Source organism: Caloenas nicobarica, chromosome 6, assembly GCF_036013445.1.
Source record: "Caloenas nicobarica isolate bCalNic1 chromosome 6, bCalNic1.hap1, whole genome shotgun sequence".
Lineage (NCBI taxonomy): Eukaryota > Metazoa > Chordata > Aves > Columbiformes > Columbidae > Caloenas > Caloenas nicobarica.
In genome coordinates, this window is record NC_088250.1 from 32,715,674 (window position 1) to 32,787,762 (window position 72,089).

The following is a 72,089-nucleotide window of genomic DNA, read 5'->3' on the forward strand; positions in this document are numbered from 1 at the left end:
TGTTGTACCGTGGAGCTGGCATTTTACCTGCGAGGTGTCTACGTCACGGTCTGCATGAAGGGGACCCTGAGACCCCTGAAGTTTGCTGTGAAAAATGAGAAGAAGGAAAACACACGCCTGAATACTTAATAGCCCAGTAGCCAGGACCCAGGGGATGGGACCCAGAGGTCCAAGTTGCGATTGCTTTCAAGGAGCAGCTTGAACCTGCAGTTCTGACAGGCGGGTGAAAGATGCAGTCAACAGACTCTTGTGGAGGCTGTAGCAGAGCTGTGTATGCTTCTCTTTTTTTGGAATAAAAGTAAAGAATCAATAGTGTAAAATGTGAACGAGTTAATGATCACTGGTGTCTTCACTACTTTCTCTTTCTTCCTGTCATTTCCTGGGAAAAGATTTATTAAAATTGGTGTTTTTCCACAACAGATTTTGCTTTCTGTGAAATAGACTCAAGTGGGAATACCAGACGGTCTAAAAATTCCACAAAACATGCAATTCCATCCAGCCATATTCTTTTAATCATTAGTAAATATCTGCACTCAGCTTTAGAAGACATTTTGCTTCCCCTTTGAATGGCAGACATTTACCCATCTCTGATTTTAAATACAGATTTTACTCATATGATTAGACCCACAGTCGGTACTGAACCAAATTACTTGATCTGGCACTTTTATTGTGTTTAGAGTTCACCTGGTTTTAACATTTCCCCAAATCTCCGGTTTAAATAAGTCTTCCGAAATATTCATGATCTTCCTTGAAGGCAGTCTGTTTTCATGTTGCTTAAAATGTAAACCATCCGTGCAATGTAAATGTAAACCTCCAGGCAATTCATTTTCTAATTTGTTTTCTCCTGCATTGGAAACTCAAGAACATGTACTTCATTTACATCAATTATTACTGTATTATAGATATTGTTATTATTATTAATATTATTATTATTATTTACTCTGGGGGTGATAGGTACCCTCAGGCAGATACACTGTAAATTGAAACCAGATGTCCAACGAGTTGATGACATAGATTTTCAAGCAGGACTGAAGTAGTTTCTTAAAATTCACAGCTCTGCAGATGAACTAACGTGACTCTGTGTAACAAACCAGGAACAGATCACCGCAAGTTTGAAATAATGTCACGTATCACCTTGTGATTACACAAAAAAACTTTTCACAGTATAAGTTTGCTCTTCAGAGAGTGAAAATATAACAAAACAAGCAGGGAAGGTAAGAGGCTACGGTAGGATTAGAAAATAGGTGAGGTACATTCGGAAGCCATTAACAACCCAAAGCTACTAACTAAAGCTAGCTTTAAGATAGTCCCTCCAGGGAGGATACTTCAAAGATACTCAAATAAAAAAGGCAATTTATTGGCTAAGTGATCTTCTTAGAGGCCCCAAATTTCCTACGCAGTCCATTTGTTTTTCATTCCTCTTAAATTTTAAAGTCACCTTTGCAATTGCTCAAGATCTTTAAGGAATTTTTTTTAGAAATTATACTAATTGGCCTATTTTTACTCCCCTCTCTTTGCCCTTAAAGACTAAGAAGCTTGGTGCCTAAAAATAAGTTGAAGTGAGCTGAAGTCTGTGATCTCCAGATGGCTATCAGCAAGAGAGTTCCTTTTACACCCTGTGCTTTGAACGCAGTTACCTGCGCTCTCCTGCACCAAAAAATTTAACCATTGCAGTGTAGTTGAGAACAGTAATACCAGAATGTAGGGCACAAACCGGCCCCTTGCTCAGGGTATTTCCTACCGAGACTGAGAGGTCTGAATTCTCCCATTAGCCCCCGTTGCTTTGATGTGGTTCAAGTCCACTGTGCAATGTGAAATGTTGCAGCAATTTGAAGAACTGAAGAAATCCCCCTGCAAAGCTCTCATTCTGAGCCAGGGACTAATAACAGCATTTAACACCTAAAAGACCTGTATTATTTTTTATATTCCATTAGAAATAAAAACATTGAAAGTGCAGAATCTAGAAAGATAGACCTACAAAAATGAAGAGATAGATGCTGTCCCAAGAAGTTATTGTTATCTGCCTTTTTAAATGGTATTTTAATTTCCTACAGTGACCAGTATTTTGCTATGGAAGGAATATGGGAAGTTATATCACGTGAAGCAAAGGGGCTATCTCCTCACCCTGTGCTAATGGGACTGTGCTGATTTTCTGCCTTCCCTTCGTGCCCTTGCACACCAAGGAGCCAAAAATCACGATCTCCAAGACCTCCAGCTGTCAAGGTGGTGAGAAGCTGTATCTACTAAAGAAATTGTGTGCTTAATATCAAATAGGCGAACCTCACTAAATTTGTATGTGTGAAATGGTGACATTTTTATCGGACTGTGGAGCAGGTTTGGGAGCTGAAAGCTCTCGGCATAAACACAGACTTCTGTTCTTCATGGGACTGCTCATTTGTTCATATTTCTTAGAACAGAAAATGGAGAAACGTGTTAATTGAACTGTTTAAAATTACTATTTAACACTGTAAATCTTCCAAAAAATACAAACAGCCTTAGCTTCAATCATGTGCACTGTTCCAAGTTGCTAATATATACAAATGTTTGGAACATTTAAATGTAAATCCGGACATGAGGGCATTACTGTGCTTTTGAAATCCGAGGTAGAGGATGGTGTTGGCAGGGAATACAGCATTCACCTGCCGCCTTTCACCTATGTAACACTGTCCTTATTCTCACCAGAGCCTTCTCATGAACAGGGGGAAATGGGTTATTAAAATATTCAACCAGCAGTTTCATCAGCTCACTATCAAAAGGGGGATTTACACATGATAAGCTAAAACAGTTGTACAGCTATAGCAAAGGAGAGTTCATGGCCACGAAGTGTTAAATCTGTTGTGGTTTAAACACAATTTATTTCCTAGATAACAAAGGTACTGTAGTGTCTGTAATCTCCTTTATTTATGCATTCATGAACGGCTGGAGCCCCCCATGGACATTTATTCCTGCCTTTAATACAAGGGCCGCAGGGTCATGCACAGCCCCACGCAGATGCCACCAGCGCTGCTGGGCACGAGTGGGTGGATGCCCGAGAGTCGGAGGATTTAGCCCCACTTGACATAATTTAATCCAAGTTCTACCTCCTATCTCCTCTTGCAGATGACTGAGGAGGAGGGAGACAAAGCAGGATCAGGACCAATGCAGTGTCTCCTAATATCAGGGAGAATTTAAAATGACATTTCAAATGAAGAAGAAGATCCCACTTGTCTAGCTTGTGGTGAATACTTTTCCTCTATGCTCTTCCTCATGTTTAATTTTTAGTCATTTGCACTCTGATAGAGATCAAAGACTTCTGTCAAAATACGGTTTGTACTGAAGTAGGTATTTTGCAAACATATAGGGAGATGTTTTTCTCTCCTGGTGTCTTACAGTTTAAAACCAGTCTGAAAATGATTTGTGAGAGGAACAATTCCTACAGACTTCTGCCTCTTGATTGCTTGGATTTTTCACAGAATTACACTAAAAATAGTCTATCAGTTTATCTAATCAGTTTATATATCTATAAAATGCACCTTCTTATAATCCTTGTCTTGCAGAGTAATTATCAGTAACAAACAAACATAGGAATACTAATTAATAAGCTGTTACAGAAATAATCAGTGAACAGTTCCAAAAGATCTGAGCTATCATTGTATGAAGAAATATTAATCTCCTGCTAGAAGACGTTTTATGGGACAGAGAAACATGCAGTTGCCTTTGATATTTTTGTATAAAATCTGGATGACATAACACAATAGACTCAAAATTTATCAGGGAACTGAGCAAAAACTCCAAACCAAACACATCTAAGACAGAAGGAGTAGCTTAAGGCACTCAGGAGCAGAGTCCTCAGGTATATCTCTTTATCATTTTATTTGCATGAAGGAAAGACGACTTGCAGCTTGGCAGCAAGGAATTGTAACCTCAGGAGAAGGGAGTCTTTCCTCCCCCAGTCAACGAGAAATATCATCTGATGTATTAACACTTCAAATCTCTCTGCTTTCTAAGTAAGTTAAGAATCTTCCTGTCTTTATTTTTTTAATAAGGAAAAGGTAAATTGCCTGGTTAATTTAAAGACTAAATCAACCTTGACTTCCCAAGCTAAAAGGAGGATGTGTTTCTGTCGAGACAGCTGTCTGTAACAATGATGAAATATTTCAGTGATGCTGCATGTCCATTTACCAAAACCAAACAGGCCCAGTTTTTGATTTGCAGCTAAGGTCACCCTCAAGCCTGTTTCCCCTTAGCTTCTGGGAGATGCTGCCTCTAACCTCCAACATTGCAGAGGTCCACAACACAGAGCAAGAGCTTTTTCCCCCTCTCATGTCCCTGAGCTTTTCAACCCATTGCACTGACAGCAAGCGGGATGCCTCCGCGACTGTCACCGACAGCGGCTCGAGATGGTCCTGGCATGGCCACGGGCAGCGACGGAGCACAGGGGCTCCTGGCAGCAGGAATCCCTCAGCCCTCCTCTATCAGAAAGAACCATCCCCTCCACTCTTTGTTCCGGCAGTTCCTTCTCAAAAGCTCACCCTTATCCCTTGCAAGCACATTTTTCACTTCAAATCTGTTTCCCCACGGGATGTTTTTGCTTTATCATAACAACCTGTTTGCATTTTTTCAATTGTCTAGGCTTTTTAATGCAGCTTGGGGAAAAAGCCCTCCACCTTTCTCTTTCAGATTCTTATTTCTCTATCTGAAGGTTTCTGCCAAAAATTCCCCATGAGGATGTTGCTTTTATTGCTGCTGTATATTTTTATCTTGCCATTTTATACCCAACAAAATGCAGGTCCCCCCCTGTGCCACCTGTTCTCACCTCCGGCCAGCGCTTCCTTCCATTTTTAATTACCGTTTCACTTACCTGTTATGACTCTACGCAGAATCACTGCCACTAGAAAACACGCTGCACATTGCTCTCCTGTCATTGAGATACTGGCTAGACTGGTTGTTGTCTTGGCCATGGGGACAGGATTCCACCCAGAGACCCTAAGCAATTATCTTTCTCATTCCCCTTTGACGTTGGAGCATAGTATTGGTAATTAAATTCATACTTCTGTTTGTTGTGGGTTTTTTTCTATATGTTCCCATTTCCCAGAAACCTTAGGCAAAGGATTTTCTACCAGGATGAGAAAACAGGATCTGAGGCTGGTTTGGTTTAGCTCTGGAATTCAATCTGGATTTAAAAGTTACAGGGTGAATCATTATGTTGCGTTTTTTGGGAAAAAAAAAAAAAAGAAAGAAAAAGCTCTAGATATTTTGTCGAGCAGTTGAGAATTTATTAGGTCACATTCATAGTTTGCAGCATGAGGACCTGCCTGGAATGCATTATTTTTTAGGGAAAGTTATTCAGAGTCCAGAAACGAACTCCTGGATAAAACCAGCAAGAAGCGGACAGGGGGAAGGGAAATTTCCTGGGATGGGTCCTCTTGGCTAGAATCATTAAGTCTGCTTTCTAGTCAGCCAGCCAGCTGCTCTTTTCTCTTTTGCATTTCTGGGTCTTGTTTGCTACTGCACACTACAAAAACCAAGCAAACAAATCTCTCTCTCTATTTTTTCAGGTCATTCGCCAAGCTCCAGTGCTGCCAGCTGCCAATCCCTATCTGAGTTTTCAACTGCCTAGTCCTCTTCTCACTGCCACACCACCTTTTTCTATACAGCTGTGCCATCCACCTCCACCACTTTCCGATTTGTGTGTCTCCAAAAATGTTCATTATTTCTGCATTTCATTTCACTGCAGAGGTCTGATCCAAGCCCCATTGAAATGTTTCCATCGACTTCAATGGGCTTTGAATCAGTCCCAATGCCTTTGTCTCCTCCAGGTGCCCTTAGCTGCCTCTAGGTCAGCCTTTCTTCTCTTTCTGCAAGGTCTCTTTTTCCCTCCTCTTTTCATTCAGCAATGCAATATGCCATGAAACCCCCTCTTCTCTGCACAGCCCACCCAAGCTGGTGAAGGCAATCTGAGAGCCAGCGAGTGAGAGGAGCTGGGGAAAGGTGTAGGCATGGCTGCACATGAACATCGGCTGAAGGTAGAACCACCTAAACATTGGCTAAAGGCAGAACCATGTTTTAAAAGGCTTAATGTTTTCAATTTACTTTTAAGACAGCTATCATATTTGGCAATATTTCTTGGTTTTACCATGGTTTTACGTAAATGAAACAATTACCAGCTGCATAGGAGTTGCTGAGGTTAAAGCAGACCAGACAAGCTGAAGGTATGGTCATGCATTAGGTTGCTGCTGAAGGATGGGAGTTTCACAAGTATGCTCTGGAAGGCAACAGCCTTTTCTCCAGTGATTTGGAGATTTACAGCAGATAAGTATTTGTTCTTGAAAATGCAAACATTAAACTAACAGACAAATAAATAAATAAATGTGATTCAAACTTTTGAAAAGAGAAATCCCGACTGCAATTATGAGTGCAATGAAAATTTCAGCTTATAATGTTTTTTTTTTTTTTTTTTTCTTTCTTGATTACACAAAGGTTTGTTATATCTCTTCTAGAAAAGTAAAACCATAGATGCAGGAACTGGTTTTGGCCTATTCCCATAAAATACAGTTAAGGATTTTCACTACAGGTAAATACCTTTTTCCTACCATACATATTTCCCCTACGTGGAAGGCTTTCTTACCTTTCAAGTAGCCTGCCGCTATAGCTGTTTGTTTATAACAAGATCATCTTTTAATTGCAAATGAAAGCCTTTGTGTTAAACTCTAGGGTAACTATTTTCCCCTACCTGCTGTGCTGACAGCCTGGTACATTATTCAGGTCCAAGCCCATCTCATTGCTCTCCCTCCCCTCTGTGGACAGGGATGATCTGCGTCGCTGGGAGCTGAGACACGCACAAGTGCTGGATGTACTTGCATGATGTGTAGCAATACAGGATGGACCATATCAAAGAGCAAACTTCATCCCTTTTGTAATGCTTTTTCTCTAGTCTAAAAGGCAGAGCTGGTATTTTCCCATCACAGAAGCGTTGATAATTTGAAGTGCTAATTTAATTGTTCTTGCAAATACTGGGATTGTCTGGGATGCAGTAAACACCCTCTGAGTTTGTGACTGCTCCAAACCCCATTGAAATCGGCAGGAGTCTTTCTGAACTATTGAATTGCAGACTTTCCTCAGGGTTGTGTACCACGCCACAGACTTAATTACCATGTTCCTGGCTGGGATAAATATGCAAATGGACTTTTCAGCTGGAGGGCCTTAAAATACAGGTCGGACACATGGCAACTAATGACTTGATTTGGGCTATATGCAAACATTTGCCAGCCAAAGGCCTGAGCCTATTCCCATGGAAGCAAAAGGCACAATTATTACCAGCTCCAGGGAGAGCAGGACTTGCGTGCTGCCTTTAAATACTGGCCAGTGTTTCCAAGCAGTTCAAATCTGTCAGCAGCCTTTCCTCAGCCTTTCCTCCTTCTCCTCTCTCTGATCTGCTGTGATAAGGAAATGTGTCCACTACACAGATTTTATCATAAATGCTAGAGATTTATGCACCTGTAGGTTTCACAGCTGCAGGGCAGGCATCTTATTGCAAATGCGGCTCCAGCTATATTCAACGCACAGGTTGTTTTCACAAAGAAATGGGAGCCTGTGCCCAGAAGGAGGAAATCAGCATCCTAAATTTACCAGCATAACCTCTCTCCTCAGCGTCTCCTGCATGGTACCACCACACGCTCTCTGTTATGGTGCTGAGCATGAATTCAGGCTCTCTCTCAAATCGTTAACGCTTCCTTGTGCGGTTGATGGTGAAGGGTAAGAGAAGATTCAGCTCCACAAAGGTTGGCATGCTGACTCAGCTCTGTGGGGCTCCAAGGCCAGCTGTAAGCAGACTTGTTAAATCAGCTTCTGTTATGGGACAAAAACATCTGCTGGAAACCTGATGTCCCTAATAATTCACAATTCGCATACTGTATTTATTGACATTCATAGTCTATTTGTGACTTTTTTTCTATCAAAGAGCTGCAATCAATAAAAGCACCATTTCAGTCATATGCTTTTGAGAAGGGTCATGTCTGGAGACACAAACCGTGACTAGTGCATTGCTTAAGAGCTTAATGCAGTATTTTTCATCAGTGCAAGAAAGCCTGGAGTTTGTACAAGGAATGGTTTGACGCTAACATCTCTAACTTCTCTAAGAGCTCCACAATGTTCTGTGCTGAGACACAGGGCAGAATATTTGAATATCTCCCAGGATTACTATATGATCATAAACTGTATAAGGTGCAGCCCTGTGGTACAAAATGCACAATTTTGTACTCACACTTTGTATCTTGATTTTCTGTGTGCCTGCAATCAAACCTTGAGCTTTCCTATGTCAGGAAAATAGCCCGTACTTGGATAATCAAATCTGACTATTAACGAGACCATTTTTTTTAGCGTGAAGTGAAATATCATGAGTCCTCTGTGACTAGGAGGTTAAAAAGGACGGAAGTTTGATGGTGCTGCTCCATTCATGTCTGCAAATCAGCAATTAAACAATAATAATAAAATACAGAAAATAAGTTACTCGTAAGTTCCTTTTAAATTACTCCAATGACAGCAACAATTTTACAGCAATGATGCCGTGCACATTCCAAAGAAATTGCAAAACCTTGTTGCAGTATTTGACACTACAAAAATACCCTGGGGAAGGATAAAAGTTCTGTGGGCAGAGCAACAGGCAATATGAAGGAATCAAGAATAGCAACCAATTAATTACCTGTATTCTGTTTTTTTTCCCTCCCCCTCCATATATTTACTCCAAAGCAGCACACAACACTAATCAGACAAAGAGGTGGATGACAGACAAGTGAAAAATAATTTATGAGACACATATGGAGATAGAAGGGAATTAACAGTCCAAGCATGAAGAAGCAATATGCCTACGTGTGTGTCCATGTGTGTGTTAGTATGAACGCACGCATAACTATACAGACATACATGTGTTTATTTGGACAGTGGCTGAAAACAGTAAGAAAGAAGTCTATTTTTGCCTCTTTAATATTGTGTTTGTAGAAGTAATCAAACACAGTCATGGCCATACCTCAGTACTTGGATTGCTGATGCAGCATCTAAACAACAGACTATCCATTAAAATATAATTATTTCCTTATCAGTGTTGAGAATTAATAGACATATATGAAAGTGGAGAGCTTTAGATGATCATAGCAGAATAATGTAATTTATATCCAGGCAATGAGAAGACTAGAAGGGGAAAGCCCAAGGTAGCTAGTGTTGGTGAAAGTTTGTTTTATATTCGTGAAGTTGTTGAGGACAATGCCTGCCATGCATTAACCTGTTTGGATGAGGATTCACAGCAGGTTGCTTCAGTATATTGGTGTCCTCTGCAAATCATCTGGACAGCTGGGACCATGAAATTTACCCAGATCCAGAAAAAGTTGACCCTCACGACACCTCAGTGCCCTCTAAGGCCATATGTGCAGACCACTTCACATTTTGCACTTGTTTTGCCACTGTGGAATGACAAAAATGCTCTTTTCAAGTGGACATGAGATTTTCAGGTCCTTCCACACAGAAAACATGTCAGCAAAACTTGTCAGATGTTTTTAAACTACAGCATTATAGACACATTTTCCTTAGGTTTTTAGTGTAATCTTCTATACTTTGAAACAAACAAACAAATAAATAATTAGAAAGTAAAAGCCTATTTGCCTTAATTTTCTGTTTCTGAACCAAGTATAATCCCATCAGTTTGGTTCCATCATTTGTAGTAAACTATTCACTAATCTAAGACAGGTGCCCCTGGGTGTTAACATTTAGTCTTCTAGTAGAAAAGTGGGTGCAAAGTTAAACCACATGTTCTACTTAAAAATAAGTGAGGTGTGATTAGGCAAGGTCTTTAAAACATGCTCTCAGACACACACACACACACATGCACGCACGGTTTGCAAGGAAAAGATGCTGACACGTACTGGCTGTATTGTGTGGTTCTGGTCTGCACTTAACTCTTTGCCAGGTGGATCACTCTGTAGAAATCCGGGGGGCAAAAGGTTATGTTGAGCTCATTACTGTGGACAGCTTTTAAAACAAAAGTGATAATACGGACATTCCTAGGATGATGTGTTTCATTAATATTTGCCCACTGCTAGATTGTGTGAAGAGCTTTGCTCGAAGGAAACCTTACGGCTTATTAGAGTGGTACCTGTTGGAAAAGTAGATAAACAACGGATGCCTTAACAGACCCATTTAAAAATATGTATACATCTATTTTCAGTTTTATGAGCAATCTCTGATCAGTTCAATTTAACTTGTAATTGATAGGAGGAAATGTCTAGAAAAAGCCTACTAACTCTCTAACAATTGCTTTTAATGTCATTTCAGATTGAAAGGGACACTTCTGAATGCCTAAAATCTGGAGCGAAGACTGCACAAACCCAGCAATTCAAGAACTGTGTTCACAGTATACTCCCTTACTTTTGTACAAAACGATTTTCAAAGGCTTCCAGTTCTGAATTCTGCCTTTTTTTTTTCCCAAGGGGACCAATGGTGCTATTGCCTGGATGGGTTACAGAGCAGTGGAGACTCACGGGCAACATGTCACATGCAACAACATCCAGGAAACTGTTTACAAAAATAAAAAGGGGACAGAGTACTCTTCTTGTGTTTGATTTAATTATTGAATACTGTACGACATTATTTTGAGAGGCACAGCACAGGAAACATAATCAGTTATTTCTGAAATAATTCATTTGAGGCTTAACTTGCAAACGTTTTGAAAGAAGGTAGGAAAGCAGATTTTTTTAAAAAATTGAAACCAGTTATTACAGTACTGCTAGTAGCTTTAAAGTCTGAACCATCATAGATCTAAATGTCTTCAAATGCTGGCAAAAGAGCAATGGAAAATTAATGATGCAGTATTTCAACAGAGATGTTCACATCATCCGTTATATGAGGATCACAGCATTCCAGGGAAATGAGCAGCTTATCCCGATTTTACAGACAACGAGACAGGGAATTTCCTTGACTCACCTACAACCATTCAGCCATACGGTGACAGTGCCATGGGTAGAGCTGCTTAATATCTGCTTTCATGTCTGCCTATAGAAATCCTAGACACACAGCAAACTATTATGGCATATTGAAGGCCTTTGAGTGCTGAATTATTTACATCTGTGCTTGAAGCCTTGTTTCAGAATAAAGCTATTAAAATTTAAATGTTCTCTCACTCCACAAAATTGTATACTAGATCTATGCTCTGGAAGCATAAAGAGAAACTTTGGTTATTTGTGAACTCAAGTACACATTCTTATACTGTCTCATTACAAAACAAGAGGCAGTTTGATCTAGGAAAGGAGATGAAGATGTTTTTTGTCAGTAGTGAATAGGGATATACTTTAGGAATAACTAAGATATTAAAAATTGAAGATTTCAATGATATACTATATGTTGCATGTCAGTAATATGCTTCTGGAAAGCTTTACAGATGATGCAGGAAGTAAAATAAAATTGTTAAATCAAAATTGTGAAATCAAAATTGACTAAAACCAATCTTTTTCACAATTCACTTTCACTGGAAATGGGAAACATATTCGCTTTTTCTTCAAATCTGAGAAACTCCTACCAGAAAGTTGAGCCATCTCATGAAATTCAAATTTAGGCATCATTACTTATCCACCCTCACTAAGCACACTGAAGACCTTGGAGCAGAGGCGCACCTCTGCTTGCCAAAAGAAATATTTCTCCCTCCCTAAAGAGGAGACTGCAGCGCACTGCAGTTCAGACTACTGCTGCGTCCCTCCACCGCGCTGAAATGGAGCAGGAGTGGTCCCCAGGGCTCTGTAACAGCAAGAAATTCACTCCAAAAGCGTAAACGAAGTCTAAACAAGACCTATGAAATATGAATCTATTACAGATGGGTGCTTTTTTTTTTTTTTTTTACAGTACAGATTTGGATTTTCACCCCTCTCCTCTTCCTCCTATCATATGTTGCTTGTTTTAGTGGTTGGCAGGAGGGAGGGGGAAAGGAACTAACAACATGTGTGCCTATCATCACCCTGACCACTGTTGTTGTATGTCTAACTTGCTCCCCTTTGCTTTGTCTGCTTTTTGTCTTCATCCTGCTCATCCTGTGAACACTTACGGGTGTATAAGTTCTGCCTGCGTTTACTTCAGCTGGACTACTCATGAGAGTAAAGCTGCAAACATGATGCTCACAACACAGACCCCTTTGATTGTTTTCTTGAGGGAGATTTGCCCTGCAAATAGGTTGGTGCAGAAAGAACAGAGGCAGAAGAAATCTTCTGTCCCTGCCAAAAACCTCAACAAAACCATAACTCTTCCTTTTGGAACATCAGTACAAGAGATACTTGTCCTAGAATCTAGGCTTTTTGGAGACAGGGTAAAAGGGAAGAAGGAGAAAATGTGTGAAAGAGCAGAGATGGAAGATGGGTTCTCCCTCTTGCAGCTTTCAAGCTTGCTATCACCCAAAATTGGGATGGGAGAAGAGTTAAAGTGAGTCCTAAAATGGCTGATGCCCTTCCTGGGGATCAGGCTGCCAGCTGCGCAGGAGGTACTTGCATCAAGTCTTCTCTCTCCTGCCTTGACACCAAGAGGGAAGCTACGTCCAAGACCTTCTGCAAGGAAAATGCACCTTATTGTAATTATGCCACATCTAGCACAATGGATCCATGAGACAGTACAAGAAATGTTAAAATGAAAGTAGTGTGTATTTCACTGAGACTATATTGATGTAGTGCTCTCTTTGCATTCTAATAAAAAAAAATAAACAAACCCTTCATTTGTACAGCCTGTACTCAGGTGATCATATTAAACAGGCGAAGGATCAGTTAATGGGCAGGTTCTCTAAAAGCAACTGTAAATGTGCAATTAGCCCCTTCTTAAGCAGTGCTCTTAATTGTCTGGATTACTAAAAGCTTCCCAATTTATCTCATTTGTAGTAAAAATTGGGCTTTCACCAGACGTACTTTATCATAAAAGTGAAAAGAAATGTGAGAAGAAGTGACTACTGGAAAAACAAACTAAGTCAAAAGCTTTGAGTTTTTATTTTTTATCCAAACAAAACTAACTACTGGTTCAGATGACCATTAACAAACCCATGGTTCCTGATTTTCCTTTCGTCTAATGGTCTACTGCCAAATATTGTCAAAGTGCACTCCAGCACCTTCCAGGTGAGGAACTGGGAGCTCTTTCCTGATGTGCTCATTAGAAAAAGTATAAATCGCCAGCTGTCTGGTTCATGACAGAGAACATAAGAATGTTTGTGCTATACGGGGCTGATCTGTGTTACTTAAACGACACACATTTCAGTAAAATCTAACATAGGCTGTATGCACAGGAACAAAAGGCCTAGATCGCTCTTACAGAATATGTCAAAGAACGCAGTGACACTGAAAAAGTCTTCTAAGAAATGGAAAATAATTCATTGAACCTAAGCTGTAAGTGCAGAGCCATAGCTAAAATGTCAACATGGTTATTGGATGGAGAGAGGGACAATGAGGAGATGCAGAGTTGGAATTACTCCACAGAGCAATCATCTAAGGACCTACCTCCACTGGAAACAATGAGGTAATTGTGGATGTCTACCTGCATGGCCAGCAAGAGTTTTGTCACTGAACCCCTCAGGAGCTGAATTAAGTGCAAGGTGAGCACACAGGGCCATGGAGAAGTTAAAAGAGAAGCAGAGGACTCATCATCCCAGTTGTTCTTGCATTGAGACCACAAATACTTTATTGCCTGAGAGACTGAAACTCAAGCATAACACATGTAGCCATCATAGCTGCGTATAAGCTTAGACAGAGAAACAAAACTGGCTAGGGGATTCAACCAGCTAGGGCTAACATTTATACATACTGGTTAGCAATCTGCTGGCAGATATGAAAAAGAAACATGCGTTTATCTTTAAAATTAAAAAAATAGACTGATGGAGGCTGCCAGCATGCTTTTGAGGAACTATCCTTAATGTGCTCAGGCTGAACTGGACCAGCATCATGTGTGACTTCAACAAACAGCTCAGCTGTAGAAGCCCACAGCCAAAACCACAGGGTTGTGACACCGTAGCTGTTACATAAAGACCCTATTCCTATAGCACTATAAATGCAAATGATTGTGAAAGGAGACCCAGTGAGATTCAGTAATAATTCAAATCACAAATCCTTTTGCCATGCACCTCATATAATATGATATTTCTATGGAAGCCCTTCTCCCCCTCCAGAAGGCATTAAATTGTTATTCGTATTTCAGATTAAAAAATCCAGGAAGAATATCAAAAGACAGACAGTGATAGCAAGATAGATTCAAGGCTCGTGCATGTGCCTTACGCCTACTGTAGTAAGTGCTCCTGCTCTAGAAATATAAAAAGGAAGTCAACTGAACAGCATGAAAATGGATGTAAACATGGAATTAAAAAGATCAATCTCCAAAAGTACAATAGCATTTTTAAGGGAAGGGTGTGTAATTTGAACAAACACAGTTGAAGGCAAGAATTAGCACCATATGCATAATCACATAAATCAAGATAAATAAGGCTGGCAGAATTACACGACACTTGTTTGCTCTGAAGAACAGAAGTAGATAAACAAGGATGTCTCGGGCTTAGCACGAATTGCTACACTGAGTGGCAGCATTGGTAGACTGCTAGTGCTTCTTAAATTCATTACTAAAGAAAATAATCATGCTACAAGAATCAGTGCTACTGAAACTCTGGCTGTCGAGCTCCGCTGATAGGCATCAATGCATGCAGGTGCAAGGGCAGACAAACTGCTCTTAAACAGCTCATTCATTTTAAGTCTCAGTTCATTTGCTACCGGGGCTGCTCTGTGCTATGAACTGCAACACAGTAGGCGAGGCCAACTGCTTCCAAAGTGTGCTCCAGACCAGAGCTAAGATGCCAGCGCAGGCACCATTGGAGGGGTGTCCAGACACACACTGTCCAAGTCAGTGGCCCTTAGGGGAACTGGATGAAGTTCAAACAGCCACAGTCCCGGGAAAACTGAAGTGAGGAGAAGTCCTGCGAGCACACAGAACCACAAAACAGAAAACAAACTTTGTAAGCTTGGGGTTTTTTTGAAGTCACAGATTAATTGCTTTCACTTGGAAGTTATGGAGAATGAAGAATTGGAAAGATCAAGGCTGCCTAGGTAAGAATGTTATAATAATGTTTCTTCCATGTGGCTAATGAGAAAAGACATGAAAAGATGTGCAAAACATAAGAGGTAAGGGCAAAACGCTGTTGACATTGACGAATTTGAACTGATTTGGCTTTGGTTAGGTCTCCTCCAGCTGTTACAGAACGGCTTCTATTTGGCATGACTATATTTTCTGCTTTTTTGTAAGTGCAATACCATTAGCTCATAAGCTCTTTTATTATCCTAGAAAAGTAGTGGGTTTACACTCATTAACTAAATCACTGGGACCTTTTAGGGCTACAATTGCCTCTTCAGAAGGAACTGCCTACAGCATTATCAAATGCTTTCTTGCACCCTTGTGTCCTTGATAAGAATCGAGATATTGCTTCCATGAAACTTAGTTTTTACCACTTCCAGCATTTTTCAGTGGTCAGCTGCTTCGGTGCAAGAGGCTCCCTGCAGTGCTCCGGGCTGGGGCTGGAGGAGGAGGCTGGGGCTGGTAGAGAGAAGCTCCCTCTGTGTCTTGCTTCCCCTGCAATTGTCAGAAATAAAGAGGGAAAAAAGGAAAGAAAAGACACAGGACCGCAGAGATAAGAGGCAGAGCTCAGCTTCTCTTTGATCTCCCTCTCTGTTGCAGGCAGAGGAGATCAAAGAGGAGAGGCATAACTGAAAGCACGTGAGACGGGCATGCCTGTAAGACGTTGTCACACGGAGCGCCTCGGCCCTGTGCTTTGGGAATATGGCTGCCTGATGAACACCACCTCTTCTGCAGCAAGAGTTACGGCAGCCTGGCCGGAGGGCAGGACTTGTTTTCGCTCGGGGAGCACGCAGAGTTGCAGCAGCCTTTCCTCCGGCCAACCTTCCAGCTCACTGGCCTACACCAAGGGCGGACACAACATTTGCTGCAAGGCTGCAGTGGAATTAGCCTCGATTTAGACGAGCGTAATTCAGTCCAGGCCTGCGCTTGGAAGGCCTTGCTGGGACAGAAATATCCTCTCGTTATACTGGAAAAGCAACTTGTAGCAGCAAAACTCTGCTGCTGATGCTATAACTTTTCTCGGTCTTGCCAAACAAAGTAGGGTGGAAATGGCAATAGGGTATTTTTGCCAGTTTACCTGCAACGACATTGAAAGCTTTTGCTTATGTCAGTCACAGATCACACCTCATTCTACCCTTGAATGACACAATTATGCCAGAAAAGTCTGCTGTGCAGGCTTAAGAGGGAAAATGTGGTTCCATTTTATCACATTGGAGCTTTCTCATTAAACTTATTTGGACTGGGATTAGGCTATTAGAGAAAATTTAACCCCAAATGATTGAAATGGAGAGAAAACCAAATTAAAATATTCTCATATGTTACAAAGGAAACAGCCCCCAAAGAAATTGTGGAAAATATAAAAATGTATAGATTTATAGGGGTGAAAGGTAAAATTGTGGAATAATTCAATAAGCTATCCTAGTCAAAATAGCAAAACCTGAAACAAAAAGAAAGAGGAAAAAAAATGACAGTTAAAAAAAATATTTGAAGTACTTCCTCCACTAAGATAATGCTTCTTTTATTGCTAGGAACCGCACTATTTATACTTAATAATCCACAAGTTAGAGTCAATAGGCTTGTTCTAAAGTAGTACGACTTTGATTTTAACAAAATATTGTTACCACATATAAATAAGATTCAAGGTGAAAATGACATCACTGTACTTGAATTAAACATCTATGTGGGGTTATAGTGAATATGTAAGTAATCAGCATGGACTTTCTTTGCATTTTTGGCTTCCAAGTATCTGTACTACTTCAGAATCCTTAATTATTTAATATTTTTTGCTACCGATTTTATTAGCTCTTTTAAACTCCTCTTTTCCCTCAGACTTTGTTTTCACTTGAATTTTGTAGATTTTTATAGATGCTGAGTGCTCTTTAGCACCAGTGATGCACTGTCGGCAGAACAGGGATAACAAAAATCAAGACAGTTCTGTAGACATAGATCACCAGTAGTCAGGGTGGCCAAGAGGTCTGGGAGCAGTCAGGAGGCCCCAGGGGATGGCTCCATCTGGTATTTCTTGTTTTACTAGTATGCCCTCGTTCCTCATCATCTGGAGCTTTCACTCTCTCCCCTCCGCCTTTCTTCCACACCTCTGTGTTTTGTTTTGATGACTTCTCTTTTCCTTCTTTTAGTTTCTTTGCTCCTTCTTATCTCTTTGTCCTTTCTTTTTTGAACCTGTTTCTATCTCACTCCTTGTCTTGGCTTCTCCATAACTGCTCCCATCTCCTCACACTACAGTAACCCTCTCTGTGCTTCACTCTTTATCCCAGCCTTCCCAAATTTGGGATTTGGACTATTTCTAATTCAACAATCCTGTCTTCTCATCAGTGCATGGAACTATCATTATATCCTCCCATCAATTCCTGAATTATTTTGGATTCAGTTGTCCAGCCTAGGCTGGACCAGCCAGAGCAGGTAAAAAATGATAGATTTACTGTCATTTACCCTGCACATTCAGCACTCTTACCCTCCTGTAACAGAAGCATGACTGCTTTACTCCTGCCTTTTGTCTTTATCCTACCGCTTGCCTTTACTCCTGATTTGCTGTCATCATGTTAGCGCAACACAAGTCCAATATTTCTCCTGTCCTGTCCAGCATATCACTGCACAGATGGGCATCGGCTTCTGTTGTCTCTATCTAGCAAATGTAACACAGAACAAAGCTGCTTGTGCCCATCTTGCAGAATTACAGAGCACTTGTAGATCATACGAGATGTCAAGGTGATGCAGAAGACTGGAGTGGAACAAAAGAAATGGCCAGTAGCAGGATCAGGCTCAGGAATCACCTCTCCTAGGTCCTACTGTCAAGGTCAAGGCACAATAGCAGCAAAAGTCAACAATTTCATTCATGTTCCATCCCTGCATCTGGCAATAATCCATTTGGCAACTGGTCTATAAGGCTGTGATATTTTTCTGTGTTGCCAATGCTGGTTACTTGCATTTGGACATCAGACCTATGGCACATGTATGTTGGACTCCCAGGTATTATGTGCTGCTCTTGGACATCAGGGTGCTTAATGTTATTGAAAAATCAGTGCCATACTGTAATGAATTGGACATGCAGGTGAAGCATCTTCTGGCTGGACAAGTTAATCCTTACTACTATAGAAATGAAAAATGCTGTTAACTGAGATAACATATTGGTCAAAAAGGAAAAAAAAAAAACCCAAAAACCCAAAAAACCCCAGAAAACAACAAAGATGGAAAGAAATAAATCCAAGCAGCAGTAGTTTTGTGCATTATGGAGCTGTTTAGACACTGTGTTGATTTTTCAAAGAGTATAAACCAGCAGCCCTTTGGCTTTGAAATGTTTTAAGTAGCTTTTTATATGACAGTACCATGAGATATTCATTTGTCTGCAGCAGGCTGAAGGAAGGAACGACGGGATCTCCCAGACAGGAAGATATAAACAGACCTTGAAGAGGTCAGATGAATTCATGTTTCATAACAGCCTGAAGGGAGCTGTTGCAGAGAGGTTAAAGCTGGTTAAGCATTTTTCCCTATGGATCCAGAAACAGAAGTTTAAGCCTCACTCTAGACTCATGTCAAAGGTTTCCCTAATCAACCCAGATGTAAATGGCTATTTAGTACTTCAGACCAGGAAGCCAGAGGCAGGTGGACAGAGCTCTGGATGTATTGCTGCTTGTGTGTTACTGTCGACAGAAAGCTGACTTGCTAGTCTGATAGATTTGTGTTGATATTGGGCCCTTAACTAAAAGTGAAAACGAACTCTGAAGCACCAATGTAATCAGTCAGACCTCTAAGGGATTGCTGTGCTTATACACAAGGGTTCCTTAGTAACATAAAGGACATACAATGCTTTAGAGTCTAATTGATATCTCTCATGGCTAGGGAATATTTCCCTGGTGCATATTTTAATCAGTCCAGTTCAGTGAGTGATGAAATAATATATTTTTGTAGAATTTATTGCAGGCTGGAAGAGAAAGGACAGTCAACAGTCAGGCTGCCAATATTCGTAACAAATCAAATCCACATTTTGGCTTAACATTTTAAAATATTTATGAATACTAGTTTTCTGCCTCTTAACTCTAGAAGAGATTTCTAAAGAGCAAGAGGAAACTGAATTATAATGCCAGCAAACAATTGTAAAAAATCTTGTCTTGCATAAATACACTCTTTCTGTTTTGCTTGCTGGGATGACTGGAGAGTTTGTCTAACATAGAGGTTTTACCCATGAAGCAGAAAATACAGAGTATTTTGTGGTGGGAAACATGCTAAAGGCAAGCAGCTGTGGCAATTTGAGACTATTTTCAAACAGTCATCTTGCTTCTGTATGTGCAGTTCAACACATTTGACAATTTAAAGTTCCCTGCTCTACTGACTAAACAATTTGTTTCCTTTCCAGCAGCAGCATGATGTACTGGAAACCACCTATTGCACAGTATCCAAAACAAAATGATACCAAAGATTCAGTTTGGGAGAAGAAATGAATTCTTCTCGTGCAAATACCTCCTGGACTTCATAGGCCATCTAACCAAGCCTGCTAATTATTAACACCACTTGATTTTTCACTTTGATATTGCACATGCAGTTCAAACTACTGCCAAGTTCAGTAGCCGCACAGTGGCTGATAAACTTGTAAATGTGTGCAGCAAATTTTGGGAAAAAAAAAATTAGATAGTTTCATTGATACTTTCCGTGCATCTGCAGTCCTTATGTTTGTGTTAAAACTGGACTTCAGGCTAAAAGATGAGCATGAAAGGAAATAATTATAAATTTTCTGCATAAAATCTGCAACAAATTACCTATAAAACTATAACTATCTAAACAGGATGACATTTACTTTATAGGTTCATGACTTCCTTTCTTTAAAGTTAGCTAAGAAGAGAGTAAAGTAATTACAGTTCTCTTTTGATTGATTAAACATGACATATATGCTAATATGAAAGTAACTTCTGTCCTTTGTTACCCAAGCTTCTGGTTTAAAGTGATTTTGAAGATAACAGATATAATCTCATCAGTGCTGCCATTTCTAACGTATATGCCAAGAATGTAATTCCTCTGCCTTTTTTCTCCAACAGAGAAAGCATATTTTACCCTTCATGTTTTAAATTTTGGATACAGAAGTCAGATGATATTACAGCCATAAATCCTCTGTTTCTTTGCCACGATATGTCAGGAAAGGTCTGCGCCACCCGTAGAATAAATAGTTCTGCCTTTTCACAAAGGTTGTCCCACTGATTTGAGGGAGGCTGTTTGACTGAATAAGGTTGATGGCATGTAGTCCAGTAGGGAAAAAAGAAACACCTGCTAAATTTCACTTGGAAGTACCACACACTGCACAACAGTGCCCATCAGATTCACCGTTACTTAGGTCTGGCTCCAGTGTCAAGATACTATCACTGCAACTGAGGCTTATGGGATTCAACCTCCATAAATTTTTTCCCTAAAAATAAAGTTTTAGCCATCCTCTAATTCCTTGCCTCAATGCCTTTAGGCACTCTAAGTTGTTTCTCTGTAATATCAAAATGACACTTGTATTTATAGTGTGGATGTGTCCCCTCTTTGCCACATCTCCTGTAAATGATATGGATTCAATTCCTCAGTTTCTTGGAGGCTCTCCTTGACATTGTCTGCTTGTGTCCCTTTTTATTCTCTAGCTTCATCTTGCCTTTCTGTAATTGTTGAGACCAAAACAGAGCATGACATTCTACCTGCGGTCACACTAATGCTGAAAAAAAGTGAACTTCAAACTCTCTGAACTTATAAGAGACATCCCCAAAAATACATTCACCAAATAGATGTGCTTCTTTTTTTCCCCAACATTGCATCACATTTCACACTTAAATTAAACCCAGTGGGCCAAATCCCTCCACGGATTTAGTTTAGTAATGTCTGTGGTGTCCAGTGAGAGAGCGTTTGGACCAATAGCTGTGAACATTTCCAGCTCCCTCCCTGCAGCAGTGCTCTTTTACTGGATATTAATATTCCCCTGCAGCTTATTAACTGCATGTAGAAACTTAGCAGGAATGTGATCTCAGTATTCAGTTTCCCTCATTCTCCAAACAAACATACACTTCTCTGGCAAAGGTCTGTCCCTTTTCTATCCCACCCTCACATTCCCCCCACCACAAAGACTCCTGGCATTCAGGTGAACGCTGGAGCTGCAGCAGATCACCGCTAACACGGAGGGAAAGTGGATTCTCGAATAATATTGGTTTTGGAGATTATGACCCTCAAGGAAAAGTACAACAAGATGTCAGAGATTATTTTCTGTCTTGGATCACATGCAAGCTGTAACATAGGCAAAACGGGCAGTGGGGAGAGCAGCGTGTGCGGGGATGGGGAGGGAGCAAAGGGCTGTGGTCCTGCCTGCAGCAGCCCCCTGGCCATGGGGGGAGAGGGGGCTCGCAGAGGGCAGCAGCTTGGCTTTGCTACTTAAGAAACTACAATGTGCAATGTACTTCCTTAGGTGCTCCAGCAATTCAGTCTCTTTGATTTTTTTAATGATATTTAAGAATCTAAACAGACAGTAGAATCGAACACAGCCCTACATCAGAGATTTCGTACATGCTGTTATGGAGGTATCAGAGCAGCTTGCAGTATTTTTGCCTAAAGGCAAGGACAGGATACACAGGGGCTCTTTTTTTGATTTCTTCCCTCTGTATTTCTGTTTTTCTTGGCTAGCTCTACTAGCATTGCCATGGTTTTCTGCTTGGTGTGTTACACCTGAGAGGTATAACAAAGACGCAGCCCAACTTCATTGCAAGCTACTGGAAAGGCTTCCAAGGAATAAAAGCCTGTGGCTTGAAGTGCAGTCTTGCTACTAGAAAAGGAGAAAAAGGTTGATAAAAACCTGATAAAATACTGGAGAATGAGAATATAGGTTGATAACAAAGTTATGGAAACACAGATTACGTTAGAGAAGAAAAAAAGTTTTTCAGTTTCTAGTTTTTTCCTATTAGTTGCTACAGGTACAGACGCAAATCCTAAAATAAATCAGTATTATCAAAACTGCACTATTCATAGGGCACTGTCTTAAGACAAAAGAGAGATTTGCCAGCAAACAGGAAACCTTTCATAAATAAGAAGAAAATTTTAACTTTCTTATTGTAAATGATCTACTTTATATAATCCTTAAGATATATAACACTTAGAAAAGGCTCTGTAGCAATAGTGCCACAGAAATACAGTGCTGGGTTCTTGACTTTTGTACAGTATCGTATCACCTCAGTTTTTTCTTGGCACAGTGCTAATTTACACTAGTTAAAGATCCAGACCAGAGCAGTTTTCAGGAGGAGATGACTGATTCATGAAGTCTAAGTGACTGAATACAGAAGTAATTCATTAGCTCCATATTATATATGAAAGCTTGACCAGGGATGACGGCAAAGTACAGCATATGTACGTTAAAACAAAACAAAGTAAAAGACAGAATAAAATTTAGGAAAGTCTGTAGCTAACTTTCCTTGAGTTTAATAATAGATTTGTAACTTTATTTTGGCATAACTTAAAATAATGCAAGAGGAAGAAATGCAACAGCAACATCCTGGCACTGACCGTGCACCTTGATTTTCTGGAAGAAATGTGTTTTATACAAAGTTTACTTTCCTTATATATTGTCCAGATAAACTGTCCCTGTCTAGTGTGCTTGTTTTCAGTTAAACTCATTTCTAATCTGAAGCAGAAAACATAGTTGTTTTCTGTGTTTCTATTTTGTGTTTAGCTGTAGCTCCTTTTGACCATTAGTAGTATGGACAAAGTCCTGCTGGAAGGTAAAATCAATAAAAGCCATGATATGTCCCAGGTGAGTTTATATTGGTTCCAGCTGGGGACATCTGAATGGTACAAATCTCTGCTTCCTCAGTCTACATTTAAATTAATACTGCTGCTTTAAATCCAAGGTCTTAATTATTACATAATTACATAAAATGATAGTACATAAAATAATCTCTTTCCTTGCTATGACTTCTCCAGGCTTCTGGAAATCATTAATTTATTGAACAGATTGCTTAGCTCCTCCCTTTCCCATCCAGGTCTTCCTTGGTGAAACATCATTCAACTCATTTCCAAATTGCTCATTAGGAGCACCTGCAAAAGAAGGTAAGAAGTAACCCACTGTGTAGTGCTTACAGACCTTGTGTAGATGAGCTGCTGGTGTCTTATCTTTCAAATAGTTTTGCCTCTTTTTCTTTGGCCGCTTCTCAATAGTCTCTTTTCAGAATATTGTCAAAGGTGTTTTAAATTATTTTTTCTTCCTTTGTGAGCAATGTGCTTGAAAAGCTCCAACAGATTAGGGAGGCATGTTTTTCTTTGCTAGGTAGACACTGTCTTTATTCTATTATGGTTCTCATTTATTTATTTTTGTTTCACAATACCCTTGATATTAAGAAAAGAAATTGGTGTTCAATTCCCAGGATCATCTGTAGCTCTCTTATTAAAGATAGTCACTGGTGATCAGGCACAGTAGTTGATTTTAATGAGACTGAATTTTTAGGGGTTTTAGCAGTTCAGCCATTTCATTGTTAAGCTCCTTTGGAACCCCTGGAAATGTACTCTCCTATTTTAATAACTGCTGGTTCTCTAATTTTTCCTTCTGTTCCAGCATGCCCTCTGTTGATATTGCAGCCTCTGACAGTACCTCATCTTTGTTTCCAGAAAAGAGAAGACATGTCACTCAGCATCCTCTGTGGTAAAGACAAAGGCAAAGAAATAGTTTGATTTCTCTACAATATCCGTGTATTCCTTAATTGTTCCCATTAGTAGAAGCCCAACAGGTACACAATTTTTTTTCAGCGACTTTCTGGGCAATCTGTCAAATTGAATTAGAATATTGCTTCAGGTAGGATACACATTATTACTTGACATATGTTTTCAAATTTTTCATAAGTAACTCACTGCAATCTTGGTAAATCATTTTGCACAAACCATCTATATGCGATATTTAACTTGGTCTGAAAGCAGAGCAGGCCCTATTGTCTCTTGTCACAAATACCTCTGGATATTCCTGCTATTAGTAATCCCTAATATTTTTCACAGCTTTTTGTGGATGTGGGTAGACATTATTATTTCCAATTTCATAGGTAGGAAAACGAGCGATACATGGAAGATGCTGGTGTTACTTCTGGCTCGTCCTGCTGGTACCACTGGTCGACCTCTCCTCACCTTTGTTGGACCTATGGTTTCATCTGATCTTCTGGCCTTCAGTCCCAGCCACACTTTCTTAGATCGTTAGCATAATCTGACAACATGGCCACATCCTTCTCGAAGATAACTCTTTTGGTGAAATGAAACAAGTTGCATCGTTTCTTAATAAGTGGTAAAAATATTTTTTCCCTAGACAATTATTAAGGATTTGTAGACAGCACAAGAATAATGAAAAAGAAGGACTACACTCTAACTGTGTAGTCATAAATTACGTGAAGTACATTTCATTATAAAGCACTACGTTTTTTTCTAACCCTTTATGAATTCTCTTCATTTACCCTGGAGGGTTGTAATGTAAACTGACATCTTATTCTCTTCTCAAAAAAATCTCTGGTATTCTCTAAGAACTTTTTGTCTAGGAAAAAAGCAAACAAGCAAATAAAAGCAATGCAACATTCAAGAGAAAGAAGACTTTCTTTTAAGAAAAAGAAAACTATAACATCTGTATGGTAGTGACTGAAAAAGTTCAAGCATCATATGTAGAGCAGGAATGATGACTGTCCACCTATCTGTTTAATACTATGAAAAGAGGTGTCTGGATATTATTGTTGGGGTATAATTCCCCTAAAGAATGAGAAACATGCTAGAAGCATTAACTATTTGCTATTCATATACGATGTGTATTATTGTTATGATTTACATTGCCTGACAAAGAAATAACAGTTTCATTTTCCTTAGCCTAAATAATTGTGAGGAATTTTCATCTTTTCTTCTTATTTGAATCAGTTAAACAGCTCAAAGGCAAGTTTTCTCCTCTCCTAGTTTTGAATAACACAGAAAACTGGCTTTGTACCCTTGGGCTACTTGAATTTATTATCAAATTCTTACCTTGCACAAGGTCAGAAAAAAAAATAAAGCTTATGAAATTGGACTCATATGAAGAATGAGTTTCTGTCTTTTAATACCACCAAACAATCTGCAAATTATTTAAATTAAGACAACCAGCACTCCAACATCTGCAAGCAAAATGCTTAAATGCCAAACGCAACTTTACTGGCATAAGAAAATAATAAGTGGAGTTCAATTTGTGTCAGCATAGCTCAGGAAAATAAGATATCATGTCTTGCTGTCTGCTTGATGTCAGCTTCTCAGATTCAAACCCTAATGCCTCATCTTAGGCTGTCCTTACTGGAGGCTGCCAAATAGCAAGGTTCAGCCAGAGTTCAGGCAGCTACTACAAAATAGCTTTTTTTTTTCCTTCTCCTTTTTCAATCATTATGAACCTTCTGCTTTATATTGTACACACTTGATTATATCTATCCTTGAAATGTATACAACTCTATTAGCCTCTTCTCCTATTCTTTTAACATACTGTAAATTCCTTTCTGTTCTTAGTTTGTTTTATAGCTTACAGAATTAGGCTTTTAAACTTTCACTGCACAGAGGAGATTAAGTTGTGCGACTTGCTGCAAGAAGAAAACAAAGGAACAGGAATTTATATTAATAAAAAAAAAAGAAACAAAGGTATTAATACTTTTCCCACTTTGTAGACTATTACAACTTTTCTACTAAAATAATAGTCATCATCATAACCAGGTCTCAAAATAGCTGGAAGCTGGTTAGGCCTAGAAAAGGATGATTAGCACCTCTGTAAAATGCCCATTCTTGTTCATTCTAAGCAGCATAAATTTCTTTCTGCCTAAAATCTCATCTCTCATTGATATTGACATTTCAACTGAGACATCATGGTAGCTTAAATGAGCAATTTCAATTGTTTCATTTTCTTAAATTGTTTTAAACTGGCTGCATATAAAATTCCTCTGAATGGAAGTTGGGGGACAGATAAGCCAAGAATTTTATGATAATGTATGTAGTTTAGTACCATCAAAATTTCCAGTCATACAATAACATTTGAGAGAACTCAGCAAAGCCTGTTGTAATCTGCTTCTAGTAAGAAAAAAAAAATACATGTGCGGGCTGGAGTATCAGAGTCATAATATACTAACACATATATTTTGAAGATAACATGATCCTTCCATAAAACAGTGACTGAAATTTTCTGAACACTTCCATCATAATAAATATGCAGACACACAGATGCATCCATACACATGTGGAAACACATAGAGTGTAAAAAATTTCCGTTCGTCACAGTGCTGCAAGCAGTATAGTTTCAGTAATTTTAAATTAACTGATGAGAACTTAAGAAAAACAGCTGCCCTAATATTTTCTGAAATATGATGAATATTTTTTAAAAAAATGTTTGGGTCAGTTATATTTTCTTCCATTCCTGACTTGCTGTCCTGTTTTAAGAGAAACAAGTTTCTTCACTTAGGCTCATTCATTGTGGACTTATCTGGTATGAATTACTGAAACAGATTTGCAATATTCAATGTCTGAACAGATGAAACACTTTAATACCTTAGATGGCTGGTTTCTGGAATCAGCCAGAGTGGCATATTCCCCAAACTTTAAAATAGTTTTTTACAAAATTCAAAGGCGATCAAGATTAAAATTCCCAAATGTGTATTCTGGATCCCCTCCAAAAACATTCAGTCATTATTGGATATTGTCTTGATTAAAATTCCTGTTGGTTTGTTCTATGGTTAAAGAGTAATCTCGTATCTTAGCTTTTGGAATGTATTCCTATCATGTGATGTCTATGAAGTCCGAATTAATATAAAGAGGTCTCTCTCACTACCCAGCATGGGAAAAGGTTTAAAATGTTCAGATTTCAGAAAAAGAAGTTCACAGAACGTGTTTTGCACTAACATCACCACTTAGGTACTTCAAAAAGTCCTTCAGGAATAGTAGAAGTTTTATTTCTAAAGATTTGCTATAAAGCTTTTTGGAAGAGTACAGCTAAGAATGTGTACTAGCCAGTAATTAAAACAAAACAAGAATTATTTATTTTCTCTTTTGTGGATACCATTTCCACAGAACTCTCCTTTTTAATGGAAAAGCTACAGCCATTCCTGACTTAGCTGAATCACTTTGCTTAGTGTTTTAAAACTTAAAAAAAAAAAAATAGTCCAGAAACCTTCCCATTCTGAGAACCTGTTTCCCACGGACTCCAGGACTCCAAACCTAAAACACTAAATCTGAGCAAGATGTGATTTTTCCACTCCATAAAGCCATGTGAGGCTACATTCCCAGTTTCTAACTACCATGGGACAGAAAGCAGGAGTGTTTTCCCCACGACTACTGGACTGCGTGACCAAGTCCCAGCCCCTGGAGTAGACAGTCTTGTGCACAGGCCACTTAGAGGAGGAAAGGGCAGATCACAGATCCTGCTCTGTCATTTTCACATCTAAACCTATACCTTTAGGTGCTATTTAACTATTGAAGTACTATTTAACTATTTTAAGGTGTTTATCTTTCATCCCTGATATGTACACCTTTAACGAACTGAGGAGGAATCTTGAACCTGAGCCTCTGTCATTTCATGAAGTACTGCGGGGAGATTTGGTTTGCGGGTCTCCTAGAAATAGTAGAACTAGAAAATCAATTTTGGATCCCTTGGAGCTGTCCATGCAAAAGTCTCATTAACACCCACCAGCACAAGCTGGCAGCCAGTTTTTCAAAAAATGAATATTTTCCTCCCCGAAGTTTTAAACTTACAATACCCCAACCAGATCTCCAGGTCAAAATTACATCTACTTTAGACTTGTTTCCATACAGAATTATGAAAAAAATATTGTTGTAGGGCAGCAAAGGGGAAAAGAAACATTTTCCAGTGTCCCTGAGGGACAGTTTTAAGTATATAGCCAGCCTGAAGTAACTGACTTGTATGAAAAGTTCCCTAAAAACTGCAAGAGATACACTAGAGTGAATTAGAATTAGACTCAGAACCTGTCTACAGAAAATTTGACTTAATCCACAACATGAAAAATACTCCGTGCTTTCAGAGCAGAAATTCTCATACTGCATAGTCTTTTTTTACAGAAGGAAATTAAAAAAAGGCAAACGTATTCTTCCACAATACTTACAGTCACCCAGATTTTCAGGAATCCATCTTGTGTGTGCCCACAATATTGTGTCTACAGCTGTTAGTATCCTGAGTGATGGATGGATGCTTTCTTGAGATGACTATAATATGGAAATCCAGTTTTGAAATTTGGGATCTCTGAAATGCTCTTTCTTTGCAGAGACAGCTACATGGCAATATGCAGAACACATGGAAATACCAAGCTGAGTCAAGTATCCTCACCTCGCCTCTGTTATCCTTAAATTTAATGTACATCCATTTGTCACTTTAAAAAGTGACTTGTATATACCAGAAAACCTGAAAGACAGCAAGTATGTCAAATTCTATGCTTTATAACCTTCTCCTTCTCCTCCTTTTAGGTATGTTTTGAGATTGCCTGTTGCCTTTTTGCAGTCTGTCTGCCTATTTATCTAATTACAGGGCTCTGTTTTTGACCAGAATGTTATGGAAGGCATATTGCCCCAGAGGAGTTTTCCCATTTCTAAAATGTCACGCTCCCAAGGTGAAAGGTCTCCTAGTTTGAGCAGCCAGGACTCTGATTTGAGAGGGACAAGGGCTGGGTGAAGGAGACAGAATTCCCTTCTCATCTTTGAAATAATCTTATATGCAAGACACTGGGTTATGATGGACCCACTATAGATATTTATTTCCATGTTTTTAATTTATGGCTGTTTTAGGTATCATTCATGATTTGTTGACTTACCCACATCATGGTGTGATGAGAAATCATTCTTAAAGCCACCTGCATTTTACAATGAGTCTAACCACATCTCCTTCAGTCTGTGGAGAACTGAGAAACACACAGTAGCAGTGCCCTATTTTTTTTTTAATAGAGTATATGCTTGGCTGGTAGGATCTACATCAAGACCTAAGTACATCCTGGGATGGCTAAGGAAGAGAGATGTTTTTTCTAAATGTTGGAACCGGAAGAGTGAAGGGCATTTGGCAGTTTATAAGTTATCCTTATAATTTAATAGTCTACCTTTCAGCACATATGTTCCAAATCGTAGATTCATGTTACTCATGCAAGTCAGTTTTATCGACTTCAGAAATAATACTCCTATAAGTAAGACTTTCACCAGGCTTTTTTTCTTTTTTAAAAATATATTTTTCTTGAAGCTTTGAAGGTATTTTTAACACATTTTGGATCTACTTTTTCATGTACAATGAATCATTGCTCATTTTACTGCTAAGTACCTTGTGGATCCTGGGTGACATAGCTTTGCAAGACTAAAAGATTTTTAATATGCCAGTGAATGGATGACAAGGGACTGCGAACTAGCTTTTGTCATGTTGTTTCTTTCTTCCCTTAATGCTCACCAGGTCTTTAGTAGCACTGTTTTGATCTTGTTGTTACTCTGTTGAGAGTATTCACACAGAATGTGCAATTAGTTAAGCAGTTAAGTCTTTGTGTTAAATATTACTGCCTTCAGGCCTTCGTGTAGATGAAATGTATGTTCTGATTCCAGCTGTAGTAAAGAAGCAGCTGGTGCACTAGCACAGAGAAAGTGGAGACATTCCTCAAGAAAGCTGAGAGTGCGTTGAATTAGAATCTAAGTCCTGGGTGTTCCTTTAATGGTACACAGACATGGGTGACAGTGACAAAATGCATTAAAGCCTGGTCACCGTCTGCTGTATGGCAGTCAACACTCCAGTCGCTGCCTACTGATTAAAAGGGATATACATAAAGTGTAGTGGTTAATGCACCACAAAATGCAGAGGAAGTTTCAAGACCTATAGCTGGAACAGGCTCTAATCTCAGCAAAGATTGGGTTTGCAATTAAATAGAAAGTTTGACTTTTGAGTTTTCATTGTAAATTCAATATTTATCTCACGATTTATGAGAGTTTGTTTCCCTACTTCTTTTCTTCTCCTTTGTGATACAAAGAATGTGTGTGCACCTACAACCACTGAAAAACAGTGCTTGCAAATAGGAACATGAGAATGACTGCACCAGGTCAAACTGTGTAAACAAACTTCCAGCATCTGGTTTTCGCTGAGGCAAGGGGTTCCCACAGCTTCCTTGTGCATTTTATGGAGAACCACTTCTCTCTGTTTGTTGGAAAAGACCATATGCAACTGTCTTCTATTTATCTTGCTCAAGTCTCCATGAGTTTATAGACCTCCTCAGTCAACTTTCTTTTGAATCATCAATCCTTTCTCTAGTCATTCCATAATTCTGATGGTTGTTAATGTTCTCTGAACCCTCTCCTGTTCTAGGATAAGCTTTCATTAAATGAAGGGAGTGGGAATAAGGGGCCAGAGCTACATAAAACATTTAAGATGTGGGAGCACAGTGGATACACAAAGGCATAATGATGATACACGTTTCATTGCCTTTTCCTTTCCTAATAACTCTTAGGTTTCGATTTGCTTTTTGGCCCTTGATTAGTGAGCTGATGTTTTCACAGAGCTGTCGGTTGTTCCTTGGCTCCTGATTTGTAATTACCAGTGAGAGTCCACCAGTGATTTTGCATAGCCGAGATAATTTTTTCCAAACATACATCACTTCACACTTATTTACAATGAATGTAATCCACCGACTTATATCAGCCATTTACTCAATATCATAAGTTCCTTATGCATTTATCACCCTTCTCCTTATTGACATAATACTGAAGAATATTTATCTGCTACACCTTCGCTATGCACCCCAAAGTGTACCTTCAGCTCTGTGTTCCATGGAGGAGCTCTCCTCCATGGCTTATGTACAAAGGATTTTCTTCACTAAGTAATTAATTCATTTTAGTGGAAAAATATCTTAACACAGTAAAAGTGCCTACTGTAAATTTTGAGTTTTTGTTCTAACTTTACTTATATCTTCCTTTTGTCTGCACAGAATAAGTTGGTTCTGTTTGTTTATAAACAGCCAAAATATTGTGGAGCCTGTTAGTTGGGTTCTCTAGACACTACCGTATCAAACAGAATAAAATAAAGCAACAACGAAATATATTATCCTGGTGACAAAGCAGTAATTCCTTATAAGTACTTTGCCACTAATATTAGGAATGTATTTGTGTAATTTTAGCTGTTGCTAGGGAGAAAAGCATTTTGATTAAGCACTCTGTCTACATTTGATTTTCATTTCATCTTCCCCATATATTCTATTTCTTTCTTTGGAAGTCAGCCAGCAACCCAGCTCTGTATAACTACCTCCTTCCTTCTAGACCTCTAAAAGTATTTTGGTTGAAAAAGATGTTTATTGTGCCCGTTCTACTGGTCATTCTGTGTTCCTCTTTCCACTGCATTGTCTGTTTAGGTTGTGAGTGATGGGGTGTTATAGCATGTTTGTACAGAGCCTGGCACAATGCAATCCTACTCTTGTGCAGATATTTAGGTAATGTGCTAAAAGATGCAATTTTTCATTGCAATAAATATTAACGCTATCTGCTATAAATGATTTAATTAAAATAATATATATCTCAATTAAAATCATATCGATATCAAATATAAATGATTTAATTAAACCTCCAAATTGTAAAGGCTTTAAGGTTTTAATTAAAACCCCAGACTAGAAAAGGCTTACAAGTTTGGAGGGGCTCTGTTTGAGTTCTTGCAGAACAGGATCAAAATTTAGAGACAAACTACTAGGATTATCCAACTAGTATTCTGGTTGTGGTTTTCAGTCATTTGCTCAAAATGGTGCAATCCAAAGAGAAATACATGGAAGCTGAAGGCCTACAAACTTCTTATGGATTTTAAGAAACACAAGCTTGAAAGATTTCTCACACAGTTCAGTTCAGTCCCACATTGGTAGATCATCATTGTAAGCGTACATCTTCCTGGACGTTGTATGCTCTCTCCAAGGGCAGTCTTGCTCATCAGTTATTTAAAAATAACCCTTGAAAGGCCTGAAACTCTTAAGTGAAATAATTACTTTGAAATTTTGAACAGCTCATGATGTTCTACTCTGAAACACAATACTAATTGGCACACAAAGATGATCTATCAACTCTTACATTTGTAATAGCACATATTCAAAATCACTATACAGATTCTCAGCTATTTTCCCTGTGTTGTCACTTGATAAGACAAAAGAGAACCAGTTGACTTTCTTTACTTGTATGGCTTGAAAGCAATGTTGGTGACGATCTCATATTTTATAAGTGTTCTGGATATTTTGAAACTATTCTGCAAACTCAGTCTCTGTACGTTTCTGTTGATTTATTTTTTTTAAAGTTCTGTTTTTACTAGTATGCTTCATTTAGAAATCTGGCATTTATTACTCTCTAAGCTAAGTCGAACTACGTTTTCAGTTTCGAATCCTGTGTGATCACTTTAAAAATGAATTAAAAAGAAAATAATTACTTTTTAAAGCATGCATGTTTGGAATTCCCTTTGGCTTTAAACCATTTTTGAAGTCATGTTTCTCACCACAGATGTTAAAAATTATGCATTTCTTTTCAGAAGTACATTCAAGGAATATTACATATGCAGCTTCATTGAACAGTTGGTTTGCCACGCACATCTTGGAACAAGAAGGATAAAAGCCCAGATTCAGTACACTTATGAGCCTTTAGAATGTGTATGAGGTACATACAGATGCCAAATATTAGATGATACTACACCTGGAAAAAATTTAAAAGTAACATGCTTAAAGATAAAAAACTAAGAGAAAATATAAATAAAATATGTCATCTTTTCTATGTATTTAAAATTCCACATCTATAATAATGCAAAATATATAGGCAAGAATAAAGTGAGATGAAAAAACCCCTAAAGTTGTAGATAAAGATATTTTTCTGAGGTACTATTTGGATTTATGAAGTTCTTAAGATAAGCTTCAGTCTTTTAAGCACAGTTACCACTGGGTGTTAAATCTTTGCTAAATATGTTTGCTTTCGCAATTATTTCACTGTTCAACCATTTAAATGCATGGAAAATAAAGAAAAAGATCCTGAAAGAGTAGGGACACTATGAAGACTATTCTAAAATATGCATAAGAGACTTTCACATTATATCCATTTTGTCCAGCCCTCAGGTAGTGAGAAGTGCAGAGAATTCCCGTGCCTGACACGTTTCAGATTCACTACTCCAGCATCACCCGCATCCTGCTGTTTCTCTCGCCTGCTGCCAATGGCAGGTGGTTGTGGAAGCCGAGGAGTTTGCGTTATTGTGTTTTCTCTTCTGGGGATACTTCCAGGAGAGAAATCTGCTCCAGTGCAGAAAGCCCATAAAAAATCCAGTGCATTAACCTCCTAAAGGTTAACCTCCTAAAGCACTGCTGGGTAAATCTCTGCAGCTTACAAGTGATTCTGACCAGCTGTATGGAGAATCCATACTCATCTTTCCCTGAAACACTCAAATAATTGCACCATCACATCAGTTTTCATCCTCTGGGATGGAGCCGGTTCTCAAGAACAGTTCAGCAGCTCCTTTCCAGCCTGGGCAGGATGATTCCTCCTCTGCTTCCTGATACTCTGTCTCCTAAATAGCTGGACCCTTAGGGACTCCTAAATATTGGCAATAAAATGCAAAAGTGGGTCCATGAAGAGAACCTTTAGCAACAGACCTACACATGGTGTTTTCAGGACAGAAAAACAAAGAGGCAACACAATCTGCAGCTCAGTCACAAATACACATGTTCCAAATTGCTCTTCTCTCTCTGCAAAATCTCCAGCTACTTCAATTCCAGAAGGTTATTTGGTGAAGACAGAGCAGTCTGGATTTTAAAGCCTGACGTGTTGCAAAACCCAGACCCAGAATTTTTGAAATGCCTAAATTTTCCTAAATTTTTTTTTCCATAGAGATCTTAAAGATCATTAAACTTAAAAAAAACCCGCAACATTTTGTGTGTGTGTGTGTACACTAACATGACACAGATGCAACTGCTGCTGTTGGAAAAGTCAGCGTTTTCCAAGGACACTAAACAGTGACCGTAGCTCATCTCTGTGCTAAGTGTATTGGGGTAAAGAGTGGAACCTCAGATTTCTCTGGTTTAACTTAGCAGATGATATATTTTCACAACGAGCGAACTATAAATAAATTTTGCATTGTACAATCATACTGCAGTATTCACACAAGTTGGAATGTTTCCTAATTCCTGCCTAATATTAAACAGCAACAATATAGATCAAAGGTAATGCATACAAATTTGATATTTACAGTGTCTCCATGCCTGCAAAGAAGACGAAAAGTGATATGACTGTGTATAAACAAGAGTTATGGCATTTTCAAGGATCAACTACCTAAATAGTCAACATGTGCACAGATATAAGTTTAATAGCTGCTTATTAAAAGATGTAGTAAAATATGAGAGTGTACTGGCAGTAAATAGATTAAAGGTCTATTAATCTATCTTCAGAACAAAAATATTTCATATGCAGGCACTATTAGATGGCTGGTGTAGCATACTTATCCATGTATCACTTTTTAGAACTGCGTTTGTTAGGTTTTAATCATGTACCATACTCCCATTAAAATAGCTGTTTTGTGTAAATGAACAGCAGGAAGTAATAAACACCCAGTCTAAACAGTGTTTCAATATCAAAATGTGGGTGACTGATAATTGGAAAACACATTTACCAGTCTCTGCAAATAAACACCAAAATCTGAACTGACAATTGGGAAGCAGAGACATTTGATACCTTTAATGCACATCAGCAGGACGCCTGATCCCAGAAACTCAAACAAAGTGTTTGCTGGTGCTTAAGATAAATACTGTCTCATCATCGGTGTATCAAGGTAGAGAAATACTCAGAGAGAAGATCAAAAGCAAGCAGTGGATTAGGGCTATAATAAGAGCACTCAAATCAATGTTGATGAGAATCAAAGTTGGCTACAGTTCAAGTTCATGTTCGACAGATGTTTATCATTTTGCCTTTCTCTCATTGGTGCTAAACAGCAGAGCTGGTGCTCTCCCAGAAACGTAAGAGAAAACCAGGAGAAATAATCAGAGCAAAATTGTGAGAAGGCTCTTCTCTGGAAGATCAGGTAAAAGACAAGCTGTTCACAATGGGCCAAAGATTGAAATCCTTTAGAAATGGAACTTGCCCTGAGTTAATCCCACCAGATCTGCTGTGGATGACTGACTACTCTGCTCTGCCTCTACTAAAGCAGAGACAAAAACCTTAAAAAGTGCTCTGCTACCTACTAGTGTGGGGATCTACCACACAGACAGAGGAGGAATGCAAAAACTTTTATATCTCATCCCAAACCACATTCCACTTTGAGCTAGTGAACCTTTGGAATGATCACCAGGTTTGTTCCAACAAGAACAATTCATATTAAGTAAACCAGTTTCTTAGAGCTGTTGGGGGACTGTTATCCATAGGGCCATTATGGCAGGAATACTATGTTCATATGGAACGAGGATTGTTTGGTTCAGTTTCTTCAATGCCCTGCTAAAAAACGTTCCCTGAAGATCCCTTAGTAGAAATTACCTTGAACACACTTTATTGTGACCAACTTTATGCTTTGAGACTACTATAACTTTTTTATATTCATTTTATTGGCTACATAAAGAATTGCTTTCCAGGTGCTAAAATTTTCCTCAACATTTTCAATCCCATAGAGAACATATTTGCTTTTATTGACTTTCCATTCATATAATTTTCTCCTCTATCCTTGAAATTAATCTTCATCATGTCAGCATGTGTGTCTCTGGCCAGAGGTGAACCCTACTGTGTTTGCGAGGGAGACCATAGTCCACATATTTATATGATGCCTCCACAAAACTATGTGAAAGGTGGTAGAGATACCTGTAGGGACTGGTGAGTTTGAAAAGAACCTTGTACATGAAAAATAAATGTACAGAATTACTGCCCCAGATTTGCTAGACCAATCATTGTGTGTTCAGGAAAATTTTGTGCAGGATGTGATATTCTCCTGAGCTACGGTGCAATGACCAGAAGCTTGAACAGGATTTGGGGGATAGTCTCTGCAGGATAGGGACCTGCAGAATAAAGCTGCAAAAACCTCTTGCATGCTTATGCTGTTAAACAAAGGTTTCAGATCTTTGAGCATGGAGAACCACGGGGAGACACCAGGCACCCCTGTGCCAAAGTCTACCAGATTCAGAGCTTTGTTGTTTTGTTCAGCTAAATGGTCATCTTTGAATTAATCCAAAATGAGGTGGAAAAGATGCCAGGATAAAGTGCTAGGAAAAAAAAAAGTTGTTTAATTGTGAAATGGATAGCTAACTCAAAGCAAACAACTTGCACTTGACTTACACATTTTTCTGTATTTTGAATACTGAGAGTACCCTGTCCACCACAAGTACTGTCAGCCAGTTTATGCTATTGGGAAGACACTCACTAGCGAACAACTTGGGGATGTAGTCCTACACAAACATGGTTTTGATGCTCTTTCTCATTCTTTAAATTGAAAATATCTGCAGCCTACCATTTTCTAAATGGAGGGAAGGAGTAAATAATTATTGCTGTTCTCCATATGTAGAAAGGAGCTTGTCTTCCTTTCTTTAAATTAGATATGGGTTATTAAACACCAGAAATTATAAGGAAGTTAAAACCTAAATATCTCAGCTGAATTTTAAAAGACCTGCCTCCAACTTGTCCGTATCTCTGATGTGCTCAGCAACTTTCAGAGCCTTCTCCTGAGAGCTGTGTCCTGCAAAGAGCTGGTCATCTCCCTGACACACCAAGGGCCTCCAGTTCTCACCAGTCTCAGGTTGTCACTCAGTCCCAGCAGGATTTGTCCCTCAGTCTCTGCCCATTCCTCTGCAGTCTCCCATTTTACAGGGAAATGAAACTTCGTACAGTGCTGTGCTAATACTGGTTTGACCCCTTCACACTCCATATACAGTTAATTAAAAGTTTGAAGCAGTTTTGACAGGTATTTTCTTTAACGTATATAATCAAGCTTTAAATTCTTTCATTGCAGTACATGTTTTCACTGGGGTGTCACAAATCATCTGGTCATTTTTGGGGTCCTGATTAGGATCTTTCATGGGAGTGGGCTAAAATGCAGGGAGGAAAGAAAATGGTACGTACTTTTTGCCAGCATATTAAAAAGTACTTCCTTACTCCCTTTTTTCTTTCTTTTTATTTCTGAAAGTACATTTAGAGCCCATGAGTCTCACTGGAGAAAAATAAATATGAAAAACCTATCTTCAGATTTAGTGTGAACTAAACTAAAAGTTTATTCTATTTGAACTAGAACCAGGAAATCCATTAGTATTAGTGGTACCAGCTGTTCTTTGTATTAGCCCAAACTCCGCAAGGGGACACTGGAAGTCCTGCACTAGAGGTCAATACAGAATGGATAACTTTTATTTTAAGTGAAAGAAACAAAGAATAAGAAGGAGTTTCAGAGAAACAAAGTGCTGTGCTTGCAATTCTTTCTGTAACAGCAGCCGTTTTTAATGAATTTGAAGAACTCATGGAGCAGGACTACCCCTTTGCTTTTGGGGATTCTGCTGGCTCCATGTATCAGTTGACTTCCTTCTACCCTGCAAGAACATTTCAGATATCCTGTATTTCACCTCAGGTTTGTAATAAAATTCAACTAAAATGACCAAAATCTGAAATTCATGTTTAATCTGGCTAAAGTTATGTTGTTGGTCAGAGTTGGTGGAAATCTGAGTAATGTAGAGAAAAAAGAAAATAAAACTTGCGATTTTCCAAAATTTACCAGTATTTTACACACAGTGGTCTCTTTGCCCTACATGTTCTTTCAGCCTGTTTCTTCTATCCTGGGAAAAAAAAAAATATCCTGCTACAGGGTAACTACCCAATAATAGGAAGCACCAGCTTGAAGAGAAGGCAACAATTCTACTGTTGTGCTGGCAATGCACAGAAATCTACAGGCAATGCACAGAAAATAATGGTCGTTAAAAACTTACGCCTGTTCCAGTGACAATTTCAGTGATTTCCTAATTCTTTACCAAATGTGAAACTCAACTTCCAGAGTTTGTATTCAGTGTCTTACTTTATCAGGTGTAAATAATGGCTTCAGATTTCGAGTCCTCCAGAGCCAGGGATTGGATTGAATGTATTAATATAATACTAATTCAACCTCAGCTCTTCTAATTTGTTTTCTTCTCTACTGATACATTAAAGAAACTGAACTGATACATTGCAAGAAAGATTAAAGACACTTCACTTCCCATTTGCTTTAAATGTTTACTAGTAAATAGTGCTGATAAGTAGAGATACAGCCTAAAGCAGCATTCAGATGACTAAAGGGTTGTGTTATCTCCAGAAGCTCCCAGTGTAGCGTCTTAATTTGCATTTTCAATCAAAACTTTCCAGTCCTACACAGTAATAAATGTGCAGGAGTAAAATTCACGGAAGGGAAGAAAATATTGGCATCCAACTTTACAACCTAGACAGCACAGAGATAAATATCATCTTCTATTTTCTGCAAATTGAATATTACACAGATTCCCCCACAGTCCCTCCTCATAAATAAATAGTTGAAATAAACACTCTTGGAATTACTTCTTACCAAAAATACATGAGGATTCAGGGCATGTCTACACGTGCTTGACATATTTCACATGTGTAATTTATGCAGCTCCCATAGTTTTGGGACAGAACACGTGTTTCACACATGGACTGTGCAGTCCATATTAGCTACGGTCCACCTAGGAGTAGGGAGTGAGCAGGCAGCAGATGCTGGGTCATTTGCTGAGCCTTTAGCATGGTAACAGTGAGAAATTCTACAGGAAACTTTATTGCTATTGCTCAGTAGTGGGAAAAACTCTGCAAAGCCTTCAAAAGGGAATACCTGGATGTTGCTTCCTCTGCATCTGTGTGTGTACATGTGCCTGAGTGCCTATCTCATATACTCTATTACTGCTGCTTACCCAAGAGTTCCTTTTCTGGCAATATGCTCACTTTTCAGACCATAATTGATTAATTGGTGGGCAAACGTCAGAGGTCACCTGAACAGAAAGAGGAGGGAGAGCCTGCTCTGTAGGTCCTGGTGTGCAAATGCCTTTGCTCTGGGAAAGAAGAACATTCTTTTGTCATAGGACAGAAGGGACACCAAGAGGTTTTCCTCAACCTTTCCCCACCCCAAGGCAAAATCAGTGACCCTTTTGCAGTTCTTGTTGATGTTTGTCTAGCCTTGGTTTAGAAACCTCCCACAAGGGACAATCCAGTCTTCCTGCACCTCATTATCCTTAATATTGCAAAGCCTTTGCTAGCCCCCAGCTATATAATTAAAATATGAGCCTAGTACTTCTTGTCTTGTCCACGATGGACATGGAGAAGAGATTATTCTACTCCTTTGAACAACAAAAACTTGAGGATTGTACTCCTGTTCACGTGTTCAGAACTGTACCAACAGAGAATTCGCCTATGTAGCCAATAAAATATTTTCTGTATAACTTAATTCACTTAGACCACTTAGAAAATCCTACCTTGCAGGTATTGCAGCATTCCCAAAGATGCCTATCTTTGGCCCAGAAAGTTTAAGGTCGGAAGGGATTGTACTCATAATTTCCTCTGGTTTTGAGAGACATATCAAATAATGACTCCTACTCCCTCATTTGACTTCATACCTGCTTTTTACTAATTGTGTATTTTTTTTAGAAAGACTTTTGATCTAAATAGGGATAAAATTGGGAAGTTGTCTTAATTCTAGACAGCATTTCTAACCTTACAAACCAGACCTTGTAGTGTGTGTTTGTTTTTGTTTGTTTTTGACAGTACAGTTGCACAACAACAAAGAAAAACTGTCTATAACAAAAAAAAAAAAAAGAAATAAGTTCTCTGAAACCTATTTCACTTTTTGAATGCATCCCCACCTTTCCAGTAAATTGTTTACAGACTTTCCCAATGTATGGTATATAGCAAATAGACCTTCCCAGTCTCAATAGTCATCATCATAAAGAACAGCCCTATCCTGTTTACAAGCAAAGGTGAAAGATGGGTACAGCTAGTGGTGATAATCAGTGAAAAAAATACTCTTCTAGATCTGTTAGGTTATGGAAAGGTCTATGAAAGTTATTAAGGATTCTTATTCATCATTAATGTTGTTGCATGAGTTTGGACACATTAGGCATAACTTATCAAAAGCATTGCTGCAAATGTTTATCATGACAAACTCCTGGACTAAAGAGAAATTTTTTATTAGAATTATGGAAAATTTGGACTAATTCTCCTGGGGGAAAAAAAAGCCAGAATATTAAGTGTGTTACACTGGAAGACATGTTATCAAATGGGACTTTAAACTACAAACAACTACAGGTTTACTGAAAAATCACGAGAAACACTCTTCTTTCAAATCCAACTGAAGAAACATCTGTGTGCTCTCTTGTATATCAATAGTTCAAACAAAACTGATGGTGTTGGGTTCCACGATAAAGACACATACCTTGTCGCATGAAAAAATCTTCTTGAAGACTGATGAATTTATTCTTTTTAACTGCGATTATCTGAGCATGTAGAGGAAAGAGAGTGAGAGTGAGTCAGCAAGCCAAGCAGGCAGAAGGATTGTCTGGGAAGAAGCAGGGAGAGAAGGCTCCTTAGACATTGAATTAATCAGCAAGGCTGGTTTACAGGTTTCTAATCAAGCTAATTGCCTTCTGGTGGTGGTTCTTTTGCATTTAAGAAGACGGGATCGTGGTACTATCCATGTAAATAAAGAAGACTGCATGAAAGAAGGGTGGTTTTCCCTCATCGTTTGCAAGTAAAGGATCCTGCTTATTCATTTCAGTAGCAATCCACTGGTAGATAGATGATGTTACAGAGAACTTGCCATCCACTTTCTCAAGCCATCCTTTTATGACTGAGATTGTAAAAGACCAAGGAATCCCGTTATCTGGTTGCATTGATGCCAGGTCCTGGAAAGCTAATCTGAGAACTGCAGAGGCAGCATGTGTCATTCCAAGAGGGTGTAAGATTATGGTGGGTACAATACACCAGATAAGAGTCTTGCTATAACACTTTAGGTGCCAAACCATTCTGTTGCTTCTCCCTTTCGAGAAAGCATTGACTGTGTTTGACCAGGTTGGGTTTTACTAGGAGCCTTTTGAAGACTTCACTTCTAATGTGAGTCAGATGAGCCTGAAAGTCATCTCAAGATCATCTGGTTTTTACTTGGTCAACATTTTGAATAAGAACCTCCAGTACAGACATTACAAGAGCCAGTTCAGATAAACTGAGGTGTCAGTAACTTACTAATAGGCCTTTTCTCTGAGTTTTACATAAATTTATAAACTTTATTTCTGCATCTATCTTGCTGCTGTCAACCCCTCTCTTTTCTTTCTCCTCAGTAATGTCTCTTGCTGGTTCATGTGATCCTGGGAAAGCAACAGATTCCTTACCACTTGTTAAAAAGAGTTAGCAAATGACATATTTTCCAAGTGGAGTTGGTGGAAATCCCCTGTCAGCTGTGAATTGTACTTGTTAAATTATACTACTGTGCTGACAGATTCAGATTTGCTACTAACCATGTTTCCAAGAAAAATCCAGGTATGGTAGAAAATTATTTCTTTCAAGTAATGCTTTACCTTGGAACAACTATAGAGAAAGGATTTTGGCTCTGTGAATCACAGATTTCAGTGGCATTTCAGTTAATCTTTATGATTATCCATTCGCATAAACTGTGAGTAGGTTTAAACTTTCCACACTGCCCATGGAGTAACCAGATGAACTTCTCATGGTTTGTGTTTTGGCTTTCAGTTTCCTTTTATGTGCTTTCATGTAATGATTCGGCACCAGGTTCTTCTCGTGTGGCCAGAGGTTTCTCCGCAGGTTGAGGGGCAGCCCAGTACAGGGTGGTGGTTGCTGCCTGCTCACTGATAGTGTCAGGGATTAGGAGAGCAGGTTCTGGAAAAAAAATTTGATGTCCACAGGCTGGAGTCTTGAAACGAAAGTCACTAGTTGGAGTGATTACCAGCTGCCTGGGCACCTGTCCCAGCCACCGGCTTTGGGGCAGGGGACACCATACTCTGTGCCTCCATAAAAAAATGGTAGATTGGGACACAAGGAAAACAGTGCTAGCAGGATCTTGAGGGAGATAAAATGCAGCCTTGCATCTGCAGTTTACACATGGATTAAGTTTTGATTCTTCTTTAAAATGCCTGGATCCTACCCTTTCCCAGGGGTAAATGCAACTGCAGCAGAAAGCTGCATTGTCCATAAAGAGGCCAAAACACCACCCAGTTCAAACCAAACCTGCAATGATTACTCACTTACAAGGAGATATGGCCATAGTGTGGGCAAAAGAAAGTGTCCTGGGTTCCACATGTCCAAACCACTATGTGATCAGGCAGCTGGACCAATTCATTAAGCTGGAAAAACATCAGGAAGAGGCTGTGAAAAGACTCCCACTCACATCTAAAGCACAGTCTGGAGAGCTGAGTATGCATGCTCTGACTGGCATCAAGGACCAGGGTATGGCTTCAACTATGAACAGTAGTTGTGCGAGCAGTAGAGTTTATGGACCCTGCTTTCCTCCCATGTGCCTTCTCTGATGTCTAATAAAGCTGCTGTGCCCATGCCACAAGATGTCCCTCTGGGAGGGGCGCTCTTGTGTCTCTCTCTCCTGCCCATCCTCTCCTTCCCCTCCAACTCATGGGTAGATAACACCTTTGAGTCCTCTCTGCCCGTGTCAGAGGAGTGGAGGCTGGCTAGCAAGGCTAGAAGCTGGGGCAGGAGGAGGGACTGACTAGCAGACAGTATGTGCTACTGCATAAATTTTGGACCTGTAAGACCCAGGTTTTAAAACCAGAATGAAACTGGAAGTGTTTTCCTGATCATAATAGCCTGATCCTCATGCCAGTATAGATAATCACACTTGGCCCATTGACTTCAGTGTCCTTTGGAGCAGGGTCAGAGGCCCTTAGGGCTCCCACGTCAGCTGTCATAGCTGTCTGTGGAGAAAGGCGATGCTAAGCAAGCACAAGTGCCTGATGGCCAGGCATTTTGTTTCTTGATATAGCGAGAGTGGTGTGGGGTGGGGAGAGGAGAAATAATCATGGTGCTTAAGTTATGTGTATACGGTGGGGGTGTCATGACAGCTCCTCAATTTTGAGAGTGCAGGAGCTGGGGTGTGGCAACTGTAGACACTAGGTGGTCTGAATTGCTCATTACCCTCTTGAACTTCGGTGCAATAGCAGGCTCTTAATCTTGGATGCTATAGTTGGCAGCCTGTATGGGACCCTTATATCCTGCTGCTTAAGGAAAGACTCTAAGAATGAAAAGTGGTATAATGTAATCCACAAAGAGGGAACAGGAACGAATATTTAGGAATCAATCTTCTTTATTTCATAAGCAGTATCAAGTAACCAAGAAGAGCTCAGAAGAAACTGGCCATGGAAGCGCCAGAGAAATGCTCAGGACTCAACCGTAATTTAATTAGCTCTCAATAGCTTCCAGAAAAAAAATCTCTAAACCTGCATATATTTAAGATAAGCCTTTTGTTCCATTTGTAACCCACAAACTGACAAGGAATTTAGGTCCCTTCCCCCTTCTCAGACTCCATCCTCTTTGTATTTTGTTCCCCAAGTCACAGAACTTGATGCTGCTTTTTCTTTTTTTCCCTGCAGTATTTTTCTTTGACCTCATTCCCCCCTCCAAGTAACTCTATCCTGTGCTGCTATGTTCATGCCCAGCCAAAGCTTTATAGATGGCTTAATTATTTTCTTTTCTCAAAGAAAATTCAATCTGATCCCCAATACGCATAGGATAAAATAAAATGAATCAGCTGGGAAGCTGCATTATGAAGGGGGAGGGGTAAAAGAAGTTATGTAAAATTTCATGTCGCTGTTTTCATAGAATTTGTGTTTGAGATTAAATTAAATCCTTAAAACTGCTTTGATAGCTTCATGCTTAGGGTGAAATGAAGCAGATGCATTTTACCCCAATACCATGCTTCTCATCTCCCCTTGCAGAGAGAGAATGAACTGCTTTGTGGAACAGTTCTATATACTTACAGTATTAAGCAATTCTTCTTTTCCCCTGGCATTGGTATTCTTTTATTCAATTTATCTGTGCTATAGCTTGGATAATATTTACCAGATGTTAAATAAATAATTTAAGATAACACAGTCCTGCATGACAGTTGTAACATTTTGGGTCACCTTTTTATTCAATTTAAAAAAAAAAATCACTTTGGTTCAAGATTTCAATATAGTTCAACTCAGTGGTGACACTTAATACTTTTTCCTCTCCTTTAATTTGAAAGTAGTGTTCTCCAAATAGTTCATTTACCATATTGTTTTTATCTTTAACAAGATAAAATAGACGTAGTGGGTTTACTATTTCAGCCTGATGCCGACAAATATGAAACCAAAGAATATGAAGAGCCAATGTTTTGTAAAAGCCAGTGTTATATAATGAAACCAAATGCACGGCTTGGAATTTAGCAAGAAATCCTAGTGTGAAGATAAAAGGACATGAAAGATAGTAAATGCTGAAATGATACACCACATAATGGTACACTGTCAAGAAAGAAAGATAACATGATAACTTACAGAGCCATCTCAAAGCCTACATAGGTACTAGACCTATAGTTTGCAAGGAAACAATCTTTTTGTTTCATCTGGCTCATATTAGAAATAGGAAAAACAAAACCCTTATTTTTTAACAAAACCCTTATTTTTTTCCACTCTCACACATATGGTTTAAAATCCATGCAATTTTTAACTGTCTAAAATTCTTTTAAGCAATTTAAGACAGAAAGAATTATTAAATCACTTTTCCATTTCATTTAATGAAAAACTGCACCACTGCCGTTGGTCTATGTACTATCAATTTTAAAGCTAGTAGGGCTCCAATTGGTCCTATGTGCAATCCATCATGGGTGGCATCAGATTTGTATTGCCCAAGTTGGGTACTGCTGAAGATAGAATTGAATAAAACCAAACCCAATGTGTAAGTTAACTTTGAGCAAAGCTTAAAATACTTCCCTTTTCCATCTCTTCCCAGCTTTTGAAATGTGACTTTTTCTCAGTCCTATCTTCCCAGCTTTTGAAATGTGACTTTTTCTCAGTCCTATCTCAAACAGTTTCCAAAACCCAAGGAGCCTCGCCATCCTCAGTCCAACTTGCTCACAGGGAACTACTCTTTTTTACAGGCCTGAGGGGCTCAAAAGCTATCTAAGAAATTCACTTTGTTATAAGAGGAGAAGAAGCAACATACCAACCCAAATAATCTGGTTTCCAGAAGCTGCAGGTTCAAATACCATTAGATTGAAGTCAACCTTTCATCTATCCCATGTATACAGTTTTAAACATCTGTGGTCTGCATATAAATGCTCACAGGTCTGTGTTGCAGCTGAGACTGCTTGAAAATCTTCTGTCAATAGTTTTTTTGATAGCAAATTGAGGTTTAGACTTAATTCAAGTTCTTCTGAATGTTCTTCTCTTCAACATTTTAGGAAGTGTCCACAAAGCACAAGAAAGAATCACTTCAAAGCTTTCTACCAGTTGTGCCAAACTTATCCAGGTCTGACAACGAGCTTTTGGTTTTCAGCTAAAGAAAATGATTTTTATTTTCTGAAAACCAAAAGTCTTTGGGGTTATCAATTAAGGATCTTTAATCTTCAACTGAAATGTCCATGACTATATATATTTTTTTAAGAAAACAAGGACTTATCTGTCCTGCAGTTGAAGTCTATTGAACAAGCACTCTTGTAAGATGAACTTGTCCCAGTTTCCTTGGTTATAATGCTCATTTGCACTGAAACAATTCAGGAGGTTGTTTCTCAGAGGCACTGCTCTTTTTTTACTCTGTTTTAGAGCCTAGATGTCCTAAATTTTATACTCTCCTCTCCTGCTCTTCACAATAGCAAAAAGTAGGCATATTACTTTGTAGAAGTCACTCTTGAAAGAGCAGGTAGCTAGAAGAAAAGGAAAACCATGATTTCTGGAAACATACCCTCTCTGCGATGGGAACTGAAGGTTCTCAAAGCCGTCTGAAGCCTTCAGAGTTTACTTGTGAATCCTGTTTCAAAGTGTTATTAGTGACCCTACAGCCGGAGAATATAAATCTGTACCCTAAAGAGATGACTTGCTTTTTCGCTGGGATCACTGCCAGGGAATAACCTCAGCACGACACACTTCAAGGGCCTAAAAATAATGGGTAATTGCTCACTTAATTCAGAATTATGTGTTTAGCTGGCAAACATGATATCCGAAGGCCCACTCACAGTTGTCCACAGGTGTGCTTTGGTGTTCGTGTGCAGATATTTCTTGCTGTGGGAGCCTGTTGTCAGCTTCTGGCTGCTGCCTTGCAGCTCAGGGTACCTGGGAGGGAGGGAGTGGAGGAAATGTTGCTCAGTGCTCATCGTTAAAACAATTCAGGAAATAAAAGTGAATGTCTCTCAGCACAACATATTCCTGGGAGCCTAATCTGAATGAGCAATTCATTGGCATGTTTCTATTTCCAGCAGGGGCTGTGCCAATTAAGAGGGCTGCACATAAACCCTTTTAGAGATGTACACTGGGAGGTAAAAATAATGATAAAATATGGATTTATTTTTTTAGCTATTCCTTTAGTAATAGTGGGAATGGAGCAAAGCGAGCCTGCTGGACTCTCCTTTCACAGGTTGTTTCCATAAGTTTCTGGTCAAATAGAAGGTAAATTCTCATTGGAAGTGTGAAGAAACTTGTCTCTTCTAGTGCATCCAGGTGGGAAAATACATTTTCCACTGCAGATAAGATTTGTTCCTATATTTGCAGAATTAAAGGAAACCCTCACATCTTTACCTTCAGAGTGTCTTTTTAGCTAAGCATCTCTTGCTGGCTGTGAGAAGGGTAGGGGATTCTGGATTAATTTTAGCTGCAAAGAGTTAAGTCCTTCTATTCTTTTAATATGGAGATGGGATGGGAGAGGACAGCACACCTGAGGGAGTCAAACCTGTGGGAATCTGCTCGGTTGAGTGGCAAGCAAATAAATAAAACAGCTGAAAGGGCCCCAGCAACTTTGAGAGATGAGCAACTTTGGGATTCTTTCTGTGTCACCTCAGTCAGAGCTGCAGAACTGCTGTTTTATTCATCCATTTGTAGTTTTATGCTTTTTCCTTTGCTGCTTCATGGCTGCAATGATGCCTTCACAGTAGCTCTGCTGTAAATCCATGAGCCTTTGAGGGAGGATTTCAGGCACAAAGCAGGGAGAAACTCCTCCTGCCCTGGGAAAAGCAGCAATTTGGCCGCCACTGTGCAAAAGACAGGAATTTTTTAAACAACACCATTTTCATAAGAAGGACTAGGGAATTCAGGTACTTGGAGCTTTTCAAAGAGCTCATCCTGGGAGGCATCAATTGCTCCCAAATCCTGGTGACCTGTACCATAGGCAGCACAGGACAGCTCGGTTGCAGTGGGTACTGTGCAAACCTGGTATGATCTTTCCTCAAGCCAAAGGTTGCCCAGAAAAAAAGAATGCATGTCCAGATTGCTGAAACATTTGAATTTCCAGCTCTTGTTTTCACTGTGATGCACAATGAACCTGAGACCTTTAAAAATGTTCAGTATAAGAAAAACCAAACAGATGTCTTTTGCAGTACTTCAGTACAGTAAGTGACCTTCATTCAAAACCATGCTCTAGGGACTGAATTTGAAATTTCTCCTGCATGAAGGCACGTGCCAAACCACAAAACTGTTGGGTATCTAGTAGCGGGAGGGCAGTGGAAAAAGGCAGAAAACATCTCTCTTTTTCTCTTCTTCTAAGAGGAATTGTGTCAAAAATAATTACAGCCCTGGCCAGCTACAATGTCACAAAAGCTTCTTTAGATGCAAACCTGAAAACTAGGAGAGATCCCTGATTCTGGTGTGTATCACACGTTAACTGGAAAATGTGTTCCTTATAGCACTGAACAGGCTTGTGTTACAAGTATTTAAAGAAACATTCTTTTAAAAGTACCAAAAGAGCAAACAAAGTAGTCTTTGGATGACCTCTTGTTTCTCTTGACTAGCAGTAGCATTCATTAATCTACAGCATATGATAAAGTCAACTGTTCAGCTGGCTCCCAGTAAATTAGACTCCTTTAATTGGCAAAGCCCCTGCCATCTAAGAATTTGGTTCACTTTTTCATATCATGCTAAAAGACTAAATAAAATCCAATCTTCTGGAGCAATATTGAGATATTACATCCAGATGAAGGGTGGGTGTCATGAGAGAACAGGCTGCTAGCAATATTCTCTAGGCTTCTTGCCATCAGCTTGGGTTAAAGTAGTGAAGCCGAGGTAAAAAGTAACGCAGTTTTTATTCCTACTGACATATGAAAAAAAGGAGTAGAGGGCACTTCATCAAGTTTTTTTGTGATATGATTATTGACCTGGGACTAAAATGTTTATTACATTCTTTGCTTCCTAATACAACACTTGTTTTGTCTTAGAAAATACTGTGCTTTTTATAGTAAGTATCCATACTTAAAGATGAGAGGAAAGAAATAATTCAGATTCATACTCAGATCGGATTCCAAATGTCCATGAATGTGTGTAATGGAAGGTGGAAATTTCATATTTCTCCCCTGCTAATTTCATCAGGATGAGGCTGCACTATCCGTTCTGCTTTTCAGAGTGTGTCAGTCCCGCCTGGAAAAGCGTTTTATTGTGTAATGGCAGAATGTTGTCCCTACTGTGCTGGCTTATTGAAATAAGGGGCAGAGTTACTACAGTTAAACAAACGCAAACCTTTGTACCAAACTGACAATGGCATTTACAGTTCTCTTCAACTGATGCAAAAACATTTACGCCATGTGAAAGCTATAAGGTACTAAATGAATAGCACATTTATACGATGAGCTGCACAAAGAATTCCACCTAACAACAACCTGCTCAGCTAGCACGGCAGCGGCTGCAGGGTTTTTGCAAAGATGGGACAGATTACACTGCACAGCTGGGCACACAAAGCACAAAGACCCACTTTAAAATTAATTTTTCCACATCAGTCCTGCAACTGCACGAAGCTATGGCTTGGGTGAGTGCTGGGGACCCTCTGGCCATGTAGGCTGTATGGTCACTAAAGCATATACTCTATATGGTGCAGCACAGCTCAGGGAACCATTTTCCTGATTTATGAACCCAGTTTCATGAATAACTCTCTAGTTTTTGTTCCTCTCTTCCCATTGTTATTCTATTTTCTATTCTGCTCTTCTCCTCCCCACAGCAGAGAGGGGACTTTCATAACACAAGAGACACCCAGGGAATACTGAAGCAATGGTAACTAAGGCACACCAGGGAAGTCGAGGGCAAACGCTGTCCTGATGGATATATGCAGCAGAAATATTCTGTATATTGTTAGTTCCATCTTGTCCTGACCTTAATATTCCCTCCAGGGCTTTCTTCCCTGGCATACAGTGCAGCAGATCCCCAGGGAACATTGCAAAAAAATGAGGGAACATTATCTAGTCACCTAAGGCAACTGAAAAGTTTTCAAATTGGCCAGCGTAGTTGTGTTTCACAACTCCCATTTAACAGACAATGCCTGTCTCTCAAAATATCCACATTGAATTGCAGAACCAACAGGGAAGTTTGACTGCTCTGTCTGTGTGTCCTGCCTGCATCCAATTAACAGCCAAACTATTTGAAAGGAAAGTGATCAAATGGAATGAATTCATTCAAGAAATATAAATGGGTATAATGATTTTACAATAGAGATTTACGCATTTGCTGAAATGGGGCAGTTTCTAATCTTTTGAAAGCTAAGCCCAGTCCCTTGGGAAAATAGTGTCTTTAATTCTGTTTATTGTTTGTATTAGATTTGGGCCTTCTAGGGCCAGTAAGGAATATTTTGCCATGTGTTGTACAAGCACAGAACAAAAAGCCCTTCTCAGAAAGAACTCAGAGCCCAAGCATAAGACGTAAAGCAGGGAGTCACAGCTAGCTACAAAGAAATAAAGAGCTGCTCATCAACTTCAGCTTAGTGTCTCCAGCTTCATCTTCCATCTTCCGTCCAGCTCTTCACACACTGACCTCCAGCAGATGCCCCATTTTGTCTTTGACAATGCTGAGACCTTCCAAATACGATTGGATTTCTTACATGCTGTAATGAATGACAAATTAGTCAGCTATGTCTCTGTTTGAAACAGCACGTTTCTTGGCTTCAGGATACACAGAACTTGGTAGAGAAATTCATGTGTCGTGGATGTGGTTTTGGGCTCTCTGCAAACTCAAACCAACGTTGCTGAGCTGGTTACACTTGGGCCATGTCTCTAAGGATGGGGTTTTTTTGTTTGGTTGGTTGTTTTTTTTTTCCCCTGGAACTGGAACAGCTGTATTTTAAATGAAAGGCTAAGCTTCAGGAAAATTAATTAAGAAGTTGAGTCTTTACAGTCAACTGTATTGTACGAGTGTTCCTCAGGCTAGTTACAGATACTCTATCTGGCAATAATTTGTACTCTCAACAATTCTGTTTAATTTTAATTTAACAAAATGATTCTATTTAGCTACTAAAGTCATAAAAACAGATTAAAACATCAATCCAATTAAATATATTTAAGTGTGCATTTAATTTTATGCATACAATTGCTTCTATTGACTTGTCTTTCCATGTTGCAAAAGTAAGGAAATACTTGTGTTATAACACTCTACGATTTTACTACAGACAACAGGGCAAATGGAATTTCATCAGCAATGAATTTGACCCACTGCATTGAAAAAAGGTGAGAAAAGCTTTTAAGAACTCAAGAAGATGCAAGACTTTCCAGCTCAGTCAAAATATTGCCCAATGTATGCCCCTAACTGGAATACTACTGTTCATTTTCTTTGTCCTGTTTTGCATGTTTCTTCCTGGCTGAAAGGATGACCCAGACATCTTTCTGCTTGCAACAGAAATAAATAATAATTGAAACCGTAAGGGAATAAGGGATATTTAAACATTTACAGTCACAATGGGGACAAGCCAAACTCTGCTTTGGTGAAATGGCAACTCAGATGAAGCTATTCAGACAGAAGTAAAAAAACGAAGACTCTTTTAGATTTTCAGAACCTATTTTTCTTGAGGGAGTCAGCAAAACTCTAGCTTCTGTGATGTTTCTTTCCATAGCCTATATAGCTATTGGAGAATAAGTCATAATTAAAATATGTATAATAGGAAAACATCATGTTACATACATATTCAAGAGCAAATGTTAATTGACGGGCATAAGGGAATTTCTAGTGCAGAATCTGACCCTCAGAGATGCTGTCTTTGAGAACTAGCTATCTAGATACTTATATTACTCCCAGCACTATGATATCTGGGGGCCTTGCAAACGTTAATGAACTTATCCTCACAACCACCTTGTGAGGCTGGGAAGTTTTAGCATCGACTTTAAGGGAGTACAACCAGGCCCTAGGCATGCAGTAGCAGCCACAGAGGAGCTCAGAAGGAATCATGCTTGCTTCAAACAACATTAACTACTTGTTGGATAATAGCTGGGGATAATGGCACATACAGCGTCTGGTGGGTTGCCCCTCTCCCATAAATAATTTGGAGGAGAGAGCCTATGAAACTCCAGCGAGAGAGGTTTTGCAAGGAAGTAGGGGAAATAATACTGCTGAGCTATGGATTCCCTTCTCTCCTCCCTTCCCATCACGAAAGCCTGATGGCTTCCAGTCATTTGCAGCTGTAGAAATACGCGTGTGTGTGTGCGCATGTGTGTGTGCACACGCATGTGCTTAGAAATAAGGAATGACGTCAAGGAGGGGAAAAAAATAATATTAGACACGTTTCCTACGGGTTCACACAGATGGCTCTGAATGTAATAAAAATACAATAGTTATATTTTTAACTTACTTTGCATCCAGTTTCAGTTGTATTGCCCACTGCAATAGCCATCAAAATGAAACCTGCCAGGTTCGGTGTGCAAAAGGGCTCAGCCCATCCATGTGCAATAAGCAGCCACCTTAAATTCTGAGCGCAGGAACTCAGGTGGGAATCACACAGGCACCTTTGGTCATTTCTCTCCATCAGAAGGTCACATATCCCATACAGGTGTGGCATACTTCTTGAAGGAGCAATGACTTTTGCACGTATCCCATTCACCTTTTGGGATGTAATATAAGAAGGAACTTTTTGTAAGACGCGGTGCATATTTGGGCACAAAGGAGGAAGTGGCCTGACAAACTGAATAAAGCAGAGATGTTTTCTCTTTCTCCTGAATGTAAAAACAGGGAACTTGCAAAGCGCAAGAATGCTTCATGAATTCCAGCTGCTGTCACTCAGCACTGGGGAGGAATACAGGGGAATATCTGTTACAAACGGGCACCACAATGGTGTGGGTTTTTTTTCTTTCCTTCCTGGCAGTCCAAGGCAGGTTTGTGTTTAACCCTACTCACTGTCAAAAGTCAGTGGCCAAACTCATTTTGACTGCTCAGGGAAAAAAACGTGAATATGCAGTAAACAGCCTCAAAGCACGTTGGTGGGAGGAAATCCTCCAACTTTCTGCTTCTGCAAGGTGGAGGCCTGGAGACCTCTGCAAAGTCATCTCAAACATCAAGGGTACGCGTGCACAACTGCTCCTCTCATATTCAGAGAGTCTACACTAACCTCCAAGGATGTCTGATATTGTCATAGAATCATAGAATCATTTTGGTTGGAAGAGACCCTCAGGACCATCGAGTCCAACCATAACATAACTCTAGCACTAAACCATGTCCCTAAGAACCTCATCTAAACGACTTTTAAACACCTCCAGGGATGGTGACTCCACCACTTCTCTTGGCAACCTGTCCATGTACTACAGAGAACCTCTCAGTGCCGATTCCTGCTAAAGTGCAAGTGTTTGTCCTCAGAAATGTGGTTGCAGAATTGGGGCGCTGAGCATCATAACCACAGCCTAATCAGCAATTTCATTTCTACTCTGCAAAATCATAATCCAAATGAATTATTTCTGCATTTTTGCAGTCAGACCCTCTGAGTTACTTTTTCTCTTGTCTTTCTACAATGGGAGATTTCAAGCTGTTTCAAGTGTGCTGCTAAGCTGCACTTAATATACTGTGCATATGGCACAGAAACAGGAGAAAAGGAAGCTACTACTCCCCGTGAGCAGCTTGCAAATTCACCGAGGTGCAGCAGAAAGCAAAACATGGCGTTTGAGATTTTCGTGTCAGGGAGGAGAAAGTTGCAGGTAACACATAGGGCAGATGTCATTTTTCTGTGAGCTGTGTTGTACAATTCCTTAAGGCTCTTTTTCTTTTGTTTGTTTCTTTTTAGTTAATACGAACCCCGCCACTGACTGCAGTTGGAGTTACATGTGTGGAAAAATGATGGGATGAGCAAACAGCAGGAAACGTGACAAACCAGCCTGGTTAAGGTTTCGTTGAGCTTTGCAGCACCTGCCTGTCTGTCTCACGAAGCTGTTTCCTAAGTGAGGAGGAATTATCCCTCCCTCTTCCCTATGCTCTTTCCTAGACATGGAGAAAGGGACGAGGACAACAGCCTCAGTACTGGGATGTGGGGAAAGGGCTAATTAGAAAATACACTGTTTATATGGAGTTTTAAAAATAAAACTATTAACTCTGCTTTTTTTTTTTTTTTCTGGGAATATTTTCATAAAGCAGCTTTCAAATTTGTCCCTGCAATTCTGAGGCTGCTGGTTAGAGAATATCACTTCAATTTTTAGCCTTTCTGGAACAGGAATTTCTTTTCTTGCCTTTTGATGACTGCACAGCAGCTAGTACAATAGAGTGCCTGGTTTCAGGTGAAGAAAAAAAACCAGTGCAAATGAATAGGAAAAAAAATAAGACACCAGTGATGACTCTGAAGCCAGAGAAAGAAACACACCAAATAAGATCCTAGGTCCTCACAGAGAAAATTTGGGAACCTTACTTAAAGACTTGTTTAAAAATTGGCTCAATATTTAGAAAGTGTTTTGAGGTATCTCTAAAGGAAGATGGTATGCAACCACATTGTACCACACAGGGATTTCACGCATATTTAAAAAGAAAACATAAACTGACATATTTTTTTATTCTTTGATGGGAGCCAAAATTTTGTGCTTTGTTATTATGTAGTTCTATTTCCCCAAACCAAACATTTTTGCCACTGTTTAGGACATCACAAACAGCAGCCCGTGTTAGACTGGGATGCGCAGTCTGGAAGTTTATTTATCAGAGGCACATGGTCAAAACAAAATCTGACTGAAGGTCTGATGATTTCAGCATTGGAATAAATCGACCATTAGCTCCTAAAGAAGTGGAAAGGCAAACACAGTCTCATTTAAATACATGAAAGCATATGAAATTATTGCCATATTTTTCCACAATGAATTTGTGATTTATTATACTCTTTCTTTTTGGAGATGAGAGAAAGGAGGTTTTAGTTCACACTGGCTTAAACCCCTAGAGTCTAAAATGTTGATGAACATAAAAACAAGTTTTGCTTACAAAACTGTATTGTGTTAGGTGGTTTGAAATGAAACTAAATCACTACTCAGATTAATATGGTTAAAGTGAGCTTGCTCAAAACATAACACAGATTCCTTTAATTCACAACAAAGAGTTGCCATTAACTCTGACCATTTTTTGTTTTCTTTGAAAAAAATGCAGATTTAGCAATACTGAAGTCCTTTCTAAATTCATTGTAGCTTTGCCAAATTGTCTGGAACAAAAACATGATGTTGAAAATGCTGCAATGTTTTATTTCATCATTTTAAAAACATAATGCTTGAAATCTAAATGACTTTTTGTTTTGAAATTTCCTTTAATACACTTAAAAATAAAGCTACTTTAAAAAAAACTTCTTAAATTTGGCAGGATTCATTCAATGTGAAACTTTTTTTTTTTTGATTCTGCAAAACCACTGGCAAACCACAAAACTGTTTTTTCAGAGAGTTTTAATTCATCTGTCTTTATTGAGAAATGAATTCTCTACTTAGAGAATAAAAGGTGTGTTTCTTACTAGCATTAGTATAAAAAGCACTAATAAAGATAAACCATTTCCTAGGCACAATGGCCAGTAGGTCCAAATAAAGACAACCTGAGAACCTAGGATCCATCCTGACCTGCAAATCTACATGAAAACTGTCCCTTACTAGGATTTTAACTTTCATCTTTTATAGCTGCTTTTCCCTTCACAAGGGCTAGGCTACATGAAATGAACTTTATTTGTTTTTTTTTGTTTTCAAGGACTGGGCTAAATTTAAATATTCAGCTTTAAATCTAGATTTTGAATCTTTAAAGTCTGAGGCCAGATATAGATATTCTTTTATTAACTAAAACCTCCCCTGCTTATTTAAGCCCTCTTTGGCTCTCCTCCTCTGTCAATCTAACATTATCAACAGTTTTATAAGCCCTGGTCTCCTCTTCTTTATCAGGCTGTGCTTCTCCTCTTTATTTACTGCATGGCAGCATTTCTTTTTCTAGGTAGGGTATGTCTTCATCCTCCTCCCCATCTTTGTTCTCCAATTGGGGTGTTATTGAACCTAATAATGTCTGTCTATAAGCAGGGTAAGGTGCATAACCTGGTAGAGTGCTCCTGCTTTCAGGTTAGCACAGCTCCTAACTATTCTTCCATCATTAGCTTCACAGGAATGAAAACATATTGATGAGGCATTCTTGTAGTTTGCTTATCGTTTGCATATACGACCAATATGTCAGCTTAACTATAGAGGAATTGACAACTATACATCTTTAATCTCTTCTATAAAGGGAGGGAGTGAGACTAAAAGCAGGGAGGAAGGGAACAAGGGAAGGCAAAGTTCTGAGGACTACAGTTGTGAAAATAATATCTGAAGAATATACAGACCAGGGCTATAATTACAATCTCAGCAAAAATAAGAGGCATTAAGCCAGATCTTTGCCTGATGTAAATCTGCACAATGTACAAAAATCATTAACAGAGAGAAGGAGCTGGCCAAGTGCCTTCTGCTTGAGGCACAACATTAATGATCGAGTAATCTCTGCTCTCAATGATGAAGCTGGGCTGATATTCACCAGGTGAGAATCCAAGACCTCATCTTAAAATCAAGATGGCTATTGTATACCTTGGGTAAATTCTGTGCAACTATTGTTTGGGAAAAAAAAACCACCCAGTTATTAATTGATATTATTTCACTTTTGCCTCAAACAGAAGTGTATAAATCTGCTTGCTTACCCTGGGCTCAGCTTTCAGAAAGTGCAGTGTATTATACTTGCTTATGGGTGGTTATCTGTTGCCTTCTTGAATTGCTGTTTGATATTTTATTGGCCACCCAGAAGGGTAACAGAGCAATTAATGTGCTGATATTAAAATGAAACTCTGGAATAATATTTTGGTTTGTATATGTGCCTAGGTGTGCACAATGTGTGTTTGTTTACAGCAAAACCTTTGCAATGAGCATAATAAGCACAACTGGACCCAAAAGACAGAACTGTGAATTCAGCCAAGAGTTCATTATTTTCTTCTACAGTTTGGATTCATGCTGAACGACACAAAAGCAAAAATATCCTACTTGGTAAAAGGCTGCTAAAATTTCATTTCAGAAGCTCGAAACCCCCATGTTTTCTAAATAGTCCAGTCTCCTTGCATCCTTCAGGTGCTCAGCAAAACTGACACCAATGTTACCTGGAGAAAGCAGCATCAGGCTCCAGCCGTGCTGTGCCCGGAACCTGGATCCTGCCCAAGACCAGATCTGAATCCTGTTCTACAGAAAAGCTGGGAGAAAACCTGACTCCACGTGAAATTCTCAGCGTTTCTTGGGTTCTGGAGCTGCAAACAGAGGGGTTTTTTTGGTGACCAGGGCATGGGCTCGGAGCTGAATTCTGTGTTGGTTTGGAAATATTTCTTTGGACCTTACAGACACCATGAACTCCACCATTTCTATTAAATGTCACCATTTCTGCTGAAACTTTTTGTCATCAGGAGGTTTACGACAGCCTTTCTTACATCCAAACTCTGAATCTAACTGGCTTTGGCTGTTTAAGTTCATTGCCCAAATCTCTGTGCTCTTACAGAAAGACACAGCAACATCTTCAAGTATACTTTGCTTAAAAACATTTTGGACAAAATATCATGTTTTAACAACAGTCAAATTTTCATGCATATTTGTATAAAACATATCATATAGAAAACAGCACAAATTTTAGCATATGTAGTCAAGTGCTAACTGCATATAGGAGGCATATGAAAGCATTTTGGTTTAATTTGAAATTTGCTCTGTTCAGGATCAGCTGGACTTTAAAATCTGGGATCACTTTGGGTGTTCCTCAGCTGAACTGGAGCCATGGGGAGCACAAAATAGCAGGGGCTGCTAATATAGAGCTTGTGAATATTCAGTGCACTTTAGCCTATGTCAGTGGATTTAAAGGCAGTTTGTAAATCAACTTCCCATTCTGTGACTTCCATTGCTGAGTCCAGAAGTTTAGTCCAGGCAAAACTTCCAAAAACAACAGATACAAATGACTTATTCTGGATATTTCAATGGTAAATAAGAGATGAAAATTATATCTAAATGTTTTTTTAAAAAGGTTTTGCAGTGTATCTCGAGGTACAGGCTTTAAATGAATGAGAATAAGGGAGGCAAAATCAGACATTCAATGTATCAAATGTAATAAATCCTCCGAGGCTAATCAGCCCTCCTTCCCCCACTACCCTCAGCCCCACGCTATGCCAAATAGTGAAAGCAGATGTCTTATGAACAGGTAAAAAACAATCTGAATTCCCATTCCCCACAACTAAAACAAAATGTAGGGTTTGGGGTTTTGATTTGGGAAGCTTCCAAACTGAACTGCATGAGACATTTTATCCAAAGCCATTCAAAGAAACAGCCCAAAAAGACGAATTCAATTTAGCTGGCACAAGGAGAGAAGATCTATTGTAATGTGGAAGAAATTCAAATGCTATAGGAGAGCAAAATGACATCTCAAAATGCTGTGATTTATCTTGCCTTGCTTACCTATATTTCTTCAAAATAGCAAGCTAACAAACCCAGTTGTAATGCTTAATACACAGAAATCCTCCCCTTTCCCTGTCCCTTCTTTCCCTCTAGTTTTCTTTTAGGAGTTGCAACTAAAAATGCTCTATCTTTGGACTTAGAAACCCAAATCTTTCCTCTAGAATATACTACGATCTTCAATTATTGTTCTTGGCATCAATCTGTGCATAAAGAACATACTTTCAAGGTACTTGCCTCCTTGAGAGAATGTAAATGAAATAAGAAAAAAATTATATTGGAATAGCTGAGACAATAATTTTTCAGGTCTGTATGTGTATGTATCACAAGTTTGTTTTCCTGACTAAATACTTCAGGATATTACCAGCGTGATTTATGTCCATCACAGAGACAGGTTGGGGTAACACAATATCATTCCTCGTTCTCCGACTCACAGCCTGGTTAGCTAGTCTGAGATGAGTCGAATTCAGCAGGCACAAGCTGACACGTTTAATAGCATCGTGCCTATTTACACAGTGAAACTGGGTGGAAAGAGCCGTTTCCATCTAGTGGCTTTAGAGTGACTGGTATGAAATTCAGTAATCTCAATTCACTACCAATTAGCTGGATGGTTATATCCAGTGTCTCCTAGCCTGCTATAAGCCTGATGCAGCCTGCTCTTTGCTCTTTGCTTTGAGGCCAGGCTTTGGTGTGCCAGAAAGGCAACTTTTTGTCCAGCCCTTGCCAGTCTCCACTGTCCAAACGACAGCTCAGCACCGTGCTTGGTACCCGTCCCTGAAGTGCGTGTTTGTGGGCAACCTGTTTCCCTTGTGGGGAAGACCAAGGGCAATATGTGTGTAAAGTGGTGCTTGTGTCTCTCCTCTGGGAGCACCTGGAAGAGTAAAAGCACCAGGTGAGGCTGCTTTTCTCTGCGTGAATTTTACGTCTACTCAAAGGTACTTTTGGATCAAAATAATGCTTCCAGGGGCCTGATGTAGAGCAACGTGACTGCAAAAAGATGAAGGTGATGACTGTACCATTTCCAGCCCTTTGCAGGACTGTGGAACCCCAGTACATTATTAATCTAGTTTTGCAAAGGGATGTTGAAGGTATTTTCAGAAAATGGCTGAGGAGAGTGCCTTTTTTTCCTTCCTTTTTTGTCTAATACCTGTACCACTGAAACAGCCCTCATCACTGGAGCAGGTCTCATACCTGCATCTGCACAATTGTCTCTACAATGCCTTCAGTTGTTTGGGGAGCTGCAGGGGAGATAACTAGCAGGAAAGGAATCTGATCTCAGTGGGTCTTTGCGAGAGTTTTGATGCAACCTTTAGCTAATTAGTTTCATTTGATATAAATTCTCATGGCTGAAGTCCTCAAGAGATGTGAGGACTGTTCTATGAAAGGAAAAAGCTTTTATCCTTAACAATACTTTTGTATGCTCTATCTTCTTGGGGGAAAAGGCATAAGAGGTAGGCTGTGAAAAGCCACTATTGCCAGAACATAGTTGGAGGGTTGAGTTTTGTCATTCCTGTGTGATATAAGAAACGAGTTTGCAAAATGCATACCCATAAAATTCTCACTGATTCCTAGAACAAATTGAAATTCTTGATATAGCCATAGAAACTCCACCTAGTTGAACTGATGCTGCATTGTAGTAAACTTTTAAAGTTATATTGACCGTAACTTTGCTATGAAATGTTTCCCCGTTGTGGCTTCCCTTAACCACAGCTCTTGTAGTCAAGAAACTAGTCCAGAAATGGAAGCGAGACTTGAACTGAGACCTTGAGAAGTCAGAATTGTTGCAGCAGTCACAGGGAGCTCAGGAGCTTAGGGTATTCCTGTAGGTAGCTGCATGGCTCAGCCCGAGATCCTCTGTGTTGGTTGTTTCAGAGGAGCCCTATGAGCAGGACATGTTTATGTAGTATAGGTAAAGGAAAAACAGAGAGCCGCATTCCTGTCTGATGCTCAGAATATAAATCTGTCAGAGGAGCCTTCGGAAGAGATTTTGGCCGGGGAGTAATGAAGTGAAGGATCTGTAGGTGAGTACAGATGACTTAGTAAACTAACGTAATGGCTGATTGGGGAATTAGCAGCACTGGGGAAATCTGGAGTGAAACAAATCCTGAACTTTCTCTGCCACTATGCCACTCGAGTTTACTGAACATGAGTTTTTCCTTAGAATTAATGGAGATACTGTAGAGAAAATTACCTTTTTCATTTTGGCGTTTTGTTTTGGGCTTTTTTTTTGCACCATTTGCAAAGCTCCTTCTCTCTTGGTTCCCTCCAGCTTTGGGTGAATTGAGAGCGGTGCTGGCTGAGCGTTTGCACAGTGCCTTGTATGCAACTGCGGTGGGGGTGGGAAAGGGCCAACAAGAGAGACAGGCTCTCCCTTCTTTATTGAAATTCAGTCTGCCTTAGTGGAGGGTTGGCACAGGGTAAGCATTGCTCAATAAAACCTGGGGCAGCTTGGAAAGCCAGAGCCCAAACCACAGGAATAGGTTCCTTTTCTACTGCAAGTCCTCCGCTCCAAAGACCTGGGACTTAATTGATTTAAAGTGAAGCTGCATTTACTTAGTTAAAAAGGAAGTTGATTTGTAACTGGTTAAGAAACTAATCTTGATGATCTTAACATAAACTGAAAAAGAAATGGCAAAGACATCACTCTACTTCATAAAGCCTGGGTTTATAGGCTAGTACACGAAGCTGTGCAAAGGAACACATTCTGCCTTTTGTACTGTATCACTCAGAGATTTTCCAATAATCAAACACAACTAGAAAATGGACATTGCCTTTCCAAAAACTAACACTGTGCTACAATTTATTTTTGAGTGGCTGTTTATTCCCGTTTGTTCCCATCGCTTTTTTCATCTCATCTGCTTATCTTTTCATTCTTTTTTCCCCATCTTCTTTCCACTCATTTCCTTAACCCTATGCCACCGAGTCCCTCTGTTCATTTTCCTGCTCCTTTACTGTTATTAATTCTCCCCACCCAACTGTTGCCTGAGTTAACTATTCTGGTTAAGCAGTGGGGTTGGAAAGCCAGCACTTATTTTGAGAAAACCTTATGGGGAAAGAGAATTCATACTGTAATCTCAGGTGAGGGTCTAAACATTTCCCAAATTCTCTGACCCCTAAATATGAATATCATTTGACTTTGAATAATGAGCTATTCATTCATCTCTATATAAAACCTCATGTATCCTGACAGTTCCCTATTGCCTTCCTGTCTGAAGTGGCTCAGGAGTATAAATTATTCTAGCGAAGGTTGGCAGTAATTTATGCTCAATAAATTGACTATAGATCTGCTTTTTTCAGTAGGTAGCATGGGAAGGACTTATACATTTTGCTAAATTCCCTCATTTGTTCTCAGACGGACTACTCGTCATCCTGGGGCTGACCATGAGTCCCAAATTGCTGTGATAGGCAGGCACTCATATGCCTTCAGTAAAACTACTCCCATGAGTAGTAAGTTACTGGTGTAAAGAAGAAGTAGCCAGGCTGGCCATTGAAAAGTCATTGGTACAACAGTGCGGACGCTGGAGGTCATATTTTGTAAAGGGAAACTGATGAAACAGAGATTAGCAATGGCTGTACTTAAAAAAAATCCTCCTCACTTTAACTGGCAGAAATTTACTGTGTCTGTCTAGACTGATTTTTCCTAGAAGAGCATGAAACTGATAGGTCATGTAGTTTTTGTTTTCTTTTTTTCCCCTTCTTTTTTAAAAAATGTAAAATGGACTATTTCCTTTGAAGGACTTCTGCGAAAAAGGGTGATACAGTGCTTTTGTCCAAGATGCAAAAGACAGAAAGTAATTCATCACCCTTCAAGTACAATTTATTATGGGTCAGGGAGAAAGGTTTCACTCATGATCATTAGGTTTTAGCAGTGCAGATGCTGGACATGATGAACCAATGAGGCTTATCAGGTGTGATAATCAAAACAGATTTTCTTTTGTTTCTGCTGTCATTTCCTCTCGCTTGTAGAGAAATCTAGGTTTTGGACACTGACTACCATTTCATAAATATAGACATACTCCTTTATTGTTCTGTGTGGAAATTATCACCTGATATTTTAAATTAGAGTTCTGGGAACGATTTTCATGCCTGAAGTTTGATGCAAGTTTTGATCCTGCATTCCTGGCCCCCATGGGAGCACCGGGGACAGCTCCACCTGCCTGGGCACAACCTGTCCCCTTTTCCTTCCACAGCACCTACAGTCATGGCAGCCGTGCTAACGTGAAGCAGGGGGTTGGGTAGATGTGTCCCATGGCCCACGTGTGACCAGTGGGCCCCAGGCTGGTGACTCCACATTCAGCATATGCACAGAAATTTAGGGCCAGGTCCTGCTGTGAACAGTGCACAGGCAGATGATCCCATGTGGTCTCGCTGTAGACAAAAGGCTTTGTGTGGCTGCAAGGATCTGTGTGCAAGTGAAAATCTGGTTTATGGTAATCAACATAACTAAATGGCGAAGCTTGTAGTGCAGTGTAATTCTGGCTCCACTGAATCAAAAAAAATGTGGCTGTTGAATTCAATGAATCCAGGCGCCACCTCTTCTGTCAGACCAGCTACCCATGTGATTCAACTTTGCTTTGCTTTGCAGTTTTATAAATTTCACCATTAGCACAGCACCTGAATGCCTCACCCATTAACAGCTTTGCAACATGGTGAGATGCTCACAGTGATCCTCATCGAGAGAAATGGAAAAGCAAAATATGGAGTCTGCTGACAAAGTGTTTTCAGTTCTTGTCAGTCATATAAACTGAGGCACCATCAGCTCCAGGTATCTCAACCAGCCCAGACTACTGTGGGGTAAAGGTGGAAACAGATTCCCTGACACCTGAGAGCTAAACTTACAGATTAATATTGAAACCTCTGAGTGTCCCCAAAGGCAAAGAGAAGCATAGATTTTGCTGCACTAGATGCCTCTGTACTCCTGTATCATGAAGCATGTTGAACAATTTTCCAGTAGGAACTGAGTCTATATATCTACACACATATGTGCACAGTATATACACCACACACATGCACCCATATCCATATATACATAATCATCTGTATTTCACAAAGCTGCCTGTGGTTGCAGTGACAACTGGGGATTCAGAAGCAGTGCTCCAAATGCCAGCATGATCACAGTCTTCTGGGAAATCAAAGAATTTGTGACTACAAAGCCTGATAGGACAACAACAATATTGGTCCCATTCTGAAATAACATCAATAAACGTTTATAGCAAAATGAAAATCAAGTCATTTATATGCAAAATCAGTTGTGGCAGGTTGTTGGCAGGGGAGGATTGCCTCCTCCTCTTCTTCCTCCTCCTCTCCTCTCCTCTCCTCTCCTCTCCTCTCCCATTCTCTTTTTCGCCTCTCTTTTTCTTTCCATTCTTATGGGCTGAGTCCAAATGGCACTTCTTTTTCTCTCATTTAAAGGACATGCTACCTCTATGGAGTGTACGCTTTCCATCTGGAATTTCATGTGGGCTGTAATTTGGGTTACCTGTAAGTTTGAGAATATGAGACTCTAGCAGACAGATGTGAGTATTTCAAGGGAACAAAAAGATATCCCATGTTTTTCCAATCACTTTACAGTGATTGTTGCTTTTTTTATGAGCAACATAATCAAATGAGTAATTTCCACTCCCCACCCCACTCCCACCTTTATCTCAATAGCTCAGACATCAATGAAGATGTGCTCTCCTGTGCCAGGATAATGGCCAGCTTTTGCTGCCACAATGTCAGAACTTCCATTTTCTGCCCTACAATCAAAAAATCACCCTCAGAAAAAGGAAAATATCTGTCCTTCCACTGCCTCTCCTCCATCCATCAAACAAAATAAAAGTTCTGTTGGATTAGTCATATTTAACTCACTCAAAAATTCTAGGATTAGGCGTCTTGCTTCCTACCTCACACAAATAAGCCAAGTTACATAAATGCTTGCTCATCATTTTGAGTGGGAATGAACTTAAACTGGACATCTACTATGACTATAGCTGAGCTTTGGGCTGTGCTGCCAGGTTCTCAAACAGATATGGCCTTCTTGTTCAGAAGCTGCTGCAGGGATCAGTGCAGGGATGTCCAGTTCCCATCCCAGCCAACTCACATGGGCTCTATGTGCCTCGTACCTCACTCAGCTGTTCTTGGGGGTGTTTCTAAGTGCATAATACTTACTAGATTTGAAGTCTCTAGAGCTTTTGTGTACAGCCTAAATTCAGTCTCATCTCTAAGGACTAATTCCATATGTACTGAGATACACTTGTTTAGATGATGCTGATTCATATAATGTCACCTGCTCACCAAGCCATATCAAAAGACCTCACTTTACTCCCCAGACCATCTTTACTCATATTTTTTACACGGTAGTTCAAAGTCAGCAATTCTTTGACATTTCCTCTTGATAATTATCTTTTTGTGCCTTTAGTTGTAAAACAAGCACTAACATGTTCTGGCAGGTTTTTTTCCAAATAGTTGTCCAGCAACTGGTATAAAGTATTATCAAAATTCCTTCAATGAATGGACAGTAAGACTGAGGAAATGTTTTGTCAGGAAAAAAGGGGAGGGAAGAAGAAAGATAAGTTGCTGTCCTTCAAACTCAATATCAGATAAGGATGTCTCCTAAGGAAAAAAGCCTAAATTGTAACAGGAGCAGAAGCATTACATATTGAATTGCAGCAGCTACTGGTCTTTCATGAAGGGAGCCTCTAATCAAGAGCTTTGATTATAAGGGACACAGCTGAGATAAAAATCTTATACAACATTTTCAAAAGAAAAATTCCTCAATCTGGTCTTTTAAGAACACATTAGGTAGTACAAACTGCAAGTGTGCTATGAATCAAGTCTACTTTTCAATAAGGATACCCTTCGCTTTGTTTACCTATAATGTGACACAGTGCCCAGTATATAGAAAAACTAGTTCATCCAGACACTGGCACAGGAAAATGCTTCAGCAAACAGGTCATTAGCATCAAGTCTCTTATTTAAATGAGACATGCACTAAATGTGTTGCTGAAGTAGACCCACCAAGCTGGTACCTTCTTCCTTCAGTGGGAAAATTCCCTAGAGCCACAACACAAGGGCACCTCACTTCCATCTCACTTTCTTTCCTCATTTGTTTTACCTCTTTTTAACTGGAGATTTCATCCTGCAAATTCTTTAATCCTCCTGGAACTTCATACGTATAAATTGTGTCGTTCTAGCAGTATATGGGTCCGTTCATGTGAAAAAAGTTGTGGATGTTGTTAAAAAATAGGTGATATTCTCACAGAAATTTAGAAAGTCAGTAAGACCTAGAGCCCAAAGGAAACTTGTACAGCTTCTAGCATGAGAGGTCTCCACCTGTGGCTAGTGTCCATGTGTGTTATTATAAAATATTACAAAACTGAGTTGTCTTTCAATGGAAATGTAAAGCACCCATTTCTAGACTTGGTAGTTTTTTGTTTTGTTTTGGTTTTGTTATGCTTGGGAATATTTAGAAAGAGGCAACACAAAACATATATTTGAGAACAAATCAAAACAAAGTTGGAGCCCATAGTTACTCTACAGGGTCTCTTTAAAATGTAAGCTATGAAGCAAACTCTAAACTGAGATCAGTGTAACCATCTAAGCTTTATATTAAAGAACAGTTATCCATCTGTCATCTATTTTGTGGTCTTTACTCATGCCTCCACATGAAGTCCTTGATCACATCCACTTCCTTTGCTAACCAGCTGCAACTTGGAGAGTTTGGCCTCTCATCAGAGGTGTTTTCACCAGTTTCAGCTTCATTTTCTTTAACCCAAATCTGCATGGGTTGTGCATGTCTAGTTTTGGGATCATGAGTCCAGGTATTGAGTAGCTTATTCTGTCTCCTGATGATCAGGCTCCTATGGCTGTATGATTTGTGCTCAAGTGCTGAAAGGAGCTTGTGCCTAAGTGATGAAAGAAATGTGCTCGAGCCTAAACAAAACCCAGTCCTTTGCTGCCAGCTCAGCACAAGGTAAACACTGGAAAACCCAAATGGTAGAGCACAAGTGAAGTGCTGCATAGTGGTAACGCTGACCCGCAGTCAGAAGATGAATTGTTTCCACACAGGATCTGATTCAGGCTGAGTGAGCTCAGCGGGACTCTTTCCAGTGGAAATTAATTCTGGACTTCACTGATTTCAGGAGGTGTCTGTCTGGATGCCAGCACTTCTCTGATTCATGAATGAGAACACAGGATGGTTCCCAGTGCTTTTACTGACTTGTTCTGTCCATCTATCTGAGGTGAGAATTGTTGCCTAGACCCTTGAAGTTCACTGAGTTAAACCTGGCATTGCCATTACGCTTTGCCTTTGCAGCTGTAGTTAGTAAAATACTGACTCAATAGATCCATTCAATGTGGGGACTCATTTTAATTGTGCCATATCTACTGAATTTCCTGATAGAAACAAGATTTTACCACTGTACTTAGCATAACACAGCCAGTCCAGCTAATGGAAAGGGAGCGAGACTCTCTTCCATCATCAACAAAAGTCTGCTCCAGCTGCCCAATCCTTACTACAGGTGATGAAGTGTGAATCAGACAGAGCACAGCTCAACTTTCACGTGCAGGATTAGCTGGCAGCGCTGCTGGATAGAAGAATAATCTTTTCACCATTCAAATGAGCAAATTTGATCTGGAGTCAAAGGAGCACCCTACAATGCCATTCTTCACAGAGTGGCCTTTTCACACAGGAGGATGCTTCAGCCCGTTTCCTAGTAGTTAACGGAAGAGCAATTCCTTTCTTCCCTTTAATACGTAACAACAGAGACTGGTCTGTTAATACTTTTTTTGCCCAGTTCATTGATAATTCTAGCAAGAACATTTACACTGATTTTTTTTTCTTTCTTCCTCCCTAGATACCCATGGCAAAAAGAAAAAAAAAATAGTTTTCTTGACAAAGACCCCTATCTGTTGATTTACAGGCAGTAAACATTCAGTGCCAATCTAAACTGTGAAAACAGGGATCCCTTTATTTAACTACAAGGATGGTTCCTCATTGAGTTGGGAAAAAGAGAAGAAAATGGAAAGCTGTTCGTAAGAAACACCTGAATGTAGTGGGACAAATTCTGTTATCATTTCTGAAAAAAAATGGTAGCAGATCCTGGCCTAGCAAAAAAGATCAAGAACATCTTTAATTACTAGCTTGTGAAAAATTATTCTTGCCCTTCTTGGAAGGGATATATGATATAAAATATGCTTGTAGGATCACCTCTACTTCCACACTCTGGTTTAACTACCTGCCTATGTGTCTTTCTGGAAAACAGTCAGTTCTTGATGGGCTAAAATTCAGAAAAAGTGTTGACACCTAAGTCTTCCTTAAGGAAATGTGCTTGATTCCAGTGGTTTTAAGCCAAGGCTTTTCAGCTAAGGATTTTAAATATCCTTTAGAACCAGATTTATACCTTCAAATATAGACTAAATTATGGGCCTTTAGCTGATTTTGTTTCTCACTTGTCTAAGTAATTAAAGCTGGAAAAGATCAGCCTCAGACTCACATTGTTTGCATAAGAAAGAACCAAGATTTTCAAGGGAAAAAAAAGCAACTAAAACCATCTTAATCCTGACTCAGTTGTTTTACCATTGAGGAGCAATTTCAGGCCTAATTCAGATTTTTAATAGGAAGCTGCACATCACAGCATAGCTGATTTTTACCAGAGAAATGTCACATACCTCTGAAAAGATGCACACCACCATTGTTAAACAAGAAAAGTGGAAATATATAGGTAAGTGAGGCACAGGTAATTTGTAATCTTACAGTTCAAATACGAAAAAGCCAAAAGCCCTCCCTATAGCATTTTATGCGGTGAAACATTGCACAGAGAAGGTAGGGCTTCTCTCATGTTAATGAACTATCTACCTCCCCATTTTCAGCTCATTTGCCTAAGCCACTCATTTCCTTCAGTTTTTTGTTATTAGTAAACTGTAACTACTGAAACAGAGACGAAACAGGTTGGTGTGTTTTGTTTTGTTTTGCTTTGTTTTGTTCTGTTTTGTTCTGTTTTGTTTTGTTTTGTTTTTTTCAGGCTGGATTGTACTCTGTAAAGGAAGACAAGTGTCTATGTAAATATTACTTGTTGTTACCCGCTTACATTTTATGCCTGTGACTCACCACACTTTACACATCTATTTGGCATAAGGACTTCATATGGTACTACTCCATGGCCAGCTGAAAATGAGCTGCTTGGATAAAATACGTAGGAATCTTTTAGAGAAAAAACCCCACGACTCATGTCTACTAGCTGAAGCTGTAGCGAACCTTCCTCATCACAGCTCCAGGATTCAGGATAAAACTTTTTCGTTGAGATTTTTTTCCTAGTACTATCAGTATGATCTTCTGTTTGAAGCCAGTCTCACTATTTCAGCAGACTTGGTTTCTATAGTCCACAACTCAAGCCCTGTACTTTTCCTCAACCTAGCTGCCCACAAGAGTTGAAGGAAACAAGCCAGTAAATACCCTCAAAGAACCAAATTTCCAAATCAGCAAAGTAATAATACTCATAATCAAATAAAGTCTTACAGCAAGTAGATTTCTAAATTAAAGAGATTTCATGAAGATTGCCAGAGACTTTTTGTTGCTATGGATTTTAAACAGAAGCTGGGCAGACACCGCACTGATAGGAGATAATATAAAACCCTTGTGATATATAGGTAATGGACCCCCACTGTAAGATTAACATTAGAGATAGATCTGCACCAAACCTTTGGGTCTTTAACATCCCAGAATTTCTGGAGGGTGGCGGGCAAGTCCTAGATGTGAATCTGTAGCTCAGCATCCTGCTTGACACTTTCCAGACCTGAACATGCAGGTGCAACACGTGTGAATTTTGGTGCTGTGATTCATTTATGAGAGACACCTTCTCTGACTAAAACACTCCATTATAACCTCCTGCAGGATTTTCTTTAATCACAGGAGCAGTTGACTGACATAGAAAATGGGATATTTTGTTTAGCGTAGCTGCTGTTACAATATGATTATATGATAGAATCCACCAGGATATATTCAAGCAAACTCATTACACCAAGTTCAAGTTTTAAAAACCAAATTCCTTCTACAGCTGTAAAATTGGCTTGTCCTCCGAACACGCGAGCTTAGAGTGCAAATTCAGTCTGACTCATACAAGGAAATACCTTCTGGCAGGACGCATAATCGTTTCAGGGAACTCAGCTGCAACAAGGGATTACTGAGTTGGTCTGAAATCGCAAAATAAACATTTGATAGGGAACAAGAGTGTGTTGTAGGCTTTTATGCTAGGTTGGATTAAACTACTGAGATGAATGTCTCAGTGGCATCAGCAGGAATTACTGGAGCCTGAGCACGGTAGATCATTTGTGATTCTGTCATTCCACGAGTTTGCTCTGACATAACCAGAAACACCTTCAAAGCTAATTAAAAAAAAATATTTAGCCACCACCACACAAGAGTATTTTATATGGGTTTCATAGGAATAAATTCTACCAATAATTATATTCCCTTTCATCATGGTTGTGAAGATAAATAAAAAATATTTTCCAATAAAGTACATTGATTATGCAAAGGTTGGTAGTGTAGTAAATACTCGCAAGAAGAGAGGTATCAGGATAAGGACCTGTATCCTGGAAAGTGGTGATTCTGAAAAGTTTCTTGGACAATAACATGAGCAACTAAACCTGAGCTCCCAGCTCAATCCTGTGGCAGAGAGAGACAGAGCAATCCTGGGACTGATGTGCGTCTTTACAGTGATTAGACTTAAGAGCAGCAGTCAAACTCTCTTCCTAGAAAGACATTGCTATATCACCTACAAAATATGGCCTCGTGCCTTTAGAGTCTATAGCTGTCATGTCCATATTTTTCCAAAGATGTTAAAACCAAAACTGATTATAGAAGGAGTAGAAAAATCTATCTAAAATGCTGAGTGACAGACTTGATTACCCTATCACTTGATAATAATATATAAAACACTTTTTTGGGAAACTCAGGATTTTTAATTTACCATAAAAAGGAGTCTGAAAGACGATTTAAAAATTATATCAGGGAAAACTAATAATAACTTAAAAAAACCCCAAACTAAACAAACAAAACTTCTTGGCAGTGAGAGCCATGAGAACTGAGGGATTCTTCATTTCTTGATGTCTATGAAGTAAAACTACATTTCATCCTGAAAATGATGCTTTGCCAAAAAAAAAAAATATGCTGTCAACAGGCTCAAGTGATTGGTCTCAATGGAGGAGTAACTGGATGAAATTTAGTTGAATGTGATACTCAAAAGAATAAACCAGACCATTTAATGGCACTTCTCCCCATAACTCAATGAATATTCATATGAATTAGGCTCATGAAAATGCAGTAAAACTCTGCTATTTCTTTGCCTGTGAGCTACGTTCACATACTTCTTGTGCACTAATTTAAAAAATCTGAGCTCAAATGAATCACCAGATTTCCCCTGGTTATGCAATGCCATCCGAAACTTGTAGAGTCAGATCTAAACCAGCTCACTTGCTTTTAATATACATATATATATATATTTTTTTTTTTCAGACAATTTTAACAACCTTCATGGAAGTTTGCAAACAAACTTGATCCTGTCAAGTTTTAGTATGTGCAATTTTCAAAGTGCTGCTTTTAATTGTATCTGCTGTCATCATGTCTTAGAGCTGGAAAGTGGGCTTCTGGATACTGTAATAATACACACCATTATAAAAATAAAGAGCAAAATAGGAAGCTTTGAGTCACAGCTGCAAGGTTGTTGCCAAATCACTAAACTCTCCCCCGCTCCAAAACAGCAATAAAAAGTTATCTCTAGAGATCCCAGCACTGAAGGCAGCAAAGTACAGTAGTTACATTTTGAGATGGAATCCAGAAGCTGCCAAAATGAAGATATGCAATCTCCACTAGGGAAGAGGCGCTGAAAACCCAAGTACATAGTCTGACAAGTGAATCATGTCAACAAAAAGAAAGCAACAAAAGTCAACTTGTAAAAAGCATCTCTGTGTGTCAAATTGTTCAAAGCAGTGGACACACTGCTGAAATGAGTTCAGTAAAGATGAACATCTCATCGCAGCTTTCAGGAGCTGAAACTGCATGCCAGAAATGGAATTAAATTCCCTATCGCTCTGCAGCTGGTAACACAGGGGTGATAACAGTGTGGAAATACAGCTTGCCCTGGATCCAGATCCTCTGCCCTCAGGAGAGCGATTGTGTTTGCTGTCCCAAATAAAAACAAGTATGTTTATTCTTAGAGGTGCACTAAAGAGTCTATATCATACCCAAGGATGTGGGAAGCACGCAGGCTGGTTGCTTGTGAGAGCAGTGGGAAAGGCAGGGAAATTTCCTAAAATCTTTGCAGACTAGGATAACTTCTGCATACCAGCTCAGTTTGGTGACTTGATTTGCAAGATAGTATTGGTAATTCCTGTAAATTCCACACCCAGCCCATGCAGGACGTTTCACTGGAAAATAAAAATACCTACATGCTTTCTGGGAACTATTCTTTACCATTAGGACAATTCTGTGCTGAAAAAGTCTTTAATATTAAACAACTACTTTTTGCTTTAAATGACTGATTCAGTGAACAAAGAAGCAGAGAACTGAGTTCTTAGTAATCTTGCACACTATCTAGTGGATGGCAAATGTGTAATAAATCGGATAGATTTTTGAATAACTTTGAGAAATTCCACTGTAAAAAAAAAACTTAGTGGTGATTGTTTTGAAAAGATGTAGTATGTAGACTCAATTCATCCATCATGTAATGGTGTTGCCTTCGCTGGGGTAACACAGAATTTGGTTTGTTTTCTTGCTTCGCAAAGTAACTAGATGCAAGAAGGTCTGCAAAGGTGGAATCACAGAATCTAGTCCAACCCATCTGCTAAAGCAGGTTCACCCCCAGAGCAGATTGCACAGAATTACATTTGAAAAATACAACTAAAGCAAAATGTAGTAGCTACACAGAGATAAAAACCAAAGATGAAGATGAACAGTGATTTTGGACAGTATTATTACTTATTGGGGACATGAGTATTTTTCAAATGTAACTTGAGCATTCAACAGTGCTTGGCTTACTGACCTAAGTGCTGCTAGGGATAATATGCCTGTTCCATTGATATTTGCTCTCATATGATCTATTCCGATTCTGAAGATCTCTGAGCTTTTATACAAAAATACGAGAACACAAGTTACTAAAAGTTATGTAAAGGGAGCTAATCAAATTACAGATAATGT